This window comes from Dendrobates tinctorius, unplaced genomic scaffold, assembly GCF_039654945.1.
Source record: "Dendrobates tinctorius isolate UK_male_01 unplaced genomic scaffold, ASM3965494v1 ptg000038l, whole genome shotgun sequence".
Lineage (NCBI taxonomy): Eukaryota > Metazoa > Chordata > Amphibia > Anura > Dendrobatidae > Dendrobates > Dendrobates tinctorius.
This window is the reverse complement of record NW_027361706.1, coordinates 3,553,608-3,625,696: the sequence shown is the minus strand read 5'-3', so window position 1 is coordinate 3,625,696 and position 72,089 is coordinate 3,553,608. Positions and strand designations below refer to the sequence as shown.

Genomic DNA, 72,089 nt, shown 5'->3' with positions numbered 1-72,089 from the left:
CGGGAGATATTCCAGCCTTCCCCCAACAAAATCTTCAAGCGATAAGTTATCTCTTTTTCGATCACCCTTTTCAAAATATTGTGTTTTTTGTGGAAGTCCTGTTGTTGCGCTCAGAGTTTCTGCATTTTCCCACTGTTGATTTGATCTCCCTGCGCTGAGTATTCCTTGTACTTCCATAACCTGTTGTAGTAAATCTTGTTAACCCCTTCTCTGCCTCCGGCTCTTCACTGCATCCAACTAACCTCTTACAATATTACACAAGGGAAATCTGTTTACTGCAGGTGTGTAAGTGACCTTCTACAGGTGTCAGTAATAGAGGGGTCCTGTTTTGGATAGTAAGCCAACATGATCACAGAAGTTCCAAGTTAAAAAAAAAAATAGTTTATTACAATAAGAGTTTGTTCACATAACCATATAATATGGCCTAGAACTATCTGATGTTTTATCAGATAGCACAAGACCCAATGTTATACCCCTGGGCAGAGCAGATCTGCTATTTTTTTCTCATACTAATTTGGCATGAGAAAAAAAATCGCAGCAATGCCACCTGGCCACGTCCTGATGGGCACCATCAAGAATGTTCATGAAGTGACCAGATAAAGTCCATTATCATCCTTCTCCGTGGTTCAGCTGGACGTGGCTCTTCTTTAGCACATGAGGTTCACGAAGGAGTCACAAAAGCATTTTTTTACTAAGCAGATATTCCATTTGTTGCTCAAACTGTTTTTATTGAAAATGTTCTAATTATTATATAAAATGGAGTTAAACAACATGAAGTAAGAGAAAAGGAAAAATATGGTGAAACAAGGGAAAATAAAGGAAAATGGGAGAAGGAACTATCACAAAGCAATAACAGTTATTGTGTCTCTGATACATGTACCAAGAGATATTAAGATCAAGGGTAAAACAATGGAATTATCATTTCTTTGAGAGTATCTCACCAGTTTGATAGTTTCATTATCACATATTATGTAAGCTAGCTATGTTCCTGATCAGGGCTACCAAAAGGAATTTCAGGGCCCCATAATGGCAAAATTTTCGGGCTCCCTTGAGACTCCACCCAGGCTCCACCCCAGTTCTGCCTCTACCCCCAAGCCCCGCCTACACCCTTCGAACTTTGCACAGTCCCATCGCCCACTCTTGGAAAAACTCTTCTGCCCCGTCGTCACCAATCACACATTAATAGTTCCCATGTAACGATACCACAAACGTAACCATCAGCTTTTGTTTTGACCAACAGGTTTTTTAAGCCTGCCACCACGACAAGGTAGACTCTTTTGGCAGGGCCCTACTCTACTCTAACGTATTAAACATTTCTTAAAATATCCAATAATCTTTTTAGGTATATTTTTTACTTATTTTTCTTTAAGGGAATGTGTCACATACATTTATAAAATTTTTAAACTAATTGAAATCAGATTGTTATAATCTTTTGTATAATCTGTATTTCTGATTGCAGATCATTGTATTCTGTTTCCTGTACATTTATGGAAGCTGCTCTCTTGCCTGTTTGAAGATATGGACATTGGACATATACATGTACAGTATATATATCATAAGACATTATAAGGGACTCTATTTCCTTGGCAGAGTTTTCTATTCATGTTCTCATGTTTAGTGACATGCAGATGTCATTGTGCAGGAAGTGGGAAGAGGTGAGCTGTGACACTACCTACTGTGAATGGTGAATTCTATTAACTCTCATTGTAATCCTGCCTATTATGATAATGAGGTGACTGCTAATAAGGGATCTCTTCTGGACATGCCAGTCTATTAGAAAAGTTGTTTCTTTTGATTTATTATTTTATGATATAAGGGGTGACAAAATTTAAAGTAAATTCTTGCAAAACTTTAAACTATGATTAAAAGGATTGGACATTTTCTGGTTATTGTTGACGAATGTTTTTGAGATGATAAGGCTGACGTTTTTAATGATACCACTTTTGCGGAGATATGTTCTTTTGATCGACCGTTATTGCATTTTAATGCAATGTCACAGCGACCAAAAAAAGTAATTCTGTTTTTTTTATTTTTTTCCCGCTACACCGTTTAGCGATCAGGTTAATCCTTTTTTTTATTGATAGATCGGGCGATTCTGAATGTGGCGATATCAAATATGTGTATGTTTAATTTTATTTTTATTGTTTAATTTTGAATAGGGCATGATTTAAACTTTTATATTTTTCTATTTTTTTTTATCTTTTTAAATACATTTTTTTTTTTACTTTTAGCATGCTTCAATAGCCTCCATTGGAGGCTAGAAGCTGCCAAAGCTTGATCGCCACTGCTACATCTAGACGATGAGCAGATCGCCTACATGTAGAAGAAATACAGCATTGCTATGAGCGCTGTCCACATTGTGGCGCTCATAGCAATCCGGCATCAACAACCATACAGGTGTCCAGGAGACCTCTGATTGTTGTTCCAACGCATTTGTGATCCCCTTATCACGTGACGGAGGACAGCGGTGCGCGTATTTCTGACCACGCAGCCAGAGCGCTTGTTAAATACCGCTGTCAGTGTTTGACAGCAGCATTTAACTAGTTAATAGGGGAAGGTGGATCGCGATTCCACTTGCGCCTATTGCAGGCACATGTCAGCTGTTCACCGCCGGAGCCCTCATCAAAGCGGGGGAGATGTCCAATGATGGACTATGTCCGTCATTGGACATTAAGGGGTTAAGATTGTTGTACTTGTGTTTATTATGGACACCCCTTTTCACATGTAAAGCACCATGGCACGATGGAAAAAATGGAGCTATAATAATAAATAATGGCAATAATATACACATTGGTTAATAATAACCAGATAGTGGTCAATGTCCAAAACCTAAAAGCTGAATAACACATTCCCACTAAACATTTTGCTAATTAAATCTATTTTCTTCAGAGTCATTTAGTTTAACCCTTTGGTCAAATACATAAAGTGCAAAATTACAGTACCAATAACAGAAAAGAAAACAAACAAATAAAGAAAACAGACAAAACAAAGACAACACTTATAACCAATCAGAACAATGAAAATAAGGTCATTTTGTAGGATCAGAGAAACAACAAAGCATTATCATAAAGACAGAATATAAAACTTATCCACAACAAGACCATTAATATGAGGCATACAGGTAGGACTAGCTTACCATTTCTATTACCTGTATGCTCATATTAATAGGCCATATACGTCTCGCGGGGGGGGTGACAGATTCCATTTAAAGCATAAACAGACATATATTAATTCTTATCTATTTAATAGGATGACGACAGCTGTCCAGACCTGCATCCCACCACAACCACCACTCCGGAGTAATCCCTGGCGAATGCTATCCTCCTCAGTAACACAGTGACTGGCTACGGGCCCCTTCTGCTCTGAGGGTATAGAATCATAGAATCGTAGAGTTGGAAGGGACCTCCTGGGCTATCTGGTCCAACCTCCTGCTCAAAGCAGGATTCGCTAAATCATCCCAGTATGTACTCATCTAAGAGTGATGCTCAAACTGTTGGGGTGCAGCTGTGGGACCCTATTTTCAGAGATGATGTCCTCCACCCAAGTCTCAAAAGCTGAAAGGGTCTTCAGGAGAGGTGGGTAGTCGAGCTAGGCTATCAGACGGTCACCTCTGTAGTTGTAGTGTCATCCTTCCTATGGTTCCATTCAGGGGTGGACAGGGGCGGACATGTTGTTTTACAACTTGTGCAACTGCACACCGGCGATGAGGTACATATATTAATCCTTATCTATCTATCTAATAGGATGACGACAGCTGTCCAGACCTGCATCCCACCACAACAACCACTCGGAGTAATCCCTGGCGAATGCTATCCTCCTCAGTAACACAGAGACTGGCTACGCGCCCCCTTCTGCTCTGAGAGTATGTACTCTTCTAAGAGTGATGCTCAAACTGTTGGGGTGCAGCTGTGGGACCCTATTTTCATAGGTGATGTCCTCCACCCAAGTCTCAAAAGCTGAAAGGGTCTTCAGGAGAGGTGAGTAGTCGAGCTAGGCTATCAGACGGTCACCTCTGTAGCTGTAGTGTCATCCTTCCTATGGTTCCATTCAGGGGTGGACAGGGGAGGACATGTTGTTGGTACAACTTGTCCAACTGCACACGGGCGATGAGGTACATATATTAATTCTTATCTATCTATCTAATAGGATGACGACAGCTGTCCAGACCTGCATCCCACCACAACCACCACTCCGGAGTAATCCCTGGCGAATGCTATCCTCCTCAGTGACACAGTGAGGGGCTACACGCCCCCTTCTGCTCTGAGGGTATGTACTCATCTAAGAGTGATGCTCAAACTGTTGGGGTGCAGCTGTGGGAGCCTATTTTCAGAGATGATGTCCTCCACCCAAGTCTCAAAAGCTGAAAGGGTCTTCAGGAGAGGTGGGTAGTCGAGCTAGGCTATCAGACGGTCACCTCTGTAGCTGTAGTGTCATCCTTCCTACGGTTCCATTCAGGGGTGGACAGGGGTGGACATGTTGTTTTTACAACTTGTGCAATTGCACACGGGCGATGAGGTACATATATTAATCCTTATCTATCTATCTAATAGGATGACGACAGCTGTCCAAACCTGCATCCCACCACAACAACCACTCGGAGTAATCCCTGGCGAATGCTATCCTCCTCAGTAACACAGTGACTGGCTACGCGCCCCCTTCTGCTCTGAGGGTATGTACTCTTCTAAGAGTGATGCTCAAACTGTTGGGGTGCAGCTGTGGGACCCTATTTTCAGAGATGATGTCCTCCACCCAAGTCTCAAAAGCTGAAAGGGTCTTCAGGAGAGGTGGGTAGTCGAGCTAGGCTATCAGACGGTCACCTCTGTAGCTGTAGTGTCATCCTTCCTATGATTCCATTCAGGGGTGAAAAGGGGCAGACATGTTGTTGGTACAACTTGTGCAACTGCACACGGGCGATGAGGTACATATATTAATCCTTATCTATCTATCTAATAGGATGACGACAGCTGTCCAGACCTGCATCCCACCACAACAACCACTCCGGAGTAATCCCTGGCGAATGCTATCCTCCTCTGTGAGACAGTAAATGGCTACGCGCCCCCTTCTGCTCTGAGGGTATGTACTCATCTAAGAGTGATGCTCAAACTGTTGGGGTGCAGCTGTGGTACCCTATTTTCAGAGATGATGTCCACCACCCAAGTCTCAAAAGCTGAAAGGGTCTTCAGGAGAGGTGGGTAGTCGAGCTAGGCTATCAGACGGTCACCTCTGTAGCTGTAGTGTCATCCTTCCTATGGTTCCATTCAGGGGTGGACAGGGGCGGACATGTTGTTGGTACAACTTGTGCAACTGCACACGGGCGATGAGGTACATATATTAATCCTTATCTATCTATCTAATAGGATGACGACAGCTGTCCAGACCTGCATCCCACCACAACAACCACTCCGGAGTAATCCCTGGCGAATGCTATCCTCCTCAGTGAGACATTAAATGGCTACGCACCCCCTTCTGCTCTGAGGGTATGTACTCATCTAAGAGTGATGCTCAAACTGTTGGGGTGCAGCTGTGGGACCATATTTTCAGAGATGATGTCCTCCACCCAAGTCTCAAAAGCTGAAAGGGTCTTCAGGAGAGTTGGGTAGTCGAGCTAGGCTATCAGACGGTCACCTCTGTAGCTGTAGTGTCATCCTTCCTATGGTTCCATTCAGGGGTGGACAGGGGCGGACATGTTGTTGGTACAACTTGTGCAACTGCACATGGGCGATGAGGTACATATATTAATTCTTATCTATCTATCTAATAGGATGACGACAGCTGTCCAGACCTGCATCCCACCACAACCACCACTCCGGAGTAATCCCTGGCGAATGCTATCCTCCTCAGTAACACAGTGACTGGCTACGCGCCCCCTTCTGCTCTAAGGGTATGTACTCATCTAAGAGTGATGCTCAAACTGTTGGGGTGCAGCTGTGGGACCCTATTTTCAGAGATGATGTCCTCCACCCACGTCTCAAAAGCTGAAAGGGTCTTCAGGAGAGGTGGGTAGTCGAGCTAGGCTATCAGACGGTCACCTCTGTAGCTGTAGTGTCATCCTTCCTATGGTTCCATTCAGGGGTGGACAGGGGTGGACATGTTGTTTTTATAACTTGTGCAACTGCACACGGGCGATGAGGTACATATATTAATCCTTATCTATCTATCTAATAGGATGACGACAGCTGTCCAAACCTGCATCCCACCACAACAACCACTCCGGAGTAATCCCTGGCGAACGCTATCCTCCTCAGTAACACAGTGACTGGCTACGCGCCCCCTTCTGCTCTGAGGGTATGTACTCTTCTAAGAGTGATGCTCAAACTGTTGGGGTGCAGCTGTGGGACCCTATTTTCAGAGATGATGTCCTCCACCCAAGTCTCAAAAGCTGAAAGGGTCTTCAGGAGAGGTGAGTAGTCGAGCTAGGCTATCAGACGGTCACCTCTGTAGCTGTAGTGTCATCCTTCCTATGGTTCCATTCAGGGGTGGACAGGGGCGGACATGTTGTTGGTACAACTTGTGCAACTGCACACGGGCGATGAGGTACATATATTAATTCTTATCTATCTATCTAATAGGATGACGACAGCTGTCCAGACCTGAATCCCACCACAACCACCACTCCGGAGTAATCCCTGGCGAATGCTATCCTCCTCAGTGACACGGTGAGGGGCTACGCGCCCCCTTCTGCTCTGAGGGTATGTACTCATCTAAGAGTGATGCTCAAACTGTTGGGGTTCAGCTGTGGGACCCTATTTTCAGAGATGATGTCCTCCACCCAAGTCTCAAAAGCTGAAAGGGTCTTCAGGAGAGGTGGGTAGTCGAGCTAGGCTATCAGACGGTCACCTCTGTAGCTGTAGTGTCATCCTTCCTATGGTTCCATTCAGGGGTGGACAGGGGTGGACATGTTGTTTTTACAACTTGTGCAATTGCACACAGGCGATGAGGTACATATATTAATCCTTATCTATCTATCTAATAGGATGACGACAGCTGTCCAAACCTGCATCCCACCACAACAACCACTCGGAGTAATCCCTGGCGAATGCTATCCTCCTCAGTAACACAGTGACTGGCTACGCGCCCCCTTCTGCTCTGAGGGTATGTACTCTTCTAAGAGTGATGCTCAAACTGTTGGGGTGCAGCTGTGGGACCCTATTTTCAGAGATGATGTCCTCCACCCAAGTCTCAAAAGCTGAAAGGGTCTTCAGGAGAGGTGAGTAGTCGAGCTAGGCTATCAGACGGTCACCTCTGTAGCTGTAGTGTCATCCTTCCTATGGTTCCATTCAGGGGTGGACAGGGGCGGACATGTTGTTGGTACAACTTGTGCAACTGCACACGGGCCAAGAGTTAAGGGTACCAATTTCCACTTCCAAAGCTGATGAAGCTGTGCGTTATGATGAGTCATTGGGCTGATCATTAGCATAAAGACAGAATCTAAAATTTATCCACAACAAGACCATTAATATGAGGCATACAGGTAGGACTAGCTTAACATTTCTATTACCTGTATGCTCATATTAATAGGCCATATACGTCTCGCGGGGGGGGGGTGACAGATTCTATTTAAAGCATAAGCAGACATATATAAATTCTTATGTATCTAATTGGATGACGACAGCTGTCCAGACCTGCATCCCACCACAACAACCACTCCGGAGTAATCCCTGGTGAATGCTATCCTCCTCAGTAACACAGTGACTGGCTACGCGCCCCCTTCTGCTCTGAGGGTATGTACTCATCTAAGAGTGATGCTCAAACTGTTGGGGTGCAGCTGTGGCACCCTATTTTCAGAGATGATGTCCTCCACCCAAGTCTCAAAAGCTGAAAGGGTCTTCAGGAGAGGTGAGTAGTCGAGCTAGGCTATCAGACGGTCACCTCTGTAGCTGTAGCGTCATCCTTCCTATGGTTCCATTCAGGGGTGGACATGTTGTTTTTACAACTTGTGCAACTGCACACCGGCGCTGAGGTACATATATTAATCCTTATCTATCTATCTAATAGGATGACGACAGCTGTCCAGACCTGCATCCCACCACAACAACCACTCCGGAGTAATCCCTGGCGAATGCTATCCTCCTCAGTGAGACAGTAAATGGCTACGCGCCCCCTTCTGCTCTGAGGGTATGTACTCATCTAAGAGTGATGCTCAAACTGTTGGGGTGCAGCTGTGTGACCCTATTTTCAGAGATGATGTCCTCCACCCAAGTCTCAAAAGCTGAAAGGGTCTTCAGGAGAGGTGGGTAGTCGAGCTAGGCTATCAGACGGTCACCTCTGTAGCTGTAGTGTCATCCTTCCTATGGTTCCATTCAGGGGTGGACAGGGGCGGACATGTTGTTGGTACAACTTGTGCAACTGCACACGGGCGATGAGGTACATATATTAATCCTTATCTATCTATCTAATAGGATGACGACAGCTGTCCAGACCTGCATCCCACCACAACAACCACTCCGGAGTAATCCCTGGCGAATGCTATCCTCCTCAGTGAGACAGTAAATGGCTACGCGCCCCCTTCTGCTCTGAGGGTATGTACTCATCTAAGAGTGATGCTCAAACTGTTGGGGTGCAGCTGTGTGACCCTATTTTCAGAGATGATGTCCTCCACCCAAGTCTCAAAAGCTGAAAGGGTCTTCAGGAGAGGTGGGTAGTCGAGCTAGGCTATCAGACGGTCACCTCTGTAGCTGTAGTGTCATCCTTCCTATGGTTCCATTCAGGGGTGGACAGGGGCGGACATGTTTTGGTACAACTTGTGCAACTGCACACGGGCGATGAGGTACATATATTAATTCTTATCTATCTATCTAATAGGATGACGACAGCTGTCCAGACCTGCATCCCACCACAACCACCACTCCGGAGTAATCCCTGGCGAATGCTATCCTCCTCAGTGACACAGTGAGGGGCTACGCGCCCCCTTCTGCTCTGAGGGTATGTACTCATCTAAGACTGATGCTAAAACTGTTGGGGTGCAGCTATGGGACCCTATTTTCGGAGATGATGTCCTCCACCCAAGTCTCAAAAGCTGAAAGGGTCTTCAGGAGAGGTGGGTAGTCGAGCTAGGCTATCAGACGGTCACCTCTGTAGCTGTAGTGTCATCCTTCCTATGGTTCCATTCAGGGGTGAACAAGGGCAGACATGTTGTTGATGCAACTGCACACGGGCCAAGAGGTAAGAGGACCAATTTCCACCTCCAAAGCAGATGATACTGTGCGTTATGATGAGTCATTGGGGTAATCATTAGCATAAAGACAGAATCTAAAATTTATCCACAACAAGACCATTAATATGAGGCATACAGGTAGGACTAGCTTAACATTTCTATTACCTGTATGCCCATATTAATAAGTCACATACGTCTCGGGTGGGGAGGGAAAGATTCAGTTTAAAGCATGAAACATACATATATAAATTCTTATCTATCTAATAGGATGACAAAAGCTGTCCAGACCTGCATCCCACCACAATCACCACTCCGGAGTAATCCCTGGCGAATGCTATCCTCCTCAGTGACACAGTGAGAGGCTACGCGCCCCCTTCTGCTCTGAGGGTATGTACTCATCTAAGAGTGATGCTCAAACTGTTGGCGTGCAGCTGTGGGACCCTATTTTCAGAGATGATGTCCTCCACCCAAGTCTCAAAAGCTGAAAGGGTCTTCAGGAGAGGTGGGTAGTCGAGCTAGGCTATCAGACGGTCACCTCTGTAGCTGTAGTGTCATCCTTCCTATGGTTCCATTCAGGGGTGGACAGGGGCGGACATGTTGTTGGTACAACTTGTGCAACTGCACACGGGCCAAGAGTTAAGGGTACCAATTTCCACTTCCAAAGCTGATGAAGCTGTGCGTTATGATGAGTCATTGGGCTGGTCATTAACATAAAGACAGAATCTAAAATTTATCCACAACAAGACCATTAATATGAGGCATACAGGTAGGACTAGCTTAACAATTCTATTACCTGTATGCTCATATTAATAGGCCATATACGTCTCGCGGGAGGGGTGACAGATTCTATTTAAAGCATAAACAGACATATATAAATTCTTATCTATCTAATTGGATGACGACAGCTGTCCAGACCTGCATCCCACCACAACAACCACTCCGGAGTAATCCCTGGCGAATGCTATCCTCCTCAGTAACACAGTGACTGACTACGAGCCCCCTTCTGCTCTGAGGGTATGTACTCATCTAAGAGTGATGCTAAAACTGTTGGGGTGCAGCTGTGGGACCCTATTTTCAGAGATGATGTCCTCCACCCAAGTCTCAAAAGCTGAAAGGGTCTTCAGGAGAGGTGGGTAGTCGAGCTAGGCTATCAGACGGTCACCTCTGTAGCTGTAGTGTCATCCTTCCTATGGTTCCATTCAGGGGTGGACAGGGGCGGACATGTTGTTGGTACAACTTGTGCAACTGCACACGGGCGATGAGGTACATATATTAATCCTTATCTACCTATCTAATAGGATGATGACAGCTGTCCAGACCTGTATCCCACCACAACAACCACTCCGGAGTAATCCCTGGCGAATGCTATCCTCCTCAGTGAGACAGTAAATGGCTACGCACCCCCTTCTGCGTTGAGGGTATGTACTCTTCTAAGAGTGATGCTCAAACTTTTGGGGTGCACCTGTGGGACCCTATTTTCAGAGATGATGTCCTCCACCCAAGTCTCAAAAGCTGAAAGGGTCTTCAGGAGAGGTGGGTAGTCGAGCTAGGCTATCAGACGGTCACCTCTGTAGCTGTATTGTCATCCTTCCTATGGTTCCATTCAGGGGTGGACAGGGGCGGACATGTTGTTGGTACAACTTGTGCAACTGCACACGGGCCAAGAGTTAAGGGTACCAATTTCCACTTCCAAAGCTGATGAAGCTGTACGTTATGATGAGCCATTGGGCTGATCATTAGCATAAAGACAGAATCTAAAATTTATCCACAACAAGACCATTAATATGAGGCATACAGGTAGGACTAGCTTAACATTTCTATTACCTGTATGCTCATATTAATAGGCCATATACGTCTCGCGGGGGGGTGACAGATTCTATTTAAAGCATAAACAGACATATATAAATTGTTATCTATCTAATTGGATGACGACAGCTGTCCAGACCTGCATCCCACCACAACAACCACTCCGGAGTAATCCCTGGCGAATGCTATCCTCCTCAGTGAGACAGTAAATGGCTTCGCGCCCCCTTCTGCTCTGAGGGTATGTACTCATCTAAGAGTGATGCTCAAACTGTTGGGGTGCAGCTGTGGGACCCTATTTTCAGAGATGATGTCCTCCACCCACGTCTCAATAGCTGAAAGGGTCTTCAGGAGAGGTGGGTAGTCGAGCTAGGCTATCAGACGGTCACCTCTGTAGTTGTAGTGTCATCCTTCCTATGGTTCCATTCAGGGGTGGATAGGGGTGGACATGTTGTTTTTACAACTTGTGCAACTGCACACGGGCGATGAGGTACATATATTAATCCTTATCTATCTATCTAATAGGATGACGACAGCTGTCCAAACCTGCATCCCACCACAACAACCACTCCGGAGTAATCCCTGGCGAATGCTATCCTCCTCAGTAACACAGTGACTGGCTACGCGCCCCCTTCTGCTCTGAGGGTATGTACTCATCTAAGAGTGATGCTAAAACTGTTGGGGTGCAGCTGTGGGACCCTATTTTCAGAGGTGATGTCCTCCACCCACGTCTCAATAGCTGAAAGGGTCTTCAGGAGAGGTGGGTAGTCGAGCTAGGCTATCAGACGGTCACCTCTGTAGTTGTAGTGTCATCCTTCCTATGGTTCCATTCAGGGGTGGATAGGGGTGGACATGTTGTTGGTACAACTTGTGCAACTGCACACGGGCGATGAGGTACATATATTAATCCTTATCTATCTATCTAATAGGATGACGACAGCTGTCCAGACCTGCATCCCACCACAACAACCACTCCGGAGTAATCCCTGGCGAATGCTATCCTCCTCAGTGAGACAGTAAATGGCTACGCACCCCCTTCTGCTCTGAGGGTATGTACTCATCTAAGAGTGATGCTCAAACTGTTGGGGTGCAGCTGTGGGACCCTATTTTCAGAGATGATGTCCTCCACCCAAGTCTCAAAAGCTGAAAGGGTCTTCAGGAGAGGTGGGTAGTCGAGCTAGGCTATCAGACGGTCACCTCTGTAGCTGTAGTGTCAACCTTCCTATGGTTCCATTCAGGGGTGGACAGGGGCGGACATGTTGTTGGTACAACTTGTGCAACTGCACACGGGCGATGAGGTACATATATTAATTCTTATCTATCTATCTAATAGGATGACGACAGCTGTCCAGACCTGCATCCCACCACAACCACCACTCCGGAGTAATCCCTGGCGAATGCTATCCTCCTCAGTGACACAGTGAGGGGCTACGCGCCCCCTTCTGCTCTGAGGGTATGTACTCATCTAAGAGTGATGCTCAAACTGTTGGGGTGCAGCTGTGGGACCCTATTTTCAGAGATGATGTCCTCCACCCAAGTCTCAAAAGCTGAAAGGGTCTTCAGGAGAGGTGGGTAGTCGAGCTAGGCTATCAGACGGTCACCTCTGTAGCTGTAGTGTCATCCTTCCTATGGTTCCATTCAGGGGTGGACAGGGGCGGACATGTTGTTGGTACAACTTGTGCAACTGCACACGGGCGATGAGGTACATATATTAATTCTTATCTATCTATCTAATAGGATGACGACAGCTGTCCAGACCTGCATCCCACCACAACCACCACTCCGGAGTAATCCCTGGCGAATGCTATCCTCCTCAGTGACACAGTGAGGGGCTACACGCCCCCTTCTGCTCTGAGGGTATGTACTCATCTAAGAGTGATGCTCAAACTGTTGGGGTGCAGCTGTGGGACCCTATTTTCAGAGATGATGTCCTCCACCCAAGTCTCAAAAGCTGAAAGGGTCTTCAGGAGAGGTGGGTAGTCGAGCTAGGCTATCAGACGGTCACCTCTGTAGCTGTAGTGTCATCCTTCCTATGGTTCCATTCAGGGGTGGACAGGGGCGGACATGTTTTGGTACAACTTGTGCAACTGCACACGGGCCAAGAGTTAAGGGTACCAATTTCCACTTCCAAAGCTGATGAAGCTGTGCGTTATGATGAGTCATTGGGCTGATCATTAGCATAAAGACAGAATCTAAAATTTATCCACAACAAGACCATTAATATGAGGCATACAGGTAGGACTAGCTTAACATTTCTATTACCTGTATGCTCATATTAATAGGCCATATACGTCTCGCGGGGGGGGTGACAGATTCTATTTAAAGCATAAACAGACATATATAAATTCTTATCTATCTAATTGGATGACGACAGCTGTCCAGACCTGCATCCCACCACAACAACCACTCCGGAGTAATCCCTGGCGAATGCTATCCTCCTCAGTAACACAGTGACTGGCTACGCACCCCCTTCTGCTCTGAGGGTATGTACTCTTCTAAGAGTGATGCTCAAACTGTTGGGGTGCAGCTATGGGACCCTATTTTCAGAGATGATGTCCTCCACCCAAGTCTCAAAAGCTGAAAGGGTCTTCAGGAGAGGTGGGTAGTCGAGCTAGGCTATCAGACAGTCACCTCTGTAGCTGTAGTGTCATCCTTCCTATGGTTCCATTCAGGGTTGGACAGGGGCGGACATGTTGTTGGTACAACTTGTGCAACTGCACACGGGCGATGAGGTACATATATTAATTCTTATCTATCTATCGAATAGGATGACGACAGCTGTCCAGACCTGCATCCCACCACAACCACCACTCTAGAGTAATCCCTGGCGAATGCTATCCTCCTCAGTGACACAGTGAGGGGCTACGCGCCCCCTTCTGCTCTGAGGGTATGTACTCATCTAAGAGTGATGCTCAAACTGTTGGGGTGCAGCTGTGGGACCCTATTTTCAGAGATGATGTCCTCCACCCAAGTCTCAAAAGCTGAAAGGGTCTTCAGGAGAGGTGGGTAGTCGAGCTAGGCTATCAGACGGTCACCTCTGTAGCTGTAGTGTCATCCTTCCTATGGTTCCATTCAGGGGTGGACAGGGGCGGACATGTTGTTGGTACAACTTGTGCAACTGCACACGGGCCAAGAGTTAAGGGTACCAATTTCCACTTCCAAAGCTGATGAAGCTGTGCGTTATGATGAGTCATTGGGCTGATCATTAGCGTAAAGACAGAATCTAAAATTTATCCACAACAAGACCATTAATATGAGGCATACAGGTAGGACTAGCTTAACATTTCTATTACCTGTATGCTCATATTAATAGGCCATATACGTCTCGCGGGGGGGGTGACAGATTCTGTTTAAAGCATAAACAGACATATATAAATTCTTATCTATCTAATTGGATGACGACAGCTGTCCAGACCTGCATCCCACCACAACAACCACTCCGGAGTAATCCCTGGCGAATTCTATCCTCCTCAGTAACACAGTGACTGGCTACGCGCCCCCTTCTGCTCTGAGGGTATGTACTCATCTAAGAGTGATGCTAAAACTGTTGGGGTGCAGCTGTGGGACCCTATTTTCAGAGATGATGTCCTCCACCCAAGTCTCAAAAGCTGAAAGGGTCTTCAGGAGAGGTGGGTAGTCGAGCTAGGCTATCAGACGGTCACCTCTGTAGCTGTAGTGTCATCCTTCCTATGGTTCCATTCAGGGGTGAACAGGGGCGGACATGTTGTTGGTACAACTTGTGCAACTGCACACGGGCGATGAGGTACATATATTAATCCTTATCTATCTATCTAATAGGATGACGACAGCTGTCCAGACCTGCATCCCACCACAACAACCACTCCGGAGTAATCCCTGGCGAATGCTATCCTCCTCAGTAACACAGTGACTGGCTACGCGCCCCCTTCTGCTCTGAGGGTATGTACTCTTCTAAGAGTGATGCTCAAACTGTTGGGGTGCAGCTGTGGGACCCTATTTTCAGAGATGATGTCCTCCACCCAAGTCTCAAAAGCTGAAAGGGTCTTCAGGAGAGGTGAGTAGTCGAGCTAGGCTATCAGACGGTCACCTCTGTAGCTGTAGTGTCATCCTTCCTATGGTTCCATTCAGGGGTGGACAGGGGCGGACATGTTGTTGGTACAACTTGTGGAACTGCACACGGTCGATGAGGTACATATATTAATTCTTATCTATCTATCTAATAGGATGACAACAGCTGTCCAGACCTGCATCCCACCACAACCACCACTCCGGAGTAATCCCTGGCGAATGCTATCCTCCTCAGTGACACAGTGAGGGGCTACGCGCCCCCTTCTGCTCTGAGGGTATGTACTCATCTAAGAGTGATGCTCAAACTGTTGGGGTGCAGCTGTGGGACCCTATTTTCAGAGATGATGTCCTCCACCCAAGTCTCAAAAGCTGAAAGGGTCTTCAGGAGAGGTGGGTAGTCGAGCTAGGCTATCAGACTGTCACCTCTGTAGCTGTAGTGTCATCCTTCCTATGGTTCCATTCAGGGGTGAACAAGGGCAGACATGTTGTTGATGCAACTGCACACGGGCCAAGAGGTAAGAGGACCAATTTCCACCTCCAAAGCAGATGATACTGTGCGTTATGATGAGTCATTGGGGTAATCATTAGCATAAAGACAGAATATAAAATTTATCCACAACAAGACCATTAATATGAGGCATACAGGTAGGACTAGCTTAACATTTCTATTACCTGTATGCTCATATTAATAAGTCACATACGTCTCGGGTGGGGAGGGAAAGATTCAGTTTAAAGCATGAAACATACATATATAAATTCTTATCTATCTAATAGGATGACAAAAGCTGTCCAGACCTGCATCCCACCACAATCACCACTCCGGAGTAATCCCTGGCGAATGCTATCCTCCTCAGTGACACAGTGAGAGGCTACGCGCCCCCTTCTGCTCTGAGGGTATGTACTCATCTAAGAGTGATGCTCAAACTGTTGGCGTGCAGCTGTGGGACCCTATTTTCAGAGATGATGTCCTCCACCCAAGTCTCAAAAGCTGAAAGGGTCTTCAGGAGAGGTGGGTAGTCGAGCTAGGCTATCAGACGGTCACCTCTGTAGCTGTAGTGTCATCCTTCCTATGGTTCCATTCAGGGGTGGACAGGGGCGGACATGTTGTTGGTACAACTTGTGCAACTGCACACGGGCCAAGAGTTAAGGGTACCAATTTCCACGTCCAAAGCTGATGAAGCTGTGCGTTATGATGAGTCATTGGGCTGGTCATTAACATAAAGACAGAATCTAAAATTTATCCACAACAAGACCATTAATATGAGGCATACAGGTAGGACTAGCTTAACAATTCTATTACCTGTATGCTCATATTAATAGGCCATATACGTCTCGCGGGAGGGGTGACAGATTCTATTTAAAGCATAAACAGACATATATAAATTCTTATCTATCTAATTGGATGACGACAGCTGTCCAGACTTGCATCCCACCACAACAACCACTCCGGAGTAATCCCTGGCGAATGCTATCCTCCTCAGTAACACAGTGACTGACTACGAGCCCCCTTCTGCTCTGAGGGTATGTACTCATCTAAGAGTGATGCTAAAACTGTTGGGGTGCAGCTGTGGGACCCTATTTTCAGAGATGATGTCCTCCACCCAAGTCTCAAAAGCTGAAAGGGTCTTCAGGAGAGGTGGGTAGTCGAGCTAGGCTATCAGACGGTCACCTCTGTAGCTGTAGTGTCATCCTTCCTATGGTTCCATTCAGGGGTGGACAGGGGCGGACATGTTGTTGGTACAACTTGTGCAACTGCACACGGGCGATGAGGTACATATATTAATACTTATCTACCTATCTAATAGGATGACGACAGCTGTCCAGACCTGTATCCCACCACAACAACCACTCCGGAGAAATCCCTGGCGAATGCTATCCTCCTCAGTGAGACAGTAAATGGCTACGCGCCCCCTTCTGCGTTGAGGGTATGTACTCATCTAAGAGTGATGCTCAAACTGTTGGGGTGCAGCTGTGGGACCCTATTTTCAGAGATGATGTCCTCCACCCAAGTCTCAAAAGCTGAAAGGGTCTTCAGGAGAGGTGGGTAGTCGAGCTAGGCTATCAGACGGTCACCTCTGTAGCTGTAGTGTCATCCTTACTATGGTTCCATTCAGGAGTGGACAGGGGTGGACATGTTGTTTTTACAACTTGTGCAACTGCACACGGGCGATGAGGTACATATATTAATCCTTATCTATCTATCTAATAGGATGACGACAGCTGTCCAGACCTGCATCCCACCACAACAACCACTCCGGAGTAATCCCTGGCGAATGCTATCCTCCTCAGTAACACAGTGACTGGCTACGCGCCCCCTTCTGCTCTGAGGGTATGTACTCTTCTAAGAGTGATGCTCAAACTTTTGGGGTGCACCTGTGGGACCCTATTTTCAGAGATGATATCCTCCACCCAAGTCTCAAAACCTGAAAGGGTCTTCAGGAGAGGTGGATAGTCGAGCTAGGCTATCAGACGGTCACCTCTGTAGCTGTAGTGTCATCCTTCCTATGGTTCCATTCAGGGGTGGACAGGGGTGGACATGTTGTTTTTACAACTTGTGCAACTGCACACGGGCGATGAGGTACATATTTTAATCCTTATCTATCTATCTAATAGGATGACGACAGCTGTCCAAACCTGCATCCCACCAAAACAACCACTCCGGAGTAATCCCTGGCGAATGCTATCCTCCTCAGTGACACAGTGAGAGGCTACGTGCCCCCTTCTGCTCTGAGGGTATGTACTTATCTAAGAGTGATGCACAAACTGTTGGGGTGAAGCTGTGGGACCCTATTTTCAGAGGTGATGTCCTCCACCCAAGTCTCAAAAGCTGAAAGGGTCTTCAGGAGAGGTGGGTAGTCGAGCTAGGCTATCAGACGGTCACCTCTGTAGCTGTAGTGTCATCCTTACTATGGTTCCATTCAGGGGTGGACAGGGGCGGACATGTTGTTGGTACAACTTGTGCAACTGCACATGGGCGATGAGGTACATATATTAATCCTTATCTATCTATCTAATAGGATGACGACAGCTGTCCAGACCTGCATCCCACCACAATAACCACTCCGGAGTAATCCCTGGCGAATGCTATTCTCCTCAGTGAGACAGTAAATGGCTACGCGCCCCCTTCTGCTCTGAGGGTATGTACTCATCTAAGAGTGATGCTCAAACTGTTGGGGTGCAGCTGTGGGACCCTATTTTCAGAGATGATATCCTCCACCCATGTCTCAAAAGCTGAAAGGGTCTTCAGGAGAGGTGGGTAGTCGAGCTAGGCTATCAGACGGTCACCTCTGTAGCTGTAGTGTCATCCTTCCTATGGTTCCATTCAGGGGTGGACAGGGGCGGACATGTTTTGGTACAACTTGTGCAACTGCACACGGGCCAAGAGTTAAGGGTACCAATTTCCACTTCCAAAGCTGATGAAGCTGTGCGTTATGATGAGTCATTGGGCTGATCATTAGCATAAAGACAGAATCTAAAATTTATCCACAACAAGACCATTAATATGAGGCATACAGGTAGGACTAGCTTAACATTTCTATTACCTGTATGCTCATATTAATAGGCCATATACGTCTCGCGGGGGGGGGTGACAGATTCTATTTAAAGCATAAACAGACATATATAAATTCTTATCTATCTAATTGGATGACGACAGCTGTCCAGACCTGCATCCCACCACAACAACCACTCCGGAGTAATCCCTGGCAAATGCTATCCTCCTCAGTTGCACAGTGACTAGCTACGAGCCCCCTTCTGCTCTGAGGGTATGTACTCATCTAAGAGTGATGCTCAAACTGTTGGGGTGCAGCTGTGGGACCCTATTTTCAGAGATGATGTCCTCCACCCAAGTCTCAAAAGCTGAAAGGGTCTTCAGGAGAGGTGGGTAGTCGAGCTAGGCTATCAGACGGTCACCTCTGTAGCTGTAGTGTCATCCTTCCTATGGTTCCATTCAGGGGTGGACAGGGGCGGACATGTTTTGGTACAACTTGTGCAATTACATACGGGCCAAGAGTTAAGGGTGCCAATTTCCACTTCCAAAGCTGATGAAGCTGTGCGTTATGATGAGTCATTGGGCTGATCATTAGCATAAAGACAGAATCTAAAATTTATCCACAACAAGACCATTAATATGAGGCATACAGGTAGGACTAGCTTAACATTTCTATTACCTGTATGCTCATATTAATAGGCCTTATACGTCTCGTGGGGGGGGTGACAGATTCTATTTAAAGCATAAACAGACATATATAAATTCTTATCTATCTAATTGGATGACGACAGCTGTCCAGACCTGCATCCCACCTCAACAACCACTCCGGAGTAATCCCTGGCGAATGCTATCCTCCTCAGTGACACAGTGAGGGGCTACGCGCCCCCTTCTGCTCTGAGGGTATGTACTCATCTAAGAGTGATGCTCAAACTGTTGGGGTGCAGCTGTGGGACCCTATTTTCCGAAATGATGTCCTCCACCCAAGTCTCAAAAGCTGAAAGGGTCTTCAGGAGAGGTGGGTAGTCGAGCTAGGCTATCAGACGGTCACCTCTGTAGCTGTAGTGTCATCCTTCCTATGGTTCCATTCAGGGGTGGACAGGGGCGGACATGTTGTTGGTACAACTTGTGCAATTGCACACGGGCGATGAGGTACATATATTAATCCTTATCTATCTATCTAATAGGATGACGACAGCTGTCCAGACCTGCATCCCACCACAACCACCACTCCGGAGTAATCCCTGGCGAATGCTATCCTCCTCAGTGAAACAGTGAGGGGCTACACGCCCCCTTCTGCTCTGAGGGTATGTACTCATCTAAGAGTGATGCTCAAACTGTTGGGGTGCAGCTGTGGGACCCTATTTTCAGAGATGATGTCCTCCACCCAAGTCTCAAAAGCTGAAAGGGTCTTCAGGAGAGGTGGGTAGTCGAGCTAGGCTATCAGACGGTCACCTCTGTAGCTGTAGTGTCATCCTTCCTACGGTTCCATTCAGGGGTGGACAGGGGCGGACATGTTGTTTTTACAACTTGTGCAATTGCACACGGGAGATGAGGTACATATATTAATCCTTATCTATCTATCTAATAGGATGACGACAGCTGTCCAAACCTGCATCCCACCACAACAACCACTCGGAGTAATCCCTGGCGAATGCTATCCTCCTCAGTAACACAGTGACTGGCTACGCGCCCCCTTCTGCTCTGAGGGTATGTACTCTTCTAAGAGTGATGCTCAAACTGTTGGGGTGCAGCTGTGGGACCCTATTTTCAGAGATGATGTCCTCCACCCAAGTCTCAAAAGCTGAAAGGGTCTTCAGGAGAGGTGAGTAGTCGAGCTAGGCTATCAGACGGTCACCTCTGTAGCTGTAGTGTCATCCTTCCTATGGTTCCATTCAGGGGTGGACAGGAGCGGACATGTTGTTGGTACAACTTGTGCAACTGCACACGGGCGATGAGGTACATATATTAATTCTTATCTATCTATCTAATAGGATGACGACAGCTGTCCAGACCTGCATCCCACCACAACCACCACTTTGGAGTAATCCCTGGCGAATGCTATCCTCCTCAGTGACACAGTGAGGGGCTACGCGCCCCCTTCTGCTCTGAGGGTATGTACTCATCTAAGAGTGATGCTCAAACTGTTGGGGTGCAGCTGTGGGACCCTATTTTCAGAGATGATGTCCTCCACCCAAGTCTCAAAAGCTGAAAGGGTCTTCAGGAGAGGTGAGTAGTCGAGCTAGGCTATCAGACGGTCACCTCTGTAGCTGTAGTGTCATCCTTCCTATGGTTCCATTCAGGGGTGGACAGGGGCGGACATGTTGTTGGTACAACTTGTTTAACTACACACGGGCCAAGAATTAAGGGTACCAATTTCCACTTCCAAAGCTGATGAAGCTGTACGTTATGTTGAGTCATTGGGCTGATCATTAGCATAAAGACAGAATCTAAAATTTATCCACAACAAGACCATTAATATGAGGCATACAGGTAGGACTAGCTTAACATTTCTATTACCTGTATGCTCATATTAATAGGCCATATACGTCTCGCGGGGGGGTGACAGATTCTATTTAAAGCATAAACAGACATATATTAATTCTTATCTATCTAATTGGATGACGACAGCTGTCCAGACCTGCATCCCACCACAACAACCACTCCGGAGTAATCCCTGGCGAATGCTATCCTCCTTAGTAACACAGTGACTGGCTACGCGCCCCCTTCTGCTCTGAGGGTATGTACTCATCTAAGACTGATGCTAAAACTGTTGGGGTGCAGCTGTGGGACCCTATTTTCGGAGATGATGTCCTCCACCCAAGTCTCAAAAGCTGAAAGGGTCTTCAGGAGAGGTGGGTAGTCGAGCTAGGCTATCAGACGGTCACCTCTGTAGCTGTAGTGTCATCCTTCCTATGGTTCCATTCAGGGGTGGACAGGGGCGGACATGTTGTTGGTACAACTTGTGCAACTGCACACGGGCGATGAGGTACATATATTAATCCTTATCTATCTATCTAATAGGATGACGACAGCTGTCCAGACCTGCATCCCACCACAACCACCACTCCGGAGTAATCCCTGGCGAATGCTATCATCCTCAGTGACACAGTGAGGGGCTACGCGCCCCCTTCTGCTCTGAGGGTATGTACTCATTTAAGAGTGATGCTCAAACTGTTGGGGTGCAGCTGTGGGACCCTATTTTCAGAGATGATGTCCTCCACCCAAGTCTCAAAAGCTGAAATGGTCTTCAGGAGAGGTGGGTAGTCGAGCTAGGCTATCAGACGGTCACCTCTGTAGCTGTAGTGTCATCCTTCCTATGGTTCCATTCAGGGGTGGACAGGGGCGGACATGTTTTGGTACAACTTGTGCAACTGCACACGGGCCAAGAGTTAAGGGTACCAATTTCCACTTCCAAAGCTGATGAAGCTGTGCGTTATGATGAGTCATTGGGCTGATCATTAGCATAAAGACAGAATCTAAAATTTATCCACAACAAGACCATTAATATGAGGCATACAGGTAGGACTAGCTTATCATTTCTATTACCTGTATGCCCATATAAATAAGTCACATACGTCTCGGGTGGGGAGGGAAATGTTCAGTTTAAAGCATAAAACATACATATATAAATTCTTATCTATCTAATCGGATGACAACAGCTGTCCAGACCTGCATCCCACCACAACCACCACTCCGGAGTAATCCCTGGCGAATGCTATCCTCCTCAGTGACACAGTTAGAGGCTACGCGCCCCCTTCTGCTCTGAGGGTATGTACTCATCTAAGAGTGATGCTCAAACTGTTGGGGTGCAGCTGTGGGACCCTATTTTCAGAGTTGATGTCCTCCACCCAAGTCTCAAAAGTTGAAAGGGTCTTCAGGAGAGGTGGGTAGTCGAGCTAGGCTATCAGACGGTCACCTCTGTAGCTGTAGTGTCATCCTTCCTATGGTTCCATTCAGGGGTGGAAAGGGGTGGACATGTTGTTTTTACAACTTGTGCAACTGCACACGGGCGATGAGGTACATATATTAATCCTTATCTATCTGTCTAATAGGATGACGACAGCTGTTCAGACCTGCATCCCACCACAACAACCACTCCGGAGTAGTCCCTGGCGAATGCTATCCTCCTCAGTGACACAGTAAATGGCTACACGCCCCCTTCTGCTCTGAGGGTATGTACTCATTTAAGAGTGATGCTCAAACTGTTGGGGTGCAGTTGTGGGACCCTATTTTCAGAGATGATGTCCTGCACCCAAGACTCAAAAGCTGAAAGGGTCTTCAGGAGAGGTGGGTAGTCAAGCTAGGCTATCAGACAGTCACCTCTGTAGCTGTAGTGTCATGCTTCCTATGGTTCCATTCAGGGGTGAACAAGGGCAGACATGTTGTTGATGCAACTGCACACGGGCCAAGAGGTAAGAGGACCAATTTCCACCTCCAAAGCAGATGATACTATGCGTTATGATAAGTCATTGGGGTAATCATTTGCATAAAGACAGAATATAAAATGTATCCACAACAAGACCATTAATATGAGGTATACAGGTAGGACTAGCTTAACATTTCTATTACCTGTATGCCCATATTAATAAGTCACATACGTCTCGGGTGGGGAGGGAAAGATTCAGTTTAAAGCATAAAACATACATATATAAATTCTTATCTATCTAATAGGATGACAACAGCTGTCCAGACCTGCATCCCACCACAACCACCACTCCGGAGTAATCCCTGGCGAATGCTATCCTCCTCAGTGACACAGTGAGAGGCTACACTCCCCCTTCTGCTCTGAGGGTATGTACTCATCTAAGAGTGATGCTCAAACTGTTGGGGTGCAGCTGTGGGACCCTATTTTCAGAGATGATGTCCTCCACCCAAGTCTCAAAAGCTGAAAGGGTCTTCAGGAGAGTTGGGTAGTCGAGCTAGGCGATCAGACGGTCACCTCTGTAGCTGTAGTGTCATCCTTCCTATGATTCCATTCAGGGGTGAACAGGGGCGGACATGTTGCTGGTACAACTTGTGCAACTGCACACGGGCCAAGAGTTAAGGGTACCAATTTCCACTTCCAAAGCTGATGAAGCTGTGCGTTATGATGAGTCATTGGGCTGATCATTAGCATAAAGACAGAATCTAAAATTTATCCACAATAAGACCATTAATATGAGGCATTCAGGTAGGACTAGCTTAACATTTCTATTACCTGTATGCTCATATTAATAGGCCATATACGTCTCGCGGGGGGGTGACAGATTCTATTTAAAGCATAAACAGACATATATAAATTGTTATCTAACTAATTGGATGACGACAGCTGTCCAGACCTGCATCCCACCACAACAACCACTCCGGAGTAATCCCTGGCGAATGCTATCCTCCTCAGTGAGACAGTAAATGGCTACGCGCCCCCTTCTGCTCTGAGGGTATGTACTCATCAAAGAGTGATGCTCAAACTGTTGGGGTGCAGCTGTGGGACCCTATTTTCAGAGATGATGTCCTCCACCCAAGTCTCAAAAGCTGAAAGGGTCTTCAGGAGAGGTGGGTAGTCGAGCTAGGCTATCAGACGGTCACCTCTGTAGCTGTAGTGTCATCCTTCCTATGGTTCCATTCAGGGGTGGACAGGGGCGGACATGTTTTGGTACAACTTGTGCAATTACATACGGGCCAAGAGTTAAGGGTACCAATTTCCACTTCCAAAGCTGATGAAGCTGTGCGTTATGATGAGTCATTGGGCTGATCATTAGCATAAAGACAGAATCTAAAATTTATCCACAACAAGACCATTAATATGAGGCATACAGGTAGGACTAGCTTAACATTTCTATTACCTGTATGCTCATATTAATAGGCCTTATACGTCTCGTGGGGGGGGTGACAGATTCTATTTAAAGCATAAACAGACATATATAAATTCTTATCTATCTAATTGGATGACGACAGCTGTCCAGACCTGCATCCCACCACAACAACCACTCCGGAGTAATCCCTGGCGAATGCTATCCTCCTCAGTAACACAGTGACTGGCTACGCGCCCCCTTCTGCTCTGAGGGTATGTACTCATCTAAGAGTGATGCTAAAACTGTTGGGGTGCAGCTGTGGGACCCTATTTTCAGAGATGATGTCCTCCACCCAAGTCTCAAAAGCTGAAAGGGTCTTCAGGAGAGGTGGGTAGTCGAGCTAGGCTATCAGACGGTCACCTCTGTAGCTGTAGTGTCATCCTTCCTATGGTTCCATTCAGGGGTGGACAGGGGCGGACATGTTGTTGTTACAACTTGTGCAACTGCACACGGGCGATGAGGTACATATATTAATCCTTATCTATCTATCTAATAGGATGACGACAGCTGTCCAGACCTGCATCCCACCACAACAACCACTCCGGAGTAATCCCTGGCGAATGCTATCCTCCTCAGTAACACAGTGACTGGCTACGCGCCCCCTTCTGCTCTGAGGGTATCTACTCTTCTAAGAGTGATGCTCAAACTGTTGGGGTGCAGCTGTGGGACCCTATTTTCAGAGATGATGTCCTCCACCCAAGTCTCAAAAGCTGAAAGGGTCTTCAGGAGAGGTGAGTAGTCGAGCTAGGCTATCAGACGGTCACCTCTGTAACTGTAGTGTCATCCTTCCTATGGTTCCATTCAGGGGTGGACAGGGGCGGACATGTTGTTGTTACAACTTGTGCAACTGCACACGGGCGATGAGGTACATATATTAATCCTTATCTATCTATCTAATAGGATGACGACAGCTGTCCAGACCTGCATCCCACCACAACAACCACTCCGGAGTAATCCCTGGCGAATGCTATCCTCCTCAGTAACACAGTGACTGGCTACGCGCCCCCTTCTGCTCTGAGGGTATCTACTCTTCTAAGAGTGATGCTCAAACTGTTGGGGTGCAGCTGTGGGACCCTATTTTCAGAGATGATGTCCTCCACCCAAGTCTCAAAAGCTGAAAGGGTCTTCAGGAGAGGTGAGTAGTCGAGCTAGGCTATCAGACGGTCACCTCTGTAGCTGTAGTGTCATCCTTCCTATGGTTCCATTCAGGGTTGGACAGGGGCGGACATGTTGTTGGTACAACTTGTGCAACTGCACACGGGCGATGAGGTACATATATTAATTCTTATCTATCTATCTAATAGGATGACGACAGCTGTCCAGACCTGCATCCCACCACAACAACCACTCCGGAGTAATCCCTGGCGAATGCTATCCTCCTCAGTGACACAGTGAGGGGCTACGCGCCCCCTTCTGCTCTGAGGGTATGTACTCATCTAAGAGTGATGCTCAAACTGTTGGGGTGCAGATGTGGGACCCTATTTTCAGAGATGATGTCCTCCACCCATGTCTCAAAAGCTGAAAGGGTCTTCAGGAGAGGTGGGTAGTCGAGCTAGGCTATCAGACGGTCACCTCTGTAGCTGTAGTGTCATCCTTCCTATGGTTCCATTCAGGGGTGGACAGGGGCGGACATGTTGTTGGTACAACTTGTGCAACTGCACACGGGCGATGAGGTACATATATTAATCCTTATCTATCTATCTAATAGGATGACGACAGCTGTCCAGACCTGCATCCCACCACAACAACCACTCCGGAGTAATCCCTGGCGAATGCTATCCTCCTCAGTGAGACAGTAAATGGCTACGCGCCCCCTTCTGCTCTGAGGGTATGTACTCATCTAAGAGTGATGCTCAAACTGTTGGGGTGCAGCTGTGGGACCCTATTTTCAGAGATGATGTCCTCCACCCAAGTCTCAAAAGCTGAAAGGGTCTTCAGGAGAGGTGGGCAGTCGAGCTAGGCTATCAGACGGTCACCTCTGTAGCTGTAGTGTCATCCTTCCTATGGTTCCATTCAGGGGTGGACAGGGTCGGACATGTTTTGGTACAACTTGTGCAACTGCACACGGGCCAAGAGTTAAGGGTACCAATTTCCACTTCCAAAGCTGATGAAGCTGTGCGTTATGATGAGTCTTTGGGCTGATCATTAGCATTAAGACAGAATCTAAAATTTATCCACAACAAGACCATTAATATGAGGCATACAGGTAGGACTAGCTTAACATTTCTATTACCTGTATGCTCATATTAATAGGCCATATACGTCTCGCGGGGGGGTGACAGATTCTATTTAAAGCATAAACAGACATATATAAATTCTTATCTATCTAATTGGATGACAACAGCTGTCCAGACCTGCATCCCACCACAACAACCACTCCGGAGTAATCCCTGGCGAATGCTATCCTCCTCAGTAACACAGTGACTGCCTACGCGCCCCCTTCTGCTCTGAGGGTATGTACTCATCTAAGAGTGATGCTCAAACTGTTGGGGTGCAGCTGTGGGACCCTATTTTCAGAGATGATGTCCTCCACCCAAGTCTCAAAAGCTGAAAGGGTCTTCAGGACAGGTGGGTAGTCGAGCTAGGCTATCAGACGGTCACCTCTGTAGCTGTAGTGTCATCCTTCCTATGGTTCCATTCAGGTGTGAACAAGGGCAGACATGTTGTTGATGCAACTGCACACGGGCCAAGAGGTAAGAGGACCAATTTCCACCTCCAAAGCAGATGAAGCTGTGCGTTATGATGAGTTATTGGGGTGATCATTAGCATAAAGACAGAATATAAAATTTATCCACAAGACCATTCATATGAGGTATGCAGGTAGGACTAGCTTAACATTTCTATTACCTGTATGCCCATATTAATAAGTCATATACGTCTCGGGTGGGGAGGGAAACATTCAGTTTAAAGCATAAAACATACATATATAAATTCTTATTTATCTAATAGGATGACAACAGCTGTCCAGACCTGCATCCCACCACAACCACCACTCCGGAGTAATCCCTGGCGAATGCTATCCTTCTCAGTGACAAAGTGAATGGCTACGCGCCCCCTTCTGCTCTGAGGGTATGTACTCTTCTAAGAGTAATGCTCAAACTGTTGGGGTGCAGCTATGGGACCCTATTTTCAGAGATGATGTCCTCCACCCAAGTCTCAAAAGCTGAAAGGGTCTTCAGGAGAGGTGGGTAGTCGAGCTAGGATATCAGACGGTCACCTCTGTAGCTGTAGTGTCATCCTTCCTATGGTTCCATTCAGGGGTGGACAGGGGTGGACATGTTGTTGGTACAACTTGTGCAACTGCACACGGGCCAAGAGGTAAGGGTACCAATTTCCACTTCCAAAGTTGATGAAGCTGTGCGTTATGATGAGTCATTGGGCTGATCATTAGCATTAAGACAGAATCTAAAATTTTTCCTCAACAAGACCATTAATATGAGGCATACAGGTAGGAGTATCTTAACATTTATATTACCTGTATTCCCATATTAATAGGCCATAGACGTCTCACGGGGGGATGACAGATTCTATTTAAAGCATAAACAGACATATTTAAATTTTTATCTAGCTACTAGGATGACGACAGCTGTCCAGACCTGCATCCCACCACAACCACCACTCCGGAGTAATCCCTAGCGAATGCTATCCTCCTCAGTGACACAGTGAGGGGCGATTCGCCGCCTTCTGCTCTGAGGGTATGTACTCTTCTAAGAGTGATGCTCAAACTGTTGGGGTGCAGCTGTGGGACCCTATTTTCAGAGATGATGTGCTCCACCCATGTCTGAAAAGCTGAAAGGGTCTTCGTGAGAAATGGATTGTCAAGCTGGGCTATCATACGGTCACCTCTGTAGCTGTAGTGTCATCCTTACTATCTCTCCATTCAGGGGTGGACAGGGGCGGACATGTTGGTGCAACTTGTACAACTGCAGACAGGACAAGAGGTAAGGTGACCAATTTCCACCTAAAAAGCAGATGAAATTGTGCGTTATTATAAGTCTTTGGGGTGATCATTAGTATGAAGACAGAATGTAAAATTTATCCACAACAAGACCAATAATTTGAGGCATACAGGTAGGACTAGCTTAACATTTCTATTACTTTTATTCATTCAGTGACATCACTAGTAGAAGGTAATGGGGGTGAAACCAACAACCAAAACATTTAGTGACATCACAAGTAGTGTCTTATGGGGGCAAAGCTAACAACCAAAACATTCCGTGAAATGAAAAATAAGAGCTAATGTGGATGAAGCCAATAACCATAATCTTCCGTGACATCATATGACACAGCTATTTGGGGTGGATCAACTATCCCATCACTCTAAGACAGTGTTCCCCAACTCCAGTCCTCAAGAGCCACCAACGGTTCATGTTTTCAGGATTTCATTCGTATTGCCCAGGTGATGGAATTTTTGCCTGTGCAGGTACTGCAATTATCACGTAGGCCATACTAAGGAAAGCCTGAAAACATGAATCCTTGGTGGCTCTTGAGGACTGGAGCTGGGGAACGCTGCTCTAAGACATAACAAGGAACAGCTAATGTGGGCAGAGCCAACAATTACCACATTCCGTGACATCGCAAGTAGCAGCTAGTGGGTGCGGATCCAACAACCTCACTTCCACTGAAGTGCATTGTCCAATATATTAGAGATCAAACTATATGAATCCTACCAATGTGGGGGAATATTTGAATAGTTTTACTACATATGGAGCTAATATGTATATACATCGGTGTTGTACAAGGATTTCCCAATATTGGTTGGATTTATATTTTTGACCTGGACTGTATTTTACTATGTGTCTCTATAACATCCGACAATTACATAATTATCTTCATGTTACATGTGTTCCATTTACAGGATGTAACTTTAATCTCCCAGATTTGGATGATTCTATAACAATACATGGCCTAAAAATCAAGAAGTCGTCATGTTCCAGTTATGGCTGAGGGGATTCTCTTAATTATAACTAATCTATGGACCTGATGAGCAAGAAAGTCAGAAACCAGTAAAATGTGATGGATAATCGGTAAATCATTGTCATTTCTGTACTTGAAGATAAATCCCGTCACATCCTATGTATCTCTTTACTGTTGGAAGAAAGGCTGTAAAATTTGGACATCTCCTAATATGAGGGGTTCACTATTTATTTTGGACCTGCTTGTATTATAGAGAATAAAGACTCCTTAATGAATAAAAAATAAATGAGAAATAGATGATAAAAGAAAATGAAGGACACAACAAGAGATGACATAGCGCCGACTTACCTCTCTCCACCGTCTGCAACTGTCTGATGGAATGTTGGCTCTGCAGCTCTTTACACAATATTTGTGTGTGATGTCATAATGCAAGGGGGCAGAGCCAGAAACCTCAACATTCCGTGACATCATCAGCAGGAGCAGCAGCTGTTTAAAGAGACCAGAGCAGGCCATACAACCAATTCATTACCATATACATGAAATGGACTCTAATTATCCACCTTGGCTTCTTAAAACTTTTATAAAATGGCACAATGTTACCATACACTGTAATTCCAGAGTAGTTCCTACTGATTTGAACAGTGATAAATCAATAATAATAACTCATATATCCCAGTATTATAGAAGATTAGATTATATGGATGGTTGGATGGGGAGGTGGACATGCTACTGTAGGATAATGTTACTATATACCAGGGTTGGGCTATTACTTATCCCAAGGGGCTACATGGTAGACTGTAACATATTAATTACAATTATTATTTTATAGTAATAATAACTTTATAACTTAATATTGAGCAGAATTAAATATGCTGACACCCCATACATACCATATGAGCCCATATACAGCTCTCCTCTATACCTCTTTATACTGTAAGAGCTCACACTTAGCTTCCTACATACAGTATGATTCCTCACATAGCCCCTCTATATACGTTGTCAGAACCCACGTAGCCTCTCTATATATAGTATGAGCCCCCACATAGCCTCTATATATAGTATGAGCCTCCACATAGCCACTCTGTATATAGTATGAGCCCCCAAATAGCCTCTCTATATTAAATATGAGCCCTCACATAGCCTCTCTATATTCAATATGAGCCCTCACATAGCCTCTCTATATATAGTATGAGCCCTCACATAGCCCTTTGTATATAGTATGAGACCCCACATAGCCTCTATATATAGTATGAGCCCCCACATAGCCACTCTATATATAGTATGAGCCCCCACATAGCCTCTATATATAGTATGAGCCCCCACATAGCCACTCTATATATAGTATGAGCCCCCACATAGCCTCTATATATAGTATTAGCCCCACATAGCCTCTACATAGAATCATAGAATCATAGAATCGTAGAGTTGGAAGGGACCTCCTGGGCCATCTGGTCCAACCCCCTGCTCAAAGCAGGATTCGCTAAATCATCCCAGTCAGATGTCTGTCCAGCCTCTGTTTGAAGACTTCCATTGAAGGAGAACTCACCACTTCTCGTGGCAGCCTGTTCCACTCATATAGTATGAGCCACCACATAGCCACTCTATATATAGTATGAGCCCCCACATAGCCTCTATATATAGTATGATCCCCCACATAGCCACTCTTTATATAGTATGAGCCCCCACATAGCCTCTATATATAGTATGAGCCCCCACATAGCCTCTACATATAGTATGAGCCACCACATAGCCTCTCTATATTCAATATGAGCCCTCACATAGCCTCTCTATATTCAATATGAGCCCTCACATAGCCTCTCTATATATAGTATGAGCCCTCACATAGCCCTTTGTATATAGTATGAGACCACACATAGCCACTCTATATATAGTATGAGCCACCACATAGCCTCTCTATATTCAATATGAGCCCTCACATAGCCTCTCTATATATAGTATGAGCCACCACATAGCCACTCTATATATAGTATGAGCCCCCACATAGCCTCTATATAGTATGAGCCCCCACATAGCCACTCTATATATAGTATGAGCCCCCACATAGCCTCTATATATAGTATGAGCCACCACATAGCCTCTCTATATTCAATATGAGCCCTCACATAGCACTTTGTATATAGTATGAGACCACACATAGCCACTCTATATATAGTATGAGCCCCCACATAGCCTCTATATATAGTATGATCCCCCACATAGCCTCTCTATATTCAATATGAGCCCTCACATAGCACTTTGTATATAGTATGAGACCACACATAGCCCCCTATATACAGTATGAGCCAGAGGTGTATCTAGAAGTGATGAGCAAGCCTGCTTGCCACTGCTCAATACTTGATCAAGCATCGCGGTCAGTGGCGTAGCGTGGGGGGGGCAGGGGGGGTGGTCCGCCCCAGGCGGCACGTGTGTGGGGGCGGCGCGGTAGCAGCCGCAGCAATTCCTCTCCTCTGTGGGAGAACTCATTTCTGCCCAGTCTCCCTGGCTGTGGATGGTGCAGCAGTGCTGGAGGTCTCCTCCTTCCTCCAGTTATGGGGGTGGCTGGGATTGCTGTAGGCCAGCCCAGTCTGATGTGTATACACTGGATCCAGGGCAGGGTTTGCTCCATGCTCTCACTCATGCTGAATGTGCCCAGGACAGGAGCTGTACAGCCTGGGAACCAAGTCCTCTGCCAGGCTGATGCCCACTCCTGCCCTGCAGGTAAGCTGCCCCCCTGCTGTGCTGGGGGCACTGTGTGGGTGAGGGGCTATAGAGTGCCAGGAAGCTCTGCTGCAGGGATCTGTGCCCCAGGCATGGGGGGAGAGCAGGGCAGCCCTGCTAATCCTATTAGTATGTGCAACTAGTAGAAAACTCATGAAGTTTTTTTTTTTTCTTTTTTTATTATTAATGGAAAAAACTGCTTCACCAGGCTGCATGCCCTCTGTATGTGTGATCCCTGCCAAGAGGTTCTGCAGCAGCAGCTCAGAGCTGATAATAGTGATGTGGTTATGCACAGATATAGCAGAGTTGGGTGTGTCATATAACTGCATGCTGTACAAGCAGTGAAGCAATTGCATTGTAAGCACTTTCCCATTCCACATCTTGTAGCCCAGTTTAGGAGCCTGAATTTTACGTACCCTTACGACTTGACTTTTTTACACCCCTTGTGCATGTCGTACAGCAGGCGGTTGACACAACTGATGAGAACTGAGGGGAAAAAAAGAAAGATTGCCAGGGAATTGCTCACAATGCAATTGCTTGATATATAGTAGGACCCAATGCAAAAACAATTGCCTTATTATGTGACAACTAGCTGGAGAGCTCGGCGCTGCCCGGGCATAGTTACTAACTGTGGTTAGTTATAACAAATTATAATTATCCGCCATTCCATAGTCCCGTGCCCATATACCCATCACACATCCTCCATCCCATAGTTCCGTGCCCATATACCTGTCATACATATTCTCCATCCCATAGTCCAGTGCCCATATACCCATCACACATCCTTCATCTCATAGTCCCGTGCCCATATACCCGTCATACATATCCTCCATCCCATAGTCCAGTGCCCATGTCCCATCACACATCCTCCATCCCATAGTTCCGTGCCCATATACTCGTCATACATATCCTCCATCCCATAGTCCAGTGCCCATATACACATCACACATCCTCCATCCCATAGTTCCGTGCCCATATACTCGTCATACATATCCTCCATCCCATAGTCCAGTGCCCATATACCCATCACACATCCTCCATCCCATAGTCCCGTGCCCATATACCCGTCATACATATCCTCCATCCCATACTCCCGTGCCCATATACCCATCACACATCCTCCAACCCATAGTCCCGTGCCCATATACCCATCACACATCCTCCATCTCATAGTCCCGTGCCCATATACCCGTCATACATATCCTCCATCCCATAGTCCCGTGCCCATATACCCATCACACATCCTCCATCCCATAGTCCCGTGCCCCTATACCCATCACACATCCTCCATCCCATAGTCCCGTGCCCATTTACCCATCACACATCCTCCATCTCATAGTCCCTTGCCCATATTCCCGTCATACATATCCTCCATCCCATAGTCCCGTGCCCATATACCCATTACACATCCTCCAACCCATAGTCCCGTGCCCATATACCCATCACACATCCTCCATCCCATAGTCCCGTGCCCATATACCCGTCATACATATCCTCCATCCCATAGTCCCGTGCCCCTATACCCATCACACATCCTCCATCCCATAGTCCCGTGCCCATTTACCCATCACACATCCTCCATCTCATAGTCCCATGCCCATATACCCGTCATACATATCCTCCATCCCATAGTCCCGTGCCCATTTACCCATCATACATATTCGCCATTTCATAGTCGAGTGCCCATATACCCGTCATACATATCCACCATCCCATAGTCCAGTGCCCATATACCCATCACACATCCTCCATCCCATAGTTCCGTGCCCATATACTCGTCATACATATCCTCCATCCCATAGTCCAGTGCCCATATACCCATCACACATCCTCCATCCCATAGTTCCGTGCCCATATACCCGTCATACATATCCTCCATCCCATAGTCCCGTGCCCCTATACCCATCACACATCCTCCATCCCATAGTCCCGTGCCCATTTACCCATCACACATCCTCCATCTCATAGTCCCATGCCCATATACCCGTCATACATATCCTCCATCCCATAGTCCCGTGCCCATTTACCCATCATACATATTCGCCATTTCATAGTCGAGTGCCCATATACCCGTCATACATATCCACCATCCCATACTCCAGTGCCCATATACCCATCACACATCCTCCATCCCATAGTTCCGTGCCCATATACTCGTCATACATATCCTCCATCCCATAGTCCAGTGCCCATATACCCATCATCCTCCATCCCATAGTCCCGTGCTCATATACCCGTCATACATATCCTCCATCCCATAGTCCCGTGCCCATATACCCGTCATACATATCCAGCATCCCATAGTCCAGTGCCCATATACCCATCACACATCCTCCATCCCATAGTCCCGTGCCCATATATCCATCATACATATCCACCATCCCATAGTCCCGTGCCCATATACCCATCACACATCCTCCATCCCATAGTCAACCATTATGACATCATAATGAGCGGAGGCAGGGCTTGCAACCTATGATGACATCAGCGTCGCCATGGCAACCATTGTGACATCATAATGAGGGGCGGGGCTTGATACACACACACTGCTTCCCCAGGATGCAAATAGGGGCATTATGACATCATAATGAGGGGCGGGGCTTGACGCGCACACACTTTTTCCCCAGTATGTAGGCAGGGGCAAAATTGTTTGGTGAATTGGAACGCACAGGGTTAAAATTTCGCCTCACAACATAGCTTAAGACGCTCTCGGGGTCCAGACGTGTGACAGTGCCAAATTTTGTGGCTGTAGCTGCGACGGTGCGGATGCCAATCCCGGACATACACACATACATACATACATACATACATACATACAGTTGTGGCCAAAAGTATTGACACCCCTGCAATTCTGTCAGATAATGCTCAGTTTCTTCCTGAAAATCTTTGCAAACACAAATTCTTTGGTATTATTATCTTCGTTTAATTTATCTTAAATGAAAAAACACAAAAAGAATTGTCCTAAAGCCAAATTGGATATAATTCCACACCAAACATAAAAAAGAGGGTGGACAAAAGTATTGGCACTGTTCGAAAAATCATGTGATGCTTCTCTAATTTGTGTAATTAACAGCACCTGTAACTTACCCATGGCACCTAACAGGTGTTGGCAATAACTAAATCACACTTGCAGCCAGTTGACATGGATTAAAGTTGACTCAACCTCTGTCCTGTGTCCTTGTGTGTACCACATTGAGCATAGAGAAAAGAAAGAAGACCAAAGAACTGTCTGAGGACTTGAGAAACCAAATTGTGAGGAAGCATGAGCAATCTCAAGGCTACAAGTCCATCTCCAAAGACCAGAATGCTCCTGTGTCTACCGTGCGCAGTGTCATCAAGAAGTTTAAAGCCCATGGCACTGTGGCTAACCTCTCTAGATGTGGCCGGAAAAGAAAAATTGACAAGAGATTTCAATGCAAGATTGTGCGGATGTTGGATAAAGAACCTCCACTAACATCCAAACAAGTTCAAGCTGCCCTGCAGTCCAAGGGTACAACGGTGTCAACCCATACTATCCGTCGGCATCTGAATGAAAAGGGACTGTATGGTAGGAGACCCAGGAAGACTCCACTTCTTACCCCGAGACATAAAAAAGCCAGGCTGGAGTTTGCCAAAACTTACCTGAAAAAGCCTAAAATATTTTGGAAGAATGTTCTCTGGTCAGATGAGACAAAAGTAGAGCTTTTAGGGCAAAAGCATCAACATAGAGTTTAAAGGAGAAAAAAGAGGCATTCAAAGAAAAGTACACGGTCCCTACAGTCAAACATGGCGGAGGTTCCCTGATGTTTTGGGGTTGCTTTGCTGCCTCTGGCACTGGACTGCTTGACCGTGTGCTTGGCATTATGAAGTCAGAAGACTACCAACAAATTTTGCAGCATAATGTAGGGCCCAGTGTGAGAAAGCTGGGTCTACCTCAGAGGTCATGGGTCTTCCAGCAGGACAATAACCCAAAACACACTTCAAAAAGCACTAGAAAATGGTTTGAGAGAAAGCACTGGAGACTTCTAAGATGGCCAGCAATGAGTCCAGACCTGAATCCCATAGAACACCTGTGGAGAGATCTAAAAATGGCAGTTTGGAGAAGGCACCCTTCAAATATCAGGGACCTGGAGCAGTTTGCCAAAGAAGGATGGTCTAAAATTCCAGCAGAGCATTGTAAGAAACTTATTGATGGTTACCGGAAGCGGTTGGTCGCAGTTATTTTGGCTAAAGGTTGTGCAACCAAGTATTAGGCTGAGGGTGCCAATACTTTTGTCTGGCCCATTTTTGGAGTTTTGTGTGAAATGATCAATGTTTTGCTTTTTGCTTCATTCTCTTTTGTGTTTTTTCATTTAAGACAAATTAAATGAAGACAATAATACCCAAGAATTTGTGTTTGCAATCATTTTCAGGAAGAAACTGAATATTATTTGACAGAATTGCAGGGGTGTCAATACTTTTGGCCATGACTGTATATACATACATACATTCACACTTTGAGCTTTATATATTAGATGAGTGAGCTATGCCAAATGACAAACATGGCTCTGCTACATCTGTAAATAAGCTGAATTTAAGGAAAAGCATTATAAATGCAGAATGGTCAAATTGCTGGATGAGCTTTCTGGATGCCCTGGTGCCGGTGTTTGCGCTGTCACGCTACTGCACACCAGGACGTACAGCAACGTGACCAACAGGTTTTGGATTTATTATTTTCTTCTGTGATATTTTATTGGATTGTTTAATTGCAGACAGGGTTTCGCTGTTAATCCACCTTTACTGGGGACGGCCAGATATTTGTGGTATTAATACACAAACATCTTTAATCCACACAGCTCTTGCTAATGCATGGGGGTCCTGGGCAGGTGACCACCTCGCAATGACGGGTATACTGGGTTTATCTTCGTGAGACATTTATTTTGGTTTCCTTTCTTTGGTAGCATCATGGTTGGCACTTGCTATGTGGTGGGGGCCCTCTGTGTGGCGCTGTAAGTGGGGGCCCTCTGTGTGACTGTGTTTGGTGGGGGTCCTCTGTGTGGCGCTGTTTGGTGGGGGCCCTCTGTGTGACGCTGTTTGGTGGGGGCCCTCTGTGTGGCGCTGTTTGGTGGGGGCCCTCTGTGTGGCGCTGTTTGGTGGGGGTCCTCTGTGTGACGCTGTTTGGTGGGGGCCCTCTGTGTGGCGCTGTTTGGTGGGGGCCCTCCGTGGCGCTGTTTGGTGGGGGCCCTCTGTGTGACGCTGTTTGGTGGGGGCCCTCTGTGTGGCGCTGTTTGGTGGGGGTCCTCTGTGTGGCGCTGTTTGGTGGGGACCCTCTGTGTGGCGCTGTTTGGTGGGGGCCCTCTGTCTGACGCTATAGGTGGGGCCCCCAGCCCCTTATGTATTATCAACGACCAAAGGGGCGGCAAATTTTTCGACCGCCCCGGGCGCCACAAACAGTTGCTACGCCACTGATCGTGGTGCTTGGTTACACTCGTTACTCGATTGAGTATCGCGGGTGCTCAAGTGCCATTCTCAAGTAGTTTTGGATTAGAGGCATACAGGCAGGATTTATTGCCTTACAGGCCTTCCATAGGTATACTGCTGCTGTAAGCTAAAAACAAAAGTCCTTTTCAAGGCAACATATTTTCTTTTACCTATTAATACCAGAAAATTTGCATGCATAAATTATATACGTAATTTAAAAAAGCACAAGGCGTGGGGTAAGGGACAGAGAAGTTTACGTGCTGCTGATGGTGCACGCAGAGGCCAAAGCCGTTGGCCAAGTGAAACTATGCATGCTTTGGGAACACAACAAACACGATCATCCATGAGACGTAGGTTCGTGTCCCATTTTGCAGAGCGTTGCAGGACACCACTCTTAAAGCCAGATCAGTGCAAACAGGTGGTTGGTTAAATGGCAGATAATGCTTCCAGTATTTCCCAGCACTACCTGTCTTCCACACGGTCCAGTCTCACTAGCCAGGAGTCTGGACCACAGAATCCTCACCCTGATCCTCTTTCCTCCCACCATGGCGAGTCCCAGGAGCAGTAACGGCGTTAGGGGCAGGCAGACCAGGCAGCTGCCTAGGTTCCCCGCTAACCCAGGGGCCCCCGGGTAGCGGCACATCACACATCCGCTATGGGGCCCGTGAGGCGGGGGGCCCACCTGCCGCTGGTGGCGACTCCCCCCACCGCCGCCACATTGAACTATACCGGTGTCTGCATTAGTATAGAAGTTGAACCAAAGCAAATGCCGAAATTCTTAAGTGGATTCTATCACTGTGAACAAAAAAATCATACACCAATCAGATAGGAGAATGTATGCATATAAGATATGATTAATCAGAAGCTGTAAAGTGCATTTCTACAAGGACAGCTCCATGGTCTACTTCCATATTTTCACTTGCAGTACGATTAGAATATCACAATACTCCGAGCTCCTGCCCCACTGCTAAGCAGTTCAAATGCTTCATTGATTTTTTCCAGGGCTAGCTTCTTGCTTACTAAATGTTCCAGATTGTTCCTTTTGTTCATATAATCTGTAACCAGTTTTGGGATATCAGAACCCTTGTAGCCTCCAAATATAGATCCTTTCAAGGTACGCCCTGTGACAAGCAAACCTGGATGCAAACAAAGTGTGTCCTTGGGAGATGCCACGCCCAACACAACAGCAACACCATTTCCACAGTAAGTACACTGGAGAGCAGTCAGCATGGTTTCAGTGCGTCCTGCACATTCAATGGCAAAATCCACTCCTCCGTTAGTTAGCTCCGTAATGACCTCATGGATGGGTTTATCATAATCCTTTGGGTTTAGGCACTCAGTGGCTCCCAGTTGTAGGGCTTTTGGATACTTATCCTTATGTGAACCTACGCCAATGATTCGTGTAGCGCTTGCATCCTTGCATCCTACAATTGCTGAACAACCAACTCCTCCCAAGCCAAAAACAGCACAACTAGAGCGCTTGGTCACCTTAGCAGTGTTGACAGCTGCACCATATCCAGTAGCAAATCCACAGCCTATAAGACAAACTTCAACAAGGGCACGGGCATCTGGGTCGCCCTCCAAGGGCTGTGGGGTACTCGGTACCGGGCCAGTGTAAGTGGGATAAGTCACAGCAGCTGTGACCCGGTCCGTGGCCCTGGGCGCCCAAATCAATGGTGGTTTGTAATATAGTTTATGTGATAGTTTGTGACGCCACCTGTGGTGTTTGGCAAGCAAGATGGTAAGCCAACGCTGCGTGCAGATCCTCTGGGGCTGATGGTGTGTTGCAGCATAGATGGTGTAGCTCCCCACAGGTGAAGCTGTAACCCCAGGACAGTGTATAGGCGTAGGCGGTGTGAGGAATGTTGGTAGCCAGATGTAGCGGTGCTGACGGTGTTGGCGCACAAATGAATGGAAGACACCAGGGCTTGCAGTTCCAAAGCTTTACTCACAGTTCATGGTACACACTGGTGCCTGACTCCGGGGTAGAGACTCAATCAACCTCCCGGGCTAGTCAGGATTATCCTCTCCAACACTCCGCCAACATGTACCTTTCCTAAACGACTCCTCTATTGCGCCTTTTAGTGTGAAGAGCTCGAGCACCGTGGTACTCTGAAGTTCCTCCTGTCAGATGTTCCTAACAACTCTACTCGTATGGCAGACAGCTGTAGCCTCTCTTGGGGACTCCCTTCTCCGGAGTCCTGGCTCTCTATTCAGTTGCTGTTGTGCCCCAAGTCTTAGATGGGAGTAGTGCATTTACAGCCAACTACTCCACCAGTGTCTGCTGCAGAACCATAAGTGTCCATACAACCTCGGGGACCGGTCCCTGGCCTTGCGCTGAGAACCTATAGGCAGGGTTCCTCTTCCAACCCACAACTCCTCTCTGTTCTCCTACTCCTTCGTTCCGCACTGTTTCTTCTCTCTCTTATGGAAGCTTAGGTTGCAGTTCTACGTCTTTCTCCTTCTGTTCCTTTTCCGTGCCAGATGGCTCAGGTCACTGAGGCAGCTGCAGCACTCCTTCCTCCATCCCTTCTTCCAGGGATCCCCACGCCTCCCGACTGGCTCCCTTCCTTCCTTTCTGACCCTCTGTCAGACTGAACCTCCAGACTGATCTGTAATTCTAAACCTTCCCAACCTTTTATATATCTCAACTCCACCCACCTCCCAGCACATCTCGTGTTACGAAGCAAGGACCCACGAAAGGTGCGCAGCTACCCTCTAAGCATGGAGCCGCAATGTGGTCCTGCTGAACTATCCTGTGTGTGGGGTGCAGGTGTTGGAGTGTGGAAAGGAGTTCCCTACTTACCTAGGTGGTGGGGCACTACACCTTAGGAGAAGGTGCAGTACCTCTGTGGCGACTGAGCCTCAGGGGCGCCACACATCCACTTTGGCAACGCAAATGTCAGACACCACTGTGTATTCAGTAAATGTACTTGTGCATGCGTAATGATTAGTGTTGAGCTATACCACCCGATACTGAAAAATATCGTATCAGAATGGATCGGCCGATCTAAAAAAAAGTATCGGGTATCGCAGATTCCGATCCCGGAAGTCCCATTCAAGTCAATGGAACAGAAATATTGGAATTAAAAAAAACCCTTTCTTTCCCTGTAGGTTAATTCTACATGAAGAAAAACAACTAATAATAATGTAGAATGTATTGTGGGAGGTGTAGGAGACATTAAAGCCATAGAGGTTTAGCCCAATCAAATGGAATAGCAGGATTTTTTTTTTTTTTTAAAGACGTTCGTAGTTACAAAGATATTGACTATGTTAAAGTCTTTAATTTTTTGTCAGATATGTATGTTTCACTACTTCCATGCTCTTTACCTTCTTTTTTACTTCTCCCACACTTTCTCCTTCATGATCCTCAGCAGCAGCATCTTTTTCATCAACTTCTTCTTCTTTTTCTTCTTTTTTTTCTTCTTTTTCTTTTTTTTTTTTACATTCTTCATATTCTTCTTATTCAACTATTATTCTTCTTCATTTTCTACTTCTTCATCTTCTTCCTATTCTTCTTCATCATATTCTTATTTGTGTCAGGCATTCCTGTAGTTGTTATCTATAAAAGTTTGAAGATTACACCTTCCGTTCAGCCTGTCACAAAAGATTTACAACAGGATTTGTCCGCGTTCAGTTTGTCCTGCAGCAGTAGGCCTTTTCCAGGGGCACCACGAGGAGGAACGGACACACCCCTGTTGTGAGTTCATTTTCCCCTTCACCGTCGCTGTCTGATGAACTCCCTCTTCTGGTGAAGGAAGGTAGTGAGGCTGATTACCAAACACCTGATCTGGTAGATGATGACTGGGTAACAGGAAATTCTGACTGGATATAAGGCAGCCGACACCCTTCTGAGTCGCTGGTGATTTCTCTGCTGGATTCTTGGAGACCAGTCTGATTCCTGCTTCCCAAAGATAAATTTTTGCTCTGCTATTGAACTTATTAGTTTTGTTTTGTTTACCTTGTTTTTTGGAGTTCAGCCATCCCCGGTCGGGGGTGTGCTGAGTTCCATTTTTGTCTCTTGGCTCTGTCTTCAGAATTTACCTGAGTGCTGATATAGCGACTTCAGGGCCTGTTTTTCCTATCAGACGGTTGGGACATTTTTTGGTAGGGTTTTTTACGGATTGCAGACAGCAGCTTTTCTATCCTGTCCTTTTTAGTTAGCTTGGGCCCCATCGTTTGCTCAACCTATCTTTCTATCTGTGTTAGTGTTTTCATCTTGCTTCACCGTCATTATTTGTTGGGGCTGCCTATTGCTTTGGGGTCTGCTCTGGGGCAGTTTAGATTTCCCCTTTCTTTCTTTAGGCCTATTTAGTTCTCTGGCTGTGATCGAGGGGTCTAGGGCATCGTAGGAACCCCCCACGGCTACTGTTAGTTGTTGTGGATAGGATCAGGGGTCTGCAATCTGATAGCTACCAACCTCTCCGGTTTTTCTGGACTTAGCTTGTATTTTTGTTTTTTCCTCCTTCGGTGACTCATTCATAACAGAATTACCAGCCATACCGCAGATCCTAGGGTACTCAATAGCAGGAAAGAATTGTAAAAAAAAAAGAAAGTTTGTCAGAATGTTTTTTTTTTTTTTTGTGTATATTTCTTCCTCTATGTCTCTGAGGCCATAGGGGGAATTTTTTTTTTTCTTTCTCAATGGAGATGAAGCAATTGTCTGATCGTGTGGAGCAGCTCACTGCTGAAGTGCGGAGAATTTCCGCCTATCTTGCTCATTCACATGCTGCTGAACCAAAGAACCCTACTCCTGATGTGTTTTTGGGGATCGGTCTAAATTTTTGAATTTTAAGAATAATTGTAAATTATTTTTTGCCTTGAAGCCTAACTCGTTGGGGAGCTCCGCGCAGCAGGTTAAAATTGTCATCTCTTTGCTGCGCGGCGATCCCCAGGATTTCTTTGAAACCTGATGATCCTATTCTTACTAATGTGGACGCATTTTTTCAAGCCTTGGGGTTGTTGTATGATGAACCTAATGCTATTGATCAGGCTGAAAAGGCCCTGTTGGCATTGAGCCAGGGTCGGGATTCTGCAGAGTTGTACTGTCAAAAATTCCAAAAGTGGGCGGTCCTTACTACCTGGAATGATGGTGCCTTGGCAGCTCTCTTTCGGAAGTGTTTGTCAGAAACCGTAAAAGATACTATGGTGGTCTCTTGGCTCTGTCTTCAGAATTTACCTGAATGCTGATATAGCGACTTCAGGGCCTGTTTTTCCTATCAGACGGTTGGGACATTTTTTGGTAGTGTTTTTGGTAGGGTTTTTTACGGATTGCAGACAGCAGCTTTTCTATCCTGTCCTTTTTAGTTAGCTTGGGCCCCATCGTTTGCTCAACCTATCTTTCTATCTGTGTTAGTGTTTTCATCTTGGTTCACCGTCATTATTTGTTGGGGGCTGCCTATTGCTTTGGGGTCTGCTCTGGGGCAGTTTAGATTTCACCTTTCTTTCTTTAGGCCTATTTTGTTCTCCGGCTGTGATCGAGGGGTCTAGGGCATCGTAGGAACCCCCCACGGCTACTGTTAGTTGTTGTGGATAGGATCAGGGGTCTGCAATCCAATAGCTACCAACCTCTCCAGTTTTTCTGGACTTAGCTTGTATTTTTGTTTTTTCCTCCTTCATAACACACCCCCATACACTGCTTAGTCTTCTTCTGCTTATAAATTTGATAATATCCCTTGCTCAGATTTTTAGTCTTATGCTTAATGTTCTTCTGCTTTTGTTTTTTATGCTTCTTGGTCTTCTGTCTCTTGTTGTTCTGCATCTTGGTGGTTGTCTTCCTGTTCTTTGTCCTCTTGGTCATCTTCTTCAGGGTCATCTTTTAGGTATTCTTCTGTGTGGTCTTCAGGGTATTTGTCTTCAGGGTCATTTTCATGGAGATCCAGAGTGAGAATCAAAAACCATTTCCACAAGCTTGAACTTGGAAAAGTAGCAGAAGTTACAAGAAGGCTGAGGAACTGTCGAGAACCAGCTGACGGTACTGGAACCCGGAGTGGCAGCAGAATGAACAAGAGCCAATGGCGCAACCGTGGACCAGCTGACTGTGCTGGAACACAGTTACTATGCAGGAGGTACCTGTGCTCCAAAGCACTACCAAGGACCAGCAGACGTTGCTGGAACTCGGATACCAAGAAGGAGGCACCTAGGCCAAAGGCACTGCCGAAAACCAGCTGACGGTGCTGGAACCCGGATGGGTAGCAGAAGCTACAATACTCAATGGAACTACCGAGAACCAGCTGACGGTGCTGGAACCCGGAGGGGCAGCAGAAGGAACAAGAGCCAATGGGACAACCGTGGAACAGCTGACGGTGCTGGAACACCGTTACTAAGCAGGAGGTACCTGTGCTCCAAAGCACTACCAAGGACCAGCAGACGTTGCTGGAACTCGGATACCGACAAGGAGGCACCTAGGCCAAAGGCTCTGCCGGGAACCAGCTGACGTTGCTGGAACCCGGATGGGTAGCAGAAGGTACCCATGATTAACAAAGTTTTGCATCCGCGAGCAGGCCGCAGTTACCGAAACCCACAGTCCTACAGGGGGTGCTTAGTCTTCTTCTGCTAATAAATTTGATAATATCCTTTGCTCAGATTTTTAGTCTTATGCTTAATGTTCTTCTGCTTTTGTTTTTTATGCTTCTTGGTCTTCTGTCTCTTGTTGTTCTGCATCTTGGTGGTTGTCTTCCAGTTCTTTGTCCTCTTGGTCATCTTCTTCAGGGTCATCTTTTAGGTATTCTTCTGTGTGGTCTTCAGGGTATTCGTCTTCAGGGTCATTTTCATGGAGATCCAGAGTGAGAATCAAAAACCATTTCCACAAGCTTGAACTTGGAAAAGTAGCAGAAGTTACAAGAAGGCTGAGGAACTGTCGAGAACCAGCTGACGGTACTGGAACCCGGAGTGGCAGCAGAATGAACAAGAGCCAATGGCACAACCGTGGACCAGCTGACTGTGCTGGAACACAGTTACTAAGCAGGAGGTACCTGTGCTCCAAAGCACTACCAAGGACCAGCAGACGTTGCTGGAACTCGGATACCAAGAAGGAGGCACCTAGGCCAAAGGCACTGCCGAAAACCAGCTGACGGTGCTGGAACCAGGATGGGTAGCAGAAGGAACAAGAGCCAATGGGACAACCGTGGAACAGCTGACGGTGCTGGAACACCGTTACTAAGCAGGAGGTACCTGTGCTCCAAAGCACTACCAAGGACCAGCAGACGTTGCTGGAACTCGGATACCGACAAGGAGGCACCTAGGCCAAAGGCTCTGCCGGGAACCAGCTGACGTTGCTGGAACCCGGATGGGTAGCAGAAGGTACCCATGATTAACAAAGTTTTGCATCCGCGAGCAGGCCGCAGTTACCGAAACCCACAGTCCTACAGGGGGTGCTTGTCCTATTGGCACTATGGAACCAGCCTTTTTTACCAGAACCCGCAGCCCAAATAGGAAGCACCGAAACTGCAGGCACCATAGACTCGGCTAACCCTACCGCAACACGACAGGACAACGTATCGGTGGCAAAGTGACGTTGACACTACCCGGAAACAGCAGGCGTGCTGTAACAAGGCTGGGCAGGAGGGAGTACCCGTGCCAAAGACACTGCCGAGAACCAGCTGACGGTGCTGGAACCCGGATGGGTAGCAGAAGCTACAATACGCAATGGAACTACCGAGAACCAGCTGACGGTGCTGGAACCAGGAGGGGCAGCAGAAGGAACAAGAGCCAATGGCCCAACCGTGGACCAGCTGACGGTGCTGGAACACGGTTTCTAAGCAGGAGTTACATGTGCTAAAAAGCACTACCAAGAACCAGCAGACGTTGCTGGAACTCGGATACCGACAAGGAGGCAACAATGCCAAAGGCTCTGCCGGGAACCAGCAGACGGTGCTGAAACCCGGATTGGTAGCAGAAGGTACCCATGATCAACAAAGTTGCAAGGCCGCGAGCAGGACGCAGTTTCCGAAACCCACAGTCCAACAGGGGGTGCTTGTCCTATTGGCACTACAGAACCAGCCTTTATTACCAGAACCCGCAGCCCACATAGAAAGCACCAAAACTGCAGGCATCATAGACTTGACAAACCCGACCGCAACACGACAGGACAACGTATCGGTGGCAAAGTTACGTTGACACTACCCGGAAACAGCAGGCATGCTGGAACCAGGCTGGGAAGGAGGGAGTACCCGTGCCAAAGACACTGCCGAGAACCAGCTGACGGTGCTGGAACCCGGATGGGTAGCAGAAGCTACAAGAGTCAATGGAACTACCGAGAACCAGCTGACGGTGCTGGAACCCAGAGGGGCAGCAGAAGGAACAAGAGCCAATGGCACAACCGTGGACCAGCTGACGGTGCTGGAACACGGTTTCTAAGCTGGAGTTACCTGTGCTGAAAAGCACTACCAAGAACCAGCAGACGTTGCTGGAACTCGGATACCGACAAGGAGGCAACAATGCCAAAGGCTCTGCCGGGAACCAGCAGACGGTGCTGGAACCAGGATGGGTAGCAGAAGGTACCCATGATCAACAAAGTTGCAAGGCCGCGAGCAGGACGCAGTTTCCGAAACCCACAGTCCAACAGGGGGTGCTTGTCCTATCGGCACTACAGAACCAGCCTTTATTACCAGAACCCGCAGCCCACATAGAAAGCACCAAAACTGCAGGCACCATAGACTCGGCAAACCCGACCGCAACACGACAGGACAACGTATCGGTGGCAAAGTTACATTGACACTACCCGGAAACAGGCGTGCTGGAACCAGGCTGGGCAGGAGGGAGTACCCGTGCCAAAGACACTGCCGAGAACCAGCTGACGGTGCTGGAACCCGGATGGGTAGCAGAAGCTACAAGAGTCAATGGAACTACCGAGAACCAGCTGACGGTGCTGGAACTCAGAGGGGCAGCAGAAGGAACAAGAGCCAATGGCACAACCGTGGACCAGCTGACGGTGCTGGAACACGGTTTCTAAGCAGGAGGTACCTGTGCTAAAAAGCACTACCAAGGACCAGCAGACGTTGCTGGAACTCGGATACCAAGAAGGAGGCACCTAGGCCAAAGGCTCTGCCGGGAACCAGCTGACGGTGCTGGAACCAGGCTGAGCAGGAGGGAGTACCCGTGCCAAAGACACTTCTGAGCTGCAACTGGCGATGTTGGAGCCCAGGGGTCAATCATGCAGCAGGCTGAGGCCTACTTCGAGCTAGTTTTATATTGGTTGTACACAACTACTGATTTTTACTGGGCTCCACTTGGGCCTCTGGTTCTACTGTCTCTAGTATTTCCCCTGGCCTACAACCCCGCCAGTCGCCGCTCTGAAGTGGCGTGTTCACAATCCACACTTGTTCCTGTGTGACTGGGGCTCAGTCACGTCAGTTGATCCACTGATGTGTGTCCGGCAAGGTCTCCTGCTCTGTCCACATTCCGACTACTAGTAATGGGAATGGGGACAGAGCGGCAGACATTGCCGGACACACATCAGTGAATCAACTGACGTGCCTGAGCCACAGTAGCACAGGAACAAGTGTGGATTGTGCACACGCCACTTCAGAGCAGCGACTGGCGGGGTTGGAGGCCAGGGGAAATACTAGAGACAGTAGAGCCAGAGGCCTAAGTGGAGCACGGTGGAAAATCAGTAGTAGTGTGATTTTGGAGGCAGCAGGAGACTTTGCCATCCACATAGCAGGGGAACAGCAGGCGTTACTGAACCCCACAGACACAGGAGCGAGTGTTTGAATCTGTGCGGACAGCACTTCCAAGCTACAACTGGCTGTGTTGTAGCCCAGGATCAATGCTCCGAGCAGGCTGAGGCCTACTTGGAGCGAGGAGAAAATGCGTTGCAGTGTGAGTTTGGAGGCAGCAGGAGACATTGCCATTCACACAGCAGGGGAACAGCTGGCATTACTGAACCCCACTAACACAGGAGCTAGTGTGTTTTGCTCTGTGAAGACGGCACTTCTGAACACCAACTGGCGTTGTATGAGCACAGGATGAGGCATGGAGCAGGCTGAGGTCTGATGTTGTTGGCATGTGGATGGAGCAGGAGACTTTGCCGTCTACACAGCAGGGGAACAGCTGGCATTACTGAACCCCACTAACACAGGAGCTAGTGTGTTTTGCTCTGTGAAAACGGCACTTCTGAACACCAACTGGCGTTGTTGGAGCACAGGATGAGGCATGGAGCAGGCTGAGGTCTGATGTTGTTGGCATGTGGATGGAGCAGGAGACTTTGCCGTCTACACAGCAGGGGAACAGCTGGCATTACTGAATCCCACTAACACAGGAGCTAGTGTGTTTTGTTCTGTGAAGACGGCACTTCTGAACACCAACTGGCGTTGTTGGAGCCCAGGATGAAGCATGGAGCAGGCTGAGGCCAACTTGCAGCACGTTTTATAGAGGTTGTAGACTACTACTGATTGTAACCGTGCTCCACTTAGGCCTCAGGCTCCACTGTCTCTAGTATTTCCCCTGGCCTCCAACCCCACCAGTGACAGCTCTGAAGTGGCGTCAGCACAATCCACACTTGTTCCTGTGTTACTTGGGCTCAGTCCTGTCAGTTGATCCCCTGATGTGTGTCCGGCAAGGTCTCCTGCTCTGTCCTCATTCATACTACTAGTAATGGGAATGTGGACAGACCAGGAGACCTTGCCGGACACACATCAGGGGATCAACTGACGTGACTGAGCCCCAGTAACTCAGGAAGAAGTGTGGATTGTGCAGACGCCACTTCAGAGCAGCAACTGGCGGGGTTGGAGGCCAGGGGAAATACTAGAGACAGTGGAGCCAGAGGCCTAAGTGAAGCACGGTTAAAAATCAGTAGTAGTTTGAATGTGGATGGAGCAGGAGACTTTGCAGTCCACACAGCAGGGGAGCAGCTGGCATTACTGAACCCCAATAACACAGGAGCTAGTGTTTTTCTCTGTGCAGACGACACATCTGAGCGACAACTGGCTGTGTTGAAGCCCAGGGATTATAGTTCAGGTGGTAGAAACATGAACACAACAGGAGACCTGGATACAGTTGCCAACCCATTATTTAGTCGGGAAGAGGACTGGCAAATTCTGGGGAGATCCAGGCCTTGTTCATTTTCAGAAAAGTAAGCCGGTCAACGTTATCGGAAGAAAGTCGCGTGCGACGGTCTGTTAGTACACCACCTGCGGCACTAAAGACGCGTTCCGATAATACACTGGCAGCTGGGCAAGCCAGCACCTCCAATGCATACTGGCTAAGCTCTGGCCATGTATCCAGCTTAGAGACCCAAAACTTGAAGGGGGAAGAGCCATCTGGGAGTACACTCACAGGGCAAGACATGTAGTCTGTCACCATCTGATGGAAACGTTGCCTCCTGCTGACTGGAGCCGTCAGTGATGGTGTAGACAATTGTGGCGGACACACAAAACTTTGCCACATTTGGGCCATAGTGGTCTTGCCTTGTGCTGAGGCGCTGCCTCTGCTCCCTCTTTGTGCCGAGTTTCCTCCACTGGCTCGATGCACAGAGGTGCTTTGTAAAGCACTAGCACCACTGCTGTCGGGTGGAATGGAAAACATGATGGACTGCACCAGTGTGTCTTGGTACTCCCGCAGTTTACACTCCCGGTTCAACGTTGGTGTGAGGGTTTGCAAGTTGTCCCGGTAGCGAGGATCTAGGAGGGTGTACACCCAATAATCAGCCGTATAGAGAATGTGGGCGATGCGACGGTCGTTTCTCAGGCACTGCAGCATGAAGTCAACCATGTGCTGAAGACTCCCAACTGCCAAAGAACCGCTGTCCCCTGCTTGAGGCGTGATCTCTGCCTGCTCTGCATCACCCCACCCTCGCTGTACATACTGACTAGAGCTTTGTGTACCTCCCTCCTCTGGAGAGATGTCTTCCTCCTCCATCGACTCCTCCTCATCCGCCTCACAAAGTGTCCCCTGCCTAGGCCTTTGTGAGGAAGCACGTAGCGCAGACTGTCCAATAGCAGATGGCATTTGGGACTCCTCATCCTCCACCTCTTCCAAAACCTCATCCCTTAGTGCTTGCAGTGTTTTTTGAAGCAGACAGATAAGGGGGACAGTCATGCTGACTAGTGCATCATCTGCACTCGCCATCCGCGTGGAATCATCGAAGGCACGCAAAACGAGGCAGATGTCCTTCATAGAGGCCCAGTCAGTGGTGCTGAAGTGTGACCGGCGCACAGTGCGACTTGTTTGCGCCTGATGCAGCTGGTACTCCATGACTGCTGCCTGCTGCTCACACAACCGCTCCAACATATGTAACGTAGAATTCCACCTGGTGGGTAAGTCACATATGATGCGATGTTCCGGAAGGCGTAATCCGCGCTGCAGAGCAGCAAGGCGCGACCTTGCCGTGCTGGAACGCTGCAAGTGAGCGCACTCTATGCGGACCTTGTGCAGCAGTGCATCAAGATCCGGATAGTCGCTCAGAAAGCTCTGCACGACCAAGTTGAGCACATGTGCCAGACATGGGATGTGAGTGAGGTTGCAAAGGCCAAGAGCTGCCACCAGATTTCGGCCATTGTCACACACTACCAAGCCCGGCTGGAGATTCGCTGGCAGAAACCACACGTCGCTCTCCTGCTTGATGGCATTCCAGAGCTCCTGCGCTGTGTGGCTTCGATTCCCCAAAGAAATTAATTTCAGTACGGCCTGTTGACGTTTGGCCACGGCTGTGCTCATATCGGTCATAACAGGCTCCTGCTGCGCTGTTTCAGAGGAACTTGAGTAGGAGGAGGAGTCAATGTGTACAGACTGGATTCCTGCAATCCGTGGAGTTGGCAGAACACGTACAGCGCCACTCTCCAGATCTGTACCCGGCTCAGCAACATTGACCCAATGGGCAGTGAGGGAAAGGTATCGTGTCCCTGTCCATGGTTACTGGTCCACGCATCGGTGGTCAGGTGGACCTTGCTACTGACGGCGTTTAGTAGCGCATGTTTTATGTTTGCCTCCACATGTTTCTGCAGGGCAGGGACGGCTCGCCTGCTGAAATAAAAGCGGCTGGGCACGGTGTATTGTGGGACCGCCAATGCCATGAAGTCCCGGAAGGTGTCAGTCTCCACCAGCCTGAATGACAGCATTTCAAGTGCCAGTAGTTTGGCAATGCCAGCATTCAGAGCCTGTGCTCGGGGATGGTTTGCCGAGTATGGTCACCTTTCTCCCATGCCTGTGCTACCGATGGCTGTCGAGTGGCCTGGGAGTGTGAGGATGACTTGGAATGTGGTGCTGTGGGTGGAATGTCACAGGGTCTCCGGACAACAGTGCCAGAGGTTCTTCCTTGGCGATCCTGTGAGGAAGCCGAACCAGCTGTGTGTGAGCTGGAGGAAGAGGCCCCAACACGAGCTGAAGAGGTGGTAGGTGGTGCTGTACGTTGGCCTACGTCTTCAGTGTGTCTGTGTAACTCCACCTCGTGCTTGGTCCGCACATGTTTCCACATATTAGTGGTATTGAAGTTGCTGACATTTTTCCCTCTTTTGACTCTCTGATGACACAGCTTGCATTTGACAAAGCAAATGTCATCTGCAACTGTGTCAAAAAAGGACCACGCACTGCAAGTCTTGGGAGCGCCCGTTTTGCCTTTTGAAAGTGGAATGCTCCTAACGTGTGCCGAAGTGGAGGCTACAGGCAACCAAGTCTGCCCCTCTCCCTCTCCCTCCGGTTTTGGCCGTTCGGGGAATCTCTTCCTCAGAGTTGCTCCCACCACCTTCCTGTTCCTCACGCCATGATGGGTCAAGGACCTCATCATCTACACTCCCCTCTTCAAACACCTGCTTCTCCTGGGTTGTCTCGCCAGCACCGTACGCAACAGAAAGTGGCAACTGTGTCTCGTCATCATCTGATGCGTACTGAGGTGTGCTGACCATAGGCACTGGCCCACCCGCCTCTTCAGATTCAGAGGGACAAAGAAGTTGCGCATCACTGCATACTCCCTCTTCTTCACAATCTGGAATGCTGCTTGGCTGGCCCCCTCTTTCCAAACCAACAGATTCCAAGAACAGAAGTAGAGACTGTGATGGCTCCTGTCCAGTGCTCTCTGACTGCCTGGGCACTTTGGCAGGTGGTGAAGAGACAGATGGTTGCTCTTCGGTGCTCTGGCCCTGAGAGGATGTGGAAGTAATTGAAGTCGATGCGTTAGCTGGCATCCATCCCACAACGGCTTCAATTTGTTCCTCCCGCAGCAGTGGGGTACGGTGAGGTCCTACAAAGCTGCGCATAAAGGACTGTTGCCTGCTAAAACTGGGGGATGCTGACTCACTGGTGCCAACAGCAGGCACAGACTCCCCACGTCCTCTCCCTGCAGAATCCCCACGTCCTCTCCCTGCAGAATCCCCACGTCCTCTCCCTGCAGAATCCCCACGTCCTCTCCCTGCAGAATCCCCACGTCCTCTCCCTGCTGAAACTCCACGCCCACGTGCCTTACTCCCTGCCTTCTTCATCTTGCTAGACTGAGAAAGATAGGCAGAAAAGTACAAAGGGGGGCCTTAGTGTGCTTATTCCTGAACAGCTGGTTACAGGTATAAGAAACACTAATTTTATGAAGTGTGTGTATCGACTACACTTTAATGGGAGCTAATGTGGCCTACACAACTTTCAAATGTAGTGTTTGGTGAACTTTGCTGGGTTTTTTTGGGGAAAAAAAACTAAAATGATGTGATCAAAGATTTGAAAGTGAGAGTATCACCAACTTTCTGGAGCTATTACAATGCAGGCAGGTAACCTACAATGCAAAAGATGAGGCTCCAAAAAATTTGGGTAATACTAATCTGGCTGCAGCTGAAGGGCACAAGCCAGAAAAAAGGCTCCTCTACTCTTATATAGTGTTTGCAACCAACCAATGTAGATGGATATGGATGGACGCACACTAATAGGAGAAGAAAAAATGAGCTGCAATTAAAGAAAAATATGTTCGAGGCAGTGACGCATGCTGAGCAGCCTACAACCAGACGTAGCTGCAGGACACACTACTCAGCGTGAGCTGCACTCACACACAGTCAGAGACCTATCAGACAGCCGTGAACAATGCAGCTAAGTGGGCACTAGCACTGACAGGCTGCAGAAAGGCTCCTCTGTGTACTCCTAGAGTGTTTGCAACCACCATATATGGATACGGATGGATGCACACTAATAGGAGAAAAAATGAGCTGCAATAAAATAAAAATGTGTGAGGCAGTGACACGCTGAGCAGCCTACAACCAGACGTAGCTGCAGGACACACTACTCAGCGTGACCTGCACTCACACACAGTCAGAGACCTCTCAGACAGCCGTGAATAGTGCAGCTAAGTGGGCACTAGCACTGAAAGGCTGCAGAAAGGCTCCGCTGTGTACTCCTAGAGTGTTTGCAACCACCATATATGGATACGGATGGATGCACACTAATAGGAGAAAAAATGAGCTGCAATAAAAGAAAAATGTGTGAGGCAGTGACACGCTGAGCGGCCTACAACCAGACGTAGCTGCAGGACACACTACTCAGCGTGAGCTGCACTCACACACAGTCAGAGACCTCTCAGACAGCCGTGAACAGTGCAGCTAAGTGGGCACTAGCACTTAAAGGCTGCAGAAAGGCTCTGCTGTCTACTACTAGTGTTTGCAACCAACGTATATTGATACGGATGGAAGCACACTAGATAGAATTTTTTAAAAATAAGCAGCTCAAAAAGGAAAATATGTATGAGGCAGCAGTGAGGCACGCTGGGCGGCCTACAACCAGACGTGGCTGCAGGACCCACTCCACAGCGTGAGCTGCACTCACACAGCCCTTGCAGACAGCTGTGAACACTGCTGCTAGGGAAAAGAAAGCTACAGTGGTGGTTTATGTAGCCTGGGTAAAGCACAATATTGTTTTGAGAATCGCTATTTCTAACTGTCCCTCACAGTCTTCAACAGCAGCCTGTCCCTAACTGAATTCACAGCCGAGTGACCAGAAATGGCGGCGGCTTTTATAGTGCATCATGACATCATTTCAGCAGCCAATCACAGCCATGCCAATAGTTTACATGCCTAACAGGATGTGCCCACACTTCTGAGGATTCCCATTGGCTGAATCAAAGCGAGCGGGCTGATAGCATTATGGGAACTTCCCATTCCGTTATCCGATACGAAAAAAGTATCGGAAGTCAGTATCGGAATTCCGATACAGCTAATATCGGCCGATACCCGATACTTGCGGTATCGGAAAGCTCAACACTAGTAATGATAAATCGCTTTCCCTTTACAGGTAAATCTGCTTGTACCATCATCCATCAGTCCTGATTGAGCTCCAAATGCAAACTCTAATTTTTTGCAGATGTTACTGGGTGGGCCATCGCAAGCTCTGCACGATTTCTTTTGACTTCATGAGCAAACAAGCAACACCATTTCCACAGTAAGTACACTGGAGAGCAGTCAGCATGGTTTCAGAGCGTCCTGCACATTCAACGGCAAAATCCACTCCTCCATTAGTTAGCTCAGTAATGACCTCATGAATGGGTTTATCGTAAACCTTTGGGTTTAGGCACTCAGTGGCTCCCAGTTGTAAGGCTTTTGGATACTTATCCTTATGTGAACCTACTCCAATGATTCATGTAGCGCTTGCATCCTTGCATCCTACAATTGATGATAAACCAACTCCTCCCAAGCCAAAAACAGCACAACTAGAGCGCTTGGTCCCCTTAGCAGTGTTGACAGCTGCACCATATCCAGTAGAAAATCCACAGCCTATAAGACAAACTTCAACAAGGGCACGGGCATCCACTTTGGCAACGTAAATGTCAGACACCACAGTGTATTCAGTGAATGTACTTGTGCATGCGTAATGATAAATCGCTTTGCCTTTACAGGTAAATCTGCTTGCACCATCATCCATCAGTCCTGATTGAGCTCCAAATGCAAACTCTAATTTTTTGCAGATGTTACTGTGTTGGCCATCGCAAGCTCTGCACGATTTATTCTGACTTCATGAGCCTTTGGAGGAGCTACTTCAATATCTTCAATGCTGAGGGGCTTGCATGGTTCCCAGGCAATAGCGGCCTTGCATTTAATAGCCTTTCCTGCGGTGCTCATGGTGGTTCCGGTTCAAAGCAATGATGGAGGAGAGAGCGTCAGCTGATGCCTCCTCTCCCATCATTCCCCTCTGCCTCTGACACTGCGGGTGTGTGATGACGTCATCGCGCACTCACTGTGTGCCAGGCAGTGCAGCCATTGAGACAGGAGCCCCCTGAGGAAGCGACGAAATATCAAGCGAAACGTGCGTTGGGGAACGTGGTCACAGCACGGGCAGTCATTATGGGTAATTAACCTCTTCATTCTTTACTTAGTCATGTAGCGGTCTTTGCATACGTAATGTATACATAAATATATTTATTGTTGATACTGTGGTAATTGCAGGTACGCAGGATGCAGTGACGAGTCGCGAGACAATTTGGTGCTTTCTATAATAACTTTTATAAGACTAGAGGGAACTTTCCTCAGTCACGGCTTGATCACCAAAAGCGGTAATGGAGCGCCGACACCAGGGCCTAGCGGGGTACTCGGTATCGGGCCCGTTGATCTCAATGGGAGTGTCACGGAAGCTGTGACCCGGTCCGTGGCCCTGGGGCTCCATGGCAAAAAAGGGGGTGAATGAACAATGAAATAAAGTTTATGAATAGTTTGTGACGCCACCTGTGGTGTTCGGCAAGTGAGGTGTTAGACCGACGCTGCATGCAGATCCTCTGGGACTGGTGGTGGGTTGCAGCCAAGATGGTGAAGCTCCCCACAGGTGGAGCCGTAGTCCCAGGGCAGTGTAGATGTAGCAATGGAGGAGAGGCACAGGCGGTGTAGAGGCCGTTGCCCAGATGTAGCTTTGCAGGGTGTAGTGATGCGGGAATAAGTGGAGGACACCAGGGCATGTAGTTCCAAAGCTTTACTCACAGTCTGCAGTTCACACAGATGCCTGCCTCCGTGCTGTGTCCTCCGGGTCCTGGGCTCAGTCAACCTCCAGGCAAGATAGGATGCTCCCTTCGAACACTCCGCCAACATGTACCTTTCTGAATGTCTCCTCTATAGCGCCTTTTACTGAAGTACTCCTAGTACTGAGTTACACTGGAGTGCCTCCTGACAGATGTTCCCAAGAACTCTACTTGTACAGCAGACAGCTGTAGCCTGCTTCGGGGACGCCTTACTCCTGAGTCCCAGCTCACTATCCAAGTTGCTGTTGTGCCCCCAAGTCTTAGATGGGAGTAGCTCACTACTCCACCGGTGTCTGCTGCAGAGCCTTCAGTATCCATACAACCTCGGGGACCGGGTCCCGGCCTTGCGTTTAGAACTTCTAGGCAGGGTTCTCCTCTAACCAACGTCCTCTCTGTTCCATTTTTCTCCTTCATTCTGTACTAATCCCTCTCTCTCATAGAAGGTCAGGTTTCAGTCCAATGTCTTTCTCCTTCTTTCCTTTCCTGTGCCAGCTGGCTCAGATCACTGAGGCAGCTGCAGCACTCCTTCCTCCATCCCTCTTCCAGGAATCCTCACTCCTCTCCGAGTGACTCTCTCTCTCTCTCGCTGACTGACTGACTAACTAACTCTTCCTGCTCTTTATGTAGTCTAAACTCCACCCGCCTCCCAGAACGTTTCGTGTTCCAAGCAGGGAACCACCAAAGGTGCTCTGCTACCCTCTAAGCAAGGAGCCGCAATGTGGCTTTGCTGAACTACCATGTTGTGTGGGATGCGAGTGTTGCAGCGTGGTCAGGAGATCTCACCTTACCTGGATGGTGGGGCACCACACCTCAGGAGGAGGTGCAGTACCTCTGTGGCGACTGAAGCCTCAGGGGTGCCACAGTAACACGGGTTGCCCTCGCAGGGGCTCTAAAACAAGCAAACACAAATGGGTAGAACACAACTACTTCCGGCAATAGCCGGTCACTATAGGGCCGCGGTATGGCTGACTACGGGTCCGTAAATATATAGTCAACTTAGCCGTCCAGGCGTCCCTCGCCATTCGGGATGGTGGTCTTTCGGCGTAGTAGTCGCTGGGCCCAGTTGCTGAGGCGTTGGCGTAGTCTTCGCACGCTCCAGCGCTCTGATGACACTGGAGCCCCACAGGCCCCGGCTGAGTCCTTGGACGGATGGGCCGCAGTTCCCAGACTGGGGCAAGTGGCAGCGATGTAGGGTGGCGAATCACAGACCACCCGCGCAGCTAACGGCTGCGACGGGGAGTCCACGGCCAGCAGAGGCTCGGCCCCTGCTGTGAACCGGTGCGGGACAGTGGTGGACGGCGGCGGCACTGTACTTGCCGCGAACACTGGTGAGAGCAGGGCGACTGCGGGTGGCGGGGAACAGGTCGCTGCCGCGGGGTGGAGCGAGATGGCAGCGGCCGCGGGCGACCGCGGGTAGGCTGCAGCCGCGGGCTGGAGCGGGGCAGCAAATCTCGGATGATCGCCCTGCCACCGTCCCTCTGGAGTCCTCAGTCGGCATCTTCCCTGGCACTGGTAGGTCGCTCTATCTTGCAGTCGCTCCCACAGTCTCCTGCTGCCTCTGTCACAGTCTGCTCACTCATCGTCCCGGGGATTCCCCGCCTCCTTTATATTGTTCCCTCCTCCAGCCCATCTGTCTGTCACAACAGCCTGTCCTCGAACTCTGTGCCTTGGGGACAGTTTCCCCCGGAACCCAGATGACGGCTCCCTTGGTTCCGGTCCGGACACTCGACGGGGGCAATTCCTCCCACACTACCATGGTGATGTTTATGATTTAGGGGCATTTGTTCAGCATACCATTGCACTGCATGGTTGGCTATATGAGCCTCCTGATACTGAGTGAATCAGCTGCCTGATGTTTACATTAACTCTTTCTATTACTATTGGTTTGACATAGGTTATTTTTTGCTCTGTCCTGCTATTATGTTCTGCTCATAGTCTGTGGCCATCAGTCTTGTGGATCATGTGTATTCATACATACTAATTGACATATGATATATTTTATTGTACATTTTACTATTTATGTAATTGATGAACTTCTGTATTAATAAATACTTATTTTTCGTTGTATATGGTAAACTCATTTTTTTCTCTGTATTTTCTGATATGTATCTGAGTTTATATACATGAAATTTTCTTGACTTTGTGCTGGTACTTTTTATGTTTATGTAGGAGCCAGACGGGAGCAGCGCATGGCACGAGGAGAGGTGAAAATTGTGGAGTTTTTTAATATATCAGTGAGTTCTGGACTGTGGGGCCATTCTCGGGGGGGGGGGGGATGTGGACTGTGTTATATATTATGTGGGCTGTGTTATATTCTATGTGGCTGTGTTATATACTATGTGGACTGTGTTATTTACTATGTGGGCTGTGTTATATATTATGTGGCCTGTGTTATATACTATGTGGCTGTATTATATACTATGTGGGCTGTGTTATATATTATGTGGGCTGTGTTATATACTATGTGGGCTGTGTTATATACTATGTGGACTGTGTTATATACTATTTGGCTGTGTTATATACTATGTGGACTGTGTTATATTCTATGTGGGCTGTGTTATATACTATGTGGCTGTGTTATATACTATGTGGGCTGTGTTATATACTATGTGGACTGTGTTATTTACTATGTGGGCTGTGTTATATATTATGTGGCCTGTGTTATATACTATGTGGCTGTGTTATATACTATGTGGATGTGTTATATACCATGTGGCTGTGTTATATTCTATGTGGGCTGTGTTATATTCTATGTGGCTGTGTTATATACTATGTGGCTGTGTTATATACTATTTGGCTGTGTTATATACTATGTGGACTGTGTTATTTACTATGTGGACTGTGTTATATATTATGTGGCCTGTGTTATATACTATGTGGGCTGTGTTATATACTATGTGGCTGTGTTATATACCATGTGGCTGTGTTATATTCTATGTGGCTGTGTTATATACTTTGTGGCTGTGTTATATACTATGTGGCTGTGTTATATACTATTTGGCTGTGTTATATACTATGTGGACTATGTTATTTACTATGTGGACTGTGTTATATATTATGTGGCCTGTGTTATATACTATGTGGGCTGTGTTATATACTATGTGGCTGTGTTATATACCATGTGGCTGTGTTATATTCTATGTGGCTGTGTTATATACTTTGTGGCTGTGTTATATACTATGTGGCTGTGTTATATACTATGTGGCTGTGTTATATACTATGTGGGCTGTGTTATATACTATGTGAGCTGTGTTATATACTATGTGGCTGTGTTATATACTATGTGGGCTGTGTTACATATTATGTGGACTGTGTTATATACTATGTGGGCTGTGTTATATACTATGTGGGCTGTGTTACATACTATGTGGACTATGTTATATACTATGTGGACTGTGTTATATACTATGTGGGCTGTGTTATATACTATGTGGCCTGTGTTATATACTATGTGGGCTGTGTTACATACTATGTGGACTGTGTTATATACTATGTGGACTGTGTTATATACTATGTGGCCTGTGTTATATACTATGTGGCCTGTGTTATATACTATGTGGCCTGTGTTATATACTATGTGGGCTGTGTTATATACTATGTGGCCTGTGTTATATACTATGTGGGCTGTGTTATATACTATGTGGACTGTGTTATATACTATGTTGGCTGTGTTATATACTATGTGGCCTGTGTTATATACTATGTGGCCTGTGTTATATACTATGTGGCTGTGTTATACACTATACTATGTGGCTGTGTTATATACTATGTGGGCTGTGTTTTATACTATGTGGCTGTGTTGTATACTATGTGGGCTGTGTTATATACTATGTGGCCTGTGTTATATACTATGTGGCTGTATTATATACTATGTGGCTGTGTTATATACCATGTGGCTGTGTTTATATACTATGTGGGCTGTATTATATTCTATGTAGGCTGTATTATATTCTATGTGGGCTGTGTTATATACTATGTGGCTGTGTTATATACTATGTGGATTGTGCTATATACTATGTGGCTGTGTTATATACTATGTGGATTGTGCTATATACTATGTGGCTGTGTTATATATTATGTGGGCTGTATTATATTCTATGTGGGCTGTGTTATATTCTATGTGGCTGTGTTATATACTAAGTGGGCTGTGTTATATACTATGTGGACTGTGTTATATACTATGTGGACTGTGTTATATACTATGTGGCTGTGTTATAAAGTATACTATGTTGGTGGGTTATATACTATGTGGCTGTGTTATAAAGTATACTATGTTGGTGGGTTATATTCTATGTGGCTGTGTTATATACTAAGTGGGCTGTGTTATATACTATGTGGACTGTGTTATATACTATGTGGCCTGTGTTATATACTATGTGACTGTGTTATAAAGTATACTATGTTGGTGGGTTATATACTATGTGGCTGTGTTATATACTATGCGGACTGTGTTATATACTATGTGGCTGTGTTATATACTATGTGGGCTGTGTTATATACTATGTTGGCTGTGTTATATACTATGTGGACTGTGTTATATACTATGTGGCTGTGTTATATACTATGTGGCCTGTGTTATATACTATGTGACTGTGTTATATACTATGTGGGCTGTGTTATATATTATGTGGGCTGTGTTATATACTATGTGGACTGTGTTATATACTATGTGGCTGTGTTATATACTATGTGGGCTGTGTTATATACTATGTGGGCTGTGTTATATACTATGTGGACTGTGTTATATACTATGTGGCTGTGTTATATACTATGTGGACTGTGTTATATGGGATTTGGATGTTTCGCCCCCCCGCAGTTCGCCCCCAGCAGTTCGCCCCCGCACATTTCGCCCCCAGCATTTTGCCCCCAGGGTGTTTCAACCCCGCACATTTCACCCCCGCACATTTCGCCCCATACCCAAGGAGCTGCAGCTGTGACAGGTAAGTATGTCAGTTTTTTTGTGTTCTAGGGTGATAATACTCCTTTAAGGCCAGCCAGATGAGACACTGGGTGAGCTGCTGAAAAGGCAGCCACAGGAATCCCCAGCAATTGGGGTCCTGTATATTTTACCCTCAGGTATGTTCAGCCCTAGATGTTTTGTTCCCTGCATGTTGACCCCAAAAGCTGAGGGTGAAACATCAGGGGTCAACATGCTAGGGGCGAAACATCAGATGGCGACCCATCCAGGGACAAAATGCTGTAGGTGAAACATCCGGGGGCGAAACATCCAGGGGCGAAACGCTGGGGGTGAAATGTGCGGTGGCGAAACATCCTGGGGGCCAAATGCTGGGGGCAAAATGTACCTGGGGCGAACTGCTGGAGGCAAATTGCTGGGGGCGAAGCTTCCTATAACCGCTCTTAATAGGGTGCATTTCCTGGAGTTGGACAATGCATTATTCTGCACATTGCTTCCTTCTAGAATTCCTGCCCATGATAAGGAGATTAAAGATTTTCTCTATTTCCTATTTTCAGTAACAAAACAAAGGTTCAGGAAGAAGATGAGCTGATAGAAATAATAAGTGATGACCCAGGTAAGTACAATAATGTGGGTCTATAAAAAAAAAAGCAAATGAACTGCATATTTTTTTTTACTGCTTAAAGGGTAGGAGAACTTATTTTTTGGATAGAGGAAAAAACGATTGTACCGTGATGGAAAAAGCGGACACATTGACCAAAAATGGATGAAAATTTTCTCTTTGCATGCAAAAACAACCCCAAAACATCTGAATGAGGCCTAAAGGTACTGCCACACTTAGCGATGTACCAGCGATCCCGACCAGCGATATGACGCGGTCAGGATCGCTGGTGCATCGCTAAGTGGTCGCTAGTGAGCTGCCACACTGGCAGATCTCACCAGCGACATCGCTGGGGACGGGGGTCGCTACTTACCTGTCACACCAGGCGATCCTGCATCCTCCCGCCCGGCTCCACGCGTCGCTCGTCATCACAACAGGAAGCTGACGACGAGAAGCGGTCCTGAACGTTCTCGCGCGATCAGCGATAACCAGGGGGGGAGCGGGTTGTAGGTAAGTATTACACACAGCGATATCGCTAGCAATATCGCTATAACGTCACAAGTTATAGCGATATTGCTAGCGATATCGCTTAGTGTGACAGTACCTTTACTAATTTTGAGTTGGCCTCCTCCATTACACCCAAAGAAATAATTACATTATCTTCTCCTGTTTTTCACAAACAGAGCGTCCCTTCAATATCAGAAAAGAGGAAATAGTGGACTGGGTAAGGTCAGTGGAAGGCTGAAAGAGACGAAGAAAGAATACAATCAAGATTTATAGACAACCTTATTATTATTATTATTATTATACAATTTATAGCGCCATTTATCCATGGCGCTTTACATGTGAAAAGGGGCAAATATAGACAAGTACAATAAACATGAGCAGTACAAGACACACGTAAGTACAAAAGGAGAGAGGACCCTGCCCGCAAGGGCTCACAGTCTACAGGGTTGGGTGAGGATACACTAGGAGAGGGTAGAGCTGGTTGTGCGGCGGATCAGTAGACTGTGGGTCACTGCAGGTTATAGGTTTGTCGGAAGAGCTGGGTCTTCAGGTTCTTTTTGAAGGTTTCCATGGTAGGCGAGAGTCTGATGTGTAGGGGGAGGGAATTCCAGAGAATCGGGGAAGCACAGGAGAAGTCTTGTATGCGGTTGTGGGAAGAAGAGATAAGAGGGAGAGTAGAGAAGGAGATCTTGAGAGGATCGAAGGTTGCATGCTGGTAGGTACCGGGAGACCATGTCACAGATGTAAGGAGGAGACAGGCTGTGGGTGGCTTTGTATATCATAGTTAGGGTTTTGAACTGGAGCCTCTGCACAATAGGAAGCCAATGAAGGGCTTGGCATAGGGGAGAGGCTGGGGAATAACGGGGAGACAGGTGGATTAGTCGTGCAGCAGAATATAGGATGGATTGGAGTGGTGCCAGAGTGCTAGAGGGGAGGCCAGAGAGTAGGAGGTTGCAGTAGTCAAGGCCGGAGATGATAAGGGCATGCACTAGTGTTTTTGCGGTGTCATGGTCAAGGAATGCACGGATCCGGGAAATATTTTTGAGATTTCGACAGCAGGAGGTTAGGGTTTGGATAAGTGGCTTGAAAGCGAGGGCAGAGTCGAGGATCACCCCGAGGCACCGAGCATGCGGGACTGGGGAAAGTGAGCAACCATTGACATTGATGGATAAGTCTGGTGGAGGGGTAGAGTGAGATGGGGGAAAGATTATGAATTCTGTTTTGTCCATGTTCAGTTTTAGAAAGCGAGCAGAGAAGAAAGCTGAAATAGCGGACAGACATTGTGGGATTTTGGTCAGTAAGGAGGTGAGGTCAGGTCCAGATAGGTAGATCTGCGTGTCATCGGCATAGAGATGATACTGCAAGCTGTGGAATTCTATGAGCTGTCCCAGGCCAAAGTTGTAGATGGAGAAGAGTAGGGGTCCTAGAACTGAGCCTTGAGGAACACTGACAGAGAATGGGAAAGGTGAGGAGGTGGTGTGGGAGAGGGAGACACAGAATGATCAGTCTGTTAGATATGATGAGATCCAGGATAGGGCCAAGCCTGTGATGCCCAGAGATGAGAGAATCTGGAGCAGGAGGGAATGGTCCACAGTGTCGAAGGCAGAAGACAGGTCCAGGAGAAGAAGGACTGAGTATTGTCGCTTGCTCTTGGCGGTTAGTAGGTCGTTGGTGACTTTAGTTATGGCAGTTTCAGTTGAGTGGTGCAGTCGGAAGCCTGATTGTAAGCGGTCAAAGAGGGAGCAGGAGGAGAGGTGGGAGGACAGTTCAAGATGGACAACATCAACAATATCATCATTACCACCAGTGAGATCATCACTACCATCATCATCATTACCACCGGTGAGCTCATCACTACCATCATCATCATTACCACCAGTGAGATCATCACTACCATCATCATCAATACCACCAGTGAACGGTTTTGTCAGCAGATCGTCAGTATTCTCACAAATAAATCTAAAGAGAATAGAACATCAGAAAGTTTCCTGAATGCAAAAAACTTTCTTAAAAATAAAAGCAGAAAATGTGATAGTTTCACATTTATACCTGTACTTACTGTGACAAATATTGTCTGTGTAATCATATTATAATATTTATTGCCCCCAATTTTTTTTAACTCTCAACTTTTTTTGTTATTTCAGTCTTTGACATATACCCTTCACTTTTCTACTGTTGGGATATGGGTATTTTTTCCTTAAAATTCATGTATTTGGGGCTAAAAATCATTTTTTCAACTAGGTTTTATTAATGAACTTTACACCAAATGAGATGTCCCTTTTCAGAGATTCCTTGACGAGGTGGGTTGGGTTGATCTTTGAGGGATGCGTCCGCCATGCAGGGTCGGTTTTAGACAAAGTGGGGCCCTTGGCAAAAGCTTAAAGTGGGTCTGCAAATGCTCACATATCGCTCCATCACTCAGAAACATTTCTGTTGTATTTACTTGCGCTGAGTTCAGGCCGCTAAACGAGCCCGATCGACAATATTGAAGTCATTCAACGCTTGTTTCCTGGAATTTTTAGGGTATCTGCACACGTTCAGTAATTGGCAGCGATTTGTATGCAGCGCATGTCCGCTACGTCCATAGTGTTGCCAGCTATTGAATGCAGGTGATTCTGAATGTGTCCATTGAACTGTGCGGAATTAAACCTTCAAACACATTGTACGGGTGAGATTTATCTTACGGAGGCTTGTGTCTCTGCAAGATAAATAGACATGCTGCGAACTGGAGAGACACGCCACATGTCCATCTCTGGGTGATCCGCGGGCATCGGTGCACGCACAGTAGGCATGGGATTTCTTGAAATCCCATCCGCTATGCTGTAACATCTGGATGCTGCACAGGTACGCAGCATCCAACCCACATCATTTACTGACCGTATGCACCTACCCTTACTCTGGCTGAGGGAGAATGATTGGTGCAGATAGTCCTTGATACTGTATAATGCAGGTCCCATATAGTACATATAGTAAAATGCGCTCCCATGGTCCTTGATAGAGTATACTGCAACCCCCCTCAGAGTATAAAGCAGCCCCTCAGAGTATAATGCGGCCCCCCACAAACACACACACACACACACACATAGTGCAGCCCTCACACACAGTATAATGCAGAACCCACAACCATAGTATTATGCAGCCCCTTCAGAGAATAATGCAGCTCCCTCAGAGTATAATGCAGCCCTTTCAGATTATAATACAGCCCCCCCACACACACAGTATAATGTAGACCCCCAGAGTATAAAGCAGCCCCCTCAGAGTATAATGCAGCCCCACACACACAGTATAATTCATCCCCCCACAAACACACACAAAGTATAGTGCAGCCCCCACACACAGTATAATGCAGCCCCCCACACAGTATAATGCAGCCCCCACACACAGTTTAATGCAGCCCCCACACATACAAAGTATAGTGCAGTCCCCCAAACACACAGTATAGTGCAGTCCCCCCACACACACAGAATAGTGCAGACACACAAAAAAACAGTATAGTGCATTCTCCCCACACACAGTATAATGCAGACAACACAGTATAGTGCAGTCCCCCACACACAGTATAGTACAGCAGACAAACACACACCAAAGTATAGTGCAGTCCCCCCATACACATTATAGTGCAGCAGACATACACAACACAGTATAGTGCAGCCCCCTACACACAGTATAGTGCAGACAACACAGTATAGTGCAGTCAACCCCACACACAGTATTGTACAGCAGATATACACACTCCAAAGTATAGTGCAGTCCCTCCATACACACTATAGTGCAGCAGACATACACAACACAGTATAGTGGAGGCCCCCCCACACACAGTATAGTGCAGACAACACACTATAGTGCAGTCCCCCCACACACAGTATAGTACAGCAGACACACACACACACACCAAAGTATAGTGCAGTCCCCCCATACACACTATAGTTCAGCAGACATACACAACACAGTATAGTGCAGTCCCCCCATACACACTATAGTTCAGCAGACATACACAACACAGTATAGTGCAGTCCCCCCATACACAGAATAGTACAGCAGACACACACACACAGTACTTACCTGCTGCTCTCGCTTCTGCATACTGCAGAGCTTCTCAGCTTCAAATCAGCTCCCCTGTTGGTACATGCTGAGTCAGAGGCGAGTGATGGGAGAGGGAGCATCACATGATGCTCTCTCCTTCATTACTGCTTTCAACTGTATCGGCATCTATAATTTGATATGATTATTAACAGGTTGGCTTAAGATTATTTCAAGGTTTTCTATGGGTCTGATCACTTTGATAATGGCTACAGTAACGAGGCGTACGGAGCGGAGTCGCATGTGTACGAGGTGTACGGAGCGGAGCCACGTATGTATGAGGTGGATGGAGCGGAGCCGTGTGTGTACGAGGTGTATTAAGTTTGAAAGGAATGGCACCCGCCAGCTCAAATTTTTTTTATGTGCGGCACATTTACTCTGCCGAGTTTGAGACCTCTGCTGTAAAGTGTCAGATCACTGATCTGACACTTTGCAGTGCACTGTGTAAGATCAGCGATCTGACATGTACTGCAGGAGGCTTTCTGAACGCCTAATCTCAGCAGGCACTGAGAAATCCACCTCCCTGCAGGACCCCGAAGGCCCCCGCGGCCATCTTGGATCCGGGGGCCTGCACTGTTCCCTGCGTGATTCTTCCCTATGCCCATGTTTGATCGCAGTGTGCCAGGGGTTAATGTGCCGGGGGCAGTCCGTGACCGCCTCTGGCACATAGTGCCGGGTGTCAGCTGTGATAATCAGCTGAGACCCTGCCACTATCAGCGGCGCTCCCCCCGTGAGCGCTGCTGATCACTATGACGTACTATCCCGTCCATGGGAATTAAGTCCCAGGTCACATGGACGGGATAGTACATCATATGACAGAAAGGGGTTAATATGGAGCATCTTATAGGGCCACCATTAACCTTTGTGCAGCATTATATGGGGCATATATTAATATGGAGCATCTTATGGGGCCACCATTTTACTTTTATTAGTATCTATTTTTATTTTTGAAATTTACCAGTAGCTGCTGCATTTTCCACCCTCGGCTTATACTCAAGTCAATAAGTTTTCCTAGTTTTTTGTGACGAAATTAGGGGCCTCGGGTGATGCTCAGGTCGGCTTATACTCGAGTATATATGGTATGTCAAATTGGTAGCTAGACCCTAGTGGGTCTTGCACAGTGTCATTTTTACTACAGTCCACAGATGTAATTTAGATCCCTAATCTCACCTCTGCTTTACCAGCATGATGAATTAATAGGAAAAACACATGGTATTGATGGAGCTGTTGTTTTCCTGCCAAAGAAACTCAATAAGATCAATGAGGTGGTTAGCCGCACACGGAATGGAGAAATAGTAAAGATGACAATTAGTTTCACATTTGAGTTAAAACTCTCTTCACCAATTTGCTTTCACTTTTACAACATTATATTCCGAAGCCTTGAAGAAAAAGATGAATATATTGTGAAGCAAATAGGTGTGAATAATTATCACCCAATTGATGTTACATAAGTCAAATCAATCCTATAAAGAGAGCATGGCACTCAGGAATAGCTTGGTTGTTGGTGCTCAAGTCGGGTATCCAACCCATCAATCAAAAAATGACAAAAATCTTTGCAGTCAATATGTGAAATATTCAGACACTTTTATTTTGTGCATCCAGACAGAAAGGTTTAAACGTTTTCGGTCCAGCATAGGACCTTCATCAGAAAAATCTCGTTTACTGAAATAAATAAATCCTTGCAATGGTAGCCAAAAGAAGGACAAAGTAGAGAGTCTGGATGGCCAGTGGAAATGTTAAATGGCTGGAGTCTGGAAAGCGTATGTGGACTGAGCCGTCCAAAGTCATAAGTCAAAACATACACAACCTAACAATGGGGAATTGATTTACCACCAAAATTTTGAAGTATGAGACTAAGATAAGATAAGATAATCCTTTAATCGTCCCACCAAGGGGAAATTCAGAGCATTACAGCAGCAAGGCAGGAACAAGTACAGATACAGATGCATAAAGGCATTACACTGACATTAGGTAGGTACATATACGAAAAAAAAAAAAAAAAAGATGTAACCGGACTATCACAACTTTGGATCTATCAGTTCACTGTTTGGGTCGTTCTCCATTTTGGACAGTGCTGGTTATACAGCCTAACTGCAGCAGGAAGGAAGGACTTTCGATAGCGCTCCCTCTCACATTTAGGATGAAGTAGCCGGTCACTGACAGTACTGCACATCTTTGTCACGGTCTCATGCATGGGATGGGAATCATTCTGCACCATGTAGCTCACCTTGGCCAGTATCCTCCTGTCGCCTACTTCCTGAACTGGATCAAGGGGGCATCCCAAGACAGAGCTGACCCTTCTAATCAGTTTGTCCAGCCTATTTCTGTCCCTGGTTGATATGCCACTACCTCAGCACGCCACACCAAAGAAGATGACTGATGCCACAACAGAGTTGGAGAAGGATGCAAGGAGTGCCCCTCTAACTCCGAAGGCCCTCAGCCTTCAGAGCAGATAAAGCCTACTTTGGCCCTTCCTGTACACTGCATCCAAGTGATGGGCCCAGTCAAGCTTATTATTGAGGATCACACCAAGGTACTTATAGGTGTCGACTATCTCAATGTCATTTCCCTGAATGTTCACCACTACTGGTGGATTTTTTCCCTTGCGAAAGTCCACCACCAATTCCTTGGTCTTCACGGAATTAATCCTAAGGTGGTTCCTCTGACACCACTCCACAAAAGCTTGGTTAGTATCTCTGTACTCTCTTTCATCTCCTCCTGAGATGAGGCCTACTATTGCAGAGTCATCAGAATACTTCTGCAAGTAGCAGCTAGATGAGTTGCACTTAAAATCCGCAGTGTACAGTGTGAAGAGAAAAGGGGCAAGAACTGTACCTTGAGGTGCCCCTGTATTGCAGATCACTGTGTCTGACACACTGTCCTGAACCTTTACAAACTGAGGTCGGTTCGTGAGGTAGTTAAGGATCCAGGTGGAGAGTTGGAGGTCCACGCCAACAAGGCCCAGTTTGTCTCTCAGTAGAGCTGGCTGTATGGTATTAAAAGCGCTAGAGAAATCGAAGAACATTCTCACAGTGTTCCCAGGTTTCTCCAGGTGAGAGAGAGTCCTATCTAGAAGGTGGATAATGGCATCATCCACACCAATGCCCGGCCTGTAGGCAAACTGGAGAGGGTCCATATCCGAGCTCACTAGAGGACGGAGACGTGTGAGAACCAATCTCTCTAGTACCTTCATCAGGTGTGATGTCAATGCTAGAGCTCTATAGTCATTAAGGTCTTTCGGATAAGGTTTCTTCGGAACTGGTACCACACACGATAATTTCCACAATTGTGGTACTATACCTATTCTCAGGCTCATATTGAACAGATATGTAATGATCTCACTCAGCTGGTGCCCGCAGGTTTTGATTAGCTTTGCACTGATGCCATTGTGAAGTACAGTATTCAGATGTACAGGACATCTTGTTCTCCGGGATCCATTTTTGTGCTTGCGACGCCATTTTGCTGTTTACGAGTTAAATTTTGTAACTTAACTAGATGAAAGTTCACGGCTGTTATGAAACCAGACTGTTCCAGCTTGTACAAGATATAAGATATGAGATGAGACCCTAAAAGAATGTGCTATTGTTCTATATTCTACGTCACGCAGCTAGGGACATATTCTGATTCTCTTACAATACTATTGGCTTACATGTATTACGATTCTATTGGTAGATGTATACTTTGCATAATTAAGCAGAATGCTATGTAATGTGAGATTCAGTAAAGGGGCTCAGTGATCTGCCTCGATCCTCCCGTACAGAGACCCCCGTCTCCGTGTGGTCATTCCCAGTTGCTAGCAACGCCCTGTGAATTAATTTGGAAATCACTGGCTCAACCGTGAAGGGTTAATTTAGCCCTACCTCAACACCGTCAGGACCTGCAGCCTTCAAAACTTTGATCTTATCCAGTTCTTTTGCAACCTGGGTACTTGTGAAGAACAGACCCTGGCTCAGTTGACAAGTTGCAGCAGGGGGTGAGGTTATTGTAGCAGAGAGGTGTGAATGATATGCAGGGGCAGGAGCAGCCAGTGTGTGATTAAATCTGTTAAAGAATAGATTAAGTTCATTAAGCCCCTCTTTATTTACAACCATCCTGGCGACAGTCTGTCTATGCCCAGACATAGGCTTTAGACCCTCCCAGACTTCATGAATCCTTTTCTGTGACAATTTCAGTTCAATCTTTGTCTTATAATTAGCCTTTCCCTGCCTGATTAGATTCTTCAGATCTTTCTGCACCTCTCTCAGCCTGCCCTTGTCACCTGATCTGAAGGCCAACTTCTCTTTGAGAAGAGCCTTTATTCCGGGGCTGATCCCTGGTTTATTGTTAGAGAAGCACCTCACTACTTTTGTGGGTACCATGTTGTCTACACAGAAATTAATGTAGTCCGTTATACAGTGTGTGAGACCATCCATGTCATCACCATATGAATCTTGCAGCACTTCCCAAGTGGTTGTTTCAAAGCAGTCTCTCAGTGAGGCAGGTAACATACTGTGTGCAACTGGGTAGTATAGATGCTGGAGACTAGGAGACAAGATGACTAGTGTCATCTTGTGGATTGATATGAGCCACAAAGTCCTTCAAAATGAAACTGTTCTGGATGTAATGATGCTTGCATTAAAGAACTGATTGGCCAGATATGTACGGGGTCAGGATGACCGGGCTGCGGGTACATGTGCTGCATCGGGTCCAGAATTGTCAAGGCTGTGTCCCCTATTTCCCAGGGGAAGGAATAGGGGAACGGACAGACCCCATTACCCAGGAAGAGGGGGCATGTTTAGACAGGGAACCTGTCCGGAAGCTGAGGAAAAAAATGCAAAGTAGGAGTGAGTCCCCAGCTGTGAGCGTGTGAGCAGCAAGGGGGGCAGTGCACTACGCACCCAAAGCGCCGACGCCGCGACGAACTGTAGCAGACGTACAGACCCAGTGACCTAGAGGCAGGGGGCCAGCTTAAGAGAAAGCGGGCATGACAGCAGAGATTTTTGGCGTGGACAAGCAGCGCATAGGAGGCTGAGCAGTGTGCTCCATCCTTAGAGCACTGGCGCTGCAAAGGACTGTTCCCGTTGGCTCCCGCCACTAAAAGTGATACTGCCAGAGAGCAAGGCGCTGTGTGCCCACTGACCACCAGAGAGCGAGGCGCTGTGCGTTCCTCGACCATGAGTACCACGCACATGCGCAGTAGAGAGAGCAAGTTCATGCCACGTGTTCAGCGTGGATAACCAATAATTATAAGGCACAGAGGAATGACAGAGGACGTTGGTGTGGTCAGCAAGGTACTCCCTCAGCATTTTCCCAAACTTTGCACTCTTTGTGAGAGTCCCCCGTGCCTCGGGGTCAGGGCGATGGGATGGTCTGAGAAAACTCTCCCCGAACTTTGCCAGTGTTCCACTGCGTCTGCTGTATTGGAGTTGTGTTTCTCTCACCTGTACTCCTTGCTTCGCCAATGAACTGAGACCTCTGCTGTCAGCGTTTTCATATGGGAATTTTTTTAATAATTCCGCAAGAAGGGCCCTCTGGTCCTCCAACATTTTAGTACACCTGTCTGCCTCTGGAATAAGAGATATAAAGTTCTCCTTGTAGCGTGGGTCTATAAGTGTCACCAATCAGTATGGGTAGGATACGTAACTCAGGTATATATAGATATATACATACAGTTGTGGCCAAAAGTATTGACACCCCTGCAATTCTGTCAGATAATACTCGGTTTCTTCCTGAAAATGATAGCAAACACAAATTCTTTGGTATTATTATCTTCATTTAATTTGTCTTAAATGAAAAAACACAAAAGAGAATTAAGCAAAAAGCAAAACATTGATCATTTCACAGAAAACTCCCAAAATGGGCCAGACAAAAGTATTGGCACCCTCAGCCTAATACTTGGTTGCACAACCTTTAGCCAAAATAACTGCGACCAACCGCTTCCGGTAACCATCAATGAGTTTCTTAAAAATGCTCTGCTGGAATTTTAGACCATTCTTCTTTGGCAAACTGCTCCAGGTGTCTGATATTTGAAGGGTGCCTTCTCCAAACTGCCATTTTTAGATCTCTCCACAGGTGTTCTATGGGATTCAGGTCTGGACTCATTGCTGGCCACCTCAGAAGTCTCCAGTGCTTTCTCTCAAACCATTTTCTAGTGCTATTTGAAGTGTGCTTTGGGTCATTGTCCTGTTGGAAGACCCATGACCTCTGAGGGAGACCCAGCTTTCTGACACTGGGCCCTACATTATGATGCAAAGTTTGTTGGTAGTATTCAGACTTCGTAATGCGATGCACACGGTCAAGCAGTCCAGTGCCAGAGGCAGCAAAGAATCCCCAAAACATAAAGGAACCTCCGCCATGTTTGACTGTAGGGACCGTGTTCTTTTCTTTGATTGCCTCTTTCTTTCTCCTGTAAACTCTATGCTGATGCCTTTGCCCAAAAAGCTCTACTTTTGTCTCATCTGACCAGAGAACATTCTTCCAAAACGTTTTAGGCTTTTTCAGGTAAGTTTTGGCAAAGTCCAGCCTGGCTTTTTTATGTCTCGGGGTAAGAAGTGGAGTCTTCCTGGGTCTCCTACCATACAGTCCCTTTTCATTCAGATGCCGACGGATAGTACGAGTTGACACTGTTGTACCCTCGGACTGCAGGGCAGCTTGAACTTGTTTGGATGTTAGTCGAGGTTCTTTATCCAACATCCGCACA

At 47.1% G+C, this 72,089-nt stretch overlaps 1 protein-coding gene across 1 annotated transcript; it reads right to left on the bottom strand.

Moving 5' to 3' along the window:
* Window positions 1-38,329: 38,329 nt before the first annotated feature.
* On the bottom strand, window positions 38,330-54,223 carry LOC141088185 (NADP-dependent alcohol dehydrogenase-like). Its single transcript, XM_073574107.1, has 2 exons — window positions 54,085-54,223; window positions 38,330-38,946 (listed from the first exon to the last, which is right to left on the bottom strand). The coding sequence occupies exons 1-2, from the start codon at window positions 54,221-54,223 to the stop codon at window positions 38,330-38,332; spliced, it is 756 nt and encodes a 251-aa protein (XP_073430208.1).
* Window positions 54,224-72,089: the final 17,866 nt, after the last annotated feature.

Excerpts from the sequence above, each read along its gene's own strand:
- LOC141088185 (XM_073574107.1), bottom strand. The coding sequence starts at position 54,223 with ATGGATGATGGTGCAAGCAGATTTACCTGTAAAGGCAAAGCGATTTAT. Across the intron at positions 38,947-54,084 it reads CCGTGCCCTTGTTGAAGTTT|TTTGTCTTATAGGCTGTGGA; the intron begins GTCTTATAGGCT and ends CCCTTGTTGAAG.